This window comes from Camellia sinensis, unplaced genomic scaffold (genome assembly GCF_055761805.1).
Source record: "Camellia sinensis isolate YWXY unplaced genomic scaffold, ASM5576180v1 Unanchor1, whole genome shotgun sequence".
NCBI classification, from domain to species: domain Eukaryota; kingdom Viridiplantae; phylum Streptophyta; class Magnoliopsida; order Ericales; family Theaceae; genus Camellia; species Camellia sinensis.
The window spans coordinates 15,958,823-16,017,500 of NW_028128987.1; the positions used below are offsets into that span (position 1 = coordinate 15,958,823).

Consider the following 58,678-nt stretch of genomic DNA (forward strand, 5'->3'; position numbering starts at 1 on the left):
TCGTAGCTCGAAATGGCGTGGGTTAAAAGGCCCGAATTGCTTTGTACACCCACCCTCCCACTGTTCATCCCCTCCCTCTGGAAAACCCACACATACACACACAGTTCCGTTCATCCCCTCCCTTTGGTGTCATTTTTTTTTTTTTTTTCAGAAGAAGTAGAAAATTAGAGGAGGAGGAGGAAGAAAGGAGGAGGGAGGAGGAGGAGGGAGGAGGAGGAGGACTGGAGGGGGCCCAATTATTAGGGCTAGAGGCGGAGGCGGAGGCGGAGGCGGGGGGTGGAGGCACGATCGGGTGGAGGCGACGAGCTGCGAGCTGCGAGCTGCGACGGCGGGCGGAGGCAACGAACGAGCTGCGAGCTGCGACGAGGACGGCGGGTGGAGGCGGCGGAGGCGACGAGCTCTTCTCTCCTCTCCTCTCTCTTTCTCCCTCTCTCCTCCTCTTCTCCTCTGTTCAACGAAGAAGAAGAAGAAAATTGCAAAACGACGTGGTTTTCAAATTTCGGGCCATTCGACCCTCACCCATTTCGAGCTACCACCTATTTTTCAAAAATTAATTATCAAACAAAAGTCTCTTTTGAGAAGTGAGTTAAAAGTCACTTCCCAACTTTTAATTTATTTTAAGTCACATCATCTCTCACATTTTTTACATATTTTTTAAAAAAAGTCATAAAAAATCAAAAAACCAACAATCTTTCCAAAACACCCCAATGCCTTTCATGTCACAAAAATAGGCCTAGAACAAATCCACAAAACAACCCTTCAACTCTAATTTAGGAATACTTTGAAAAAATAATTAAAAAATAATTTTTTAATTTTTAAACTTTTGAATCTTTTTCTTTTTTGAAAGTGAATTAAAAAATTACTTTTAATTCACTTCCCAAAATATTCCTTACTGACCTATTCTCATTCTTTGTTACATCTCCCCCCTCACTTTTCCTTTGTCTTCAACTTCACATAACATTCTCCCTACCCTAATTTTTTTTTGGTAGCAGGACACAACCCACCTCACCCCAACAGCCCCCCATAGACAGTAGTACCATGACCCAAATGAAACAAGTCATATATGGAAATCTTTTTTTCTCATGAAAAACCATTCCAACATTTGAATTCCTCATTTTCTTGGCTTCCAAACATCTCCTCAGTTCATTCTCTTACCATCACCACCACCGTCACCCTCCTTTCTCTTCCCTGATTCTGCATTCATCCAATCGTCTCTCAAGAAGAAAAAAAGCCCTAATTTTATCTTTCATCAGGCCCAGAAAAATTGACTCAACTCTCTCTCTGAACTTCACAGTTTCTCTTGATATCCACAATTCCCATCACCTTTGAGGCTCTGATCATCATCTTACCAACTTCTAAGTCTCTGTATCTATCTCCATATCTCTTGCTGTTGAAGCCTTAATTGTGCTTTGGGGCAATCAGAACTGTGTTCATCATTGTTTGATCAAGTGTTTTGCTAAATGGGTCCACCTCAAATTGCTTTTCTCGATTGAAAATTAACATTTTTAGGGTTTTCTTATAATTCTGAACTGTGTTAGGATATCTGCATTGGGGCTAACAATGTCGGAGGACATGCTTTTGCATTTCTCTTCCAACTCTTCAAACCAATCCGATCAGTCTCTGCCCACAAAAATTGCAAAACTCGAAGCTCGAATGGTTGGAAAGGCTCCCTCAGCTGCGCCTGCCCCGGCGCAGGCCACCTGGCCAGCTGCTCCGTGTGTGGCGAAGTATGGAGTTGCTGCTACTGCAGAGAATTTGTCTGAGTCCTTGCCTTCAAGCGATTCTGATGATGATGTGAGACTTGAATTCTGTTTATTCATTTGGATTTGTAGTTGTTTTGATCTTTCACACATGTTTGAGATGTAATGTGGTCTGTTTTGAGTTTGTTTATGATTGCTAGCTCAGTAATAGGCATGATAATAACCCTGCCAATTGACGGTGAAAGCGGAATTCCAAATCTTAACCAGGCTGCGGGGTCCAAATTTGACAGTATATGGACATAGAAAATGTTACATTAATGTTTTAGTTGAATCTTGCAACTTCTGGAATGACCCAAATTTTAGCTGAATTAGCATTAAAAGTTGAACAGCCATTCTTTTCCTTGAATTGTTATAATCAATTTCCCGAGTTTGGCTGGAAAGTTCAGCTTATGGATAAACTTTGTATGAATCCAATTTCAGGTTCAACTGAATCTGAGATTTGATTAGTTTTGGAAAAAAACTTGTTGACTTTGAAATTGTAATGAAGAATCAAATTGAATCTAATTTATTGAATTCTGTTTGTACACTTGCGTTTGTAGTTGTTTTGATCTTTTACACATGCTTGAGATGTAATGTGGTCTGTTTTTAGTTTGTTTATGATGCTAGTTCAGTAATCTGATAAACCCACAAATTAACAGCGAAAACGGAATTCCAAATCTTAATGGGTTGTGGGGTCCAAATTTGACAGTATATGGACCATAAAAAATGTTGCATTAATGTTTTAGTCGAGTCTTACAACTTCTGGAATGACCCAAATTTTAGCTAATTAGCATTAAATATCAAAACAGCCATTATTTTTCTTGAATTGTTATAATCAATTTTCCTGTTTTTGGAGGAGAAATCCGGTTTAGGGATAAGTTCGTATGAATCCAATTCCAGGTTCAACCTGAATCCGAGAGTCGATTAATTTTGGAAAATACTTGGTGACTTTGAAATTGTTACAAACAGATTAAATTGAATCTAATTTTTTGATCCTCAAACTGACACAACAGGTAACTATGCGGTCATTGATATCTGAATTTTATATGGCAGCTTGTCACCCATCGGGGGTATAATGGCAAGGAAGTACATTAACTTGTTCGACTTCAAGAGCGAGCTTTTAATTTGTGCTATCAACGTAGCTCTAACTTTCTCTTTTTCAAGGAAGGTTTCACTAGTAGATTGTTCTTCTTGGTCAGGCAAGCCTATATGTTTAATTCAAGTTTTAGGATTGAAAAATTGATTTGTGAATTTCATTTAGTCCTTTACGAGATTGAGTTAGAATGTGTTATGTGCTGTTAGTAAGATGTCATCTTGAAGTTATTCTCTTACTTGGCTTCAAAACCCAAGTATGGGGTTGAAGGGGATACATGCTGGATTTTGTGATTATTTATTATTCCAAATATGGAGTGAATGTAGATATGCAAGGTTGCATCCATGAATAAAAGGTAACTATAAGCACAAGAATGTCCAAGCGCACATTCACATTTTCTGCTTATTTCTTTAAAATCAACCACTAATAGTTGGGAAATGTATGCTTGCATGAACAATACAATGCGGAATGCCTGTAGCAAAATTGTCCAAGAAAGAATTAGAAGGTTAGTAAACACACCAAATGATTGAAATTATATCTTATTAGGACAAACAAGAAAAAATGGAGTGAAAAAAAATGGCAGGATTGATAAATAATGATAGAGATGGAATTTATTGTTGCCAATAATATAACTAATCTGTAGAAGTTCTGTGAGCTTTTGTGTATTTAAAGAACTGTTTAATTTCAGCTGATGATGCACTCACCCTCGACTTGTATGTGTCAGTGCATGCTTGTGTGTTTCTGTACATTTTTTTAATTTTAATGAGTTGTCTTGTCTAGATTCGTGGACTGTTGGAGTAATAATATCTCACAATTAGAAGTTCTGCATTTCCTCTTTCGGAAACAGATTTTGTGTTTTAGTTGCTGTGATTTATGGTCTGGTTCACCTGATTTTTTATTTTTATTTTTTTTTCACGAAGCATTATGGTTCAAATGCTTTTTAAAAATCTCTGAATTTTTTCCTTCTTTTTGAATTCAACAACGTTGTCTTTTTACTCTTATGATAGAATGGAACGGCGTATCTCATACAAGCAAATACTCAAAAGCGCCGGAAACTTGAAGAAGATGACAACTCATCTGCTTCTGAACATGTTGAGGTAGACTTTTATATAGCAATTGTTTGCTTGATTGGAGCTTCAGTGTGGTGATATCTGTCTCAAGTATTAAACTTTTTTTCTAGCCACTTATAATCTTTTACTTTTTCAGCCTTTGTTATTGTCTATGTTTTTTGAACACGTAACGGTAATGTTATGATATGTTTGATATTGATATGCTATCATTTACTGGTACTCTTCTTAGGCATGGCTTCTTAGGTATTAGCTGTTATTTCTGCATTTTTTCTCTTAGATTTTATTTTAATGAAACAATAGCATAGTGATGCTTACATATGAATGAATCAGGCTGTGGCTGACATAGGACAAAAGGTCGTGGAAACCACAGACCCCAAGCCAGGTGTAGATGTGAATAGGAGAAGACAAGGCCGTGGTAGGGGGCATGCTGCTTCAGGCAGGGGGCGTGGTTCCAGAGTTAATGGTCAGGCGAAAACACAAACTTCTCCTCCAATTAATTCACCATCAAATGGTCAGCTTATCAACTCACATCATAAGGTATGATCTGTACAACATGACGTTCTCCGATTTCTTTCCGTATCTTCTTCAACTGCTGCTGCTGCTCATATGGAATTGTGAAACATAGCAGCAGGGGATGCCCTTTTACATTGTGATTGGGCCCAGTGGAGTACCATAAGATGTTGATACTTGGTTTCTAGTAATTGTAGTACCATATGAGCTTAACGCCTGTAAGCTCTGTTGCATATGGCACTGTTACATTAGTTCACTGTGTTATGCAGAAACCTTCAAATTATTAATGTAGGCATTATAATATATTAAAAAGAATGTCCCAATATTTGCTGATCTAGAAAGAAATGGGCCTAAATTATTGGGAAGACCAGACAATGAATTGTGGATGATTGATATCCTATCCTCCATTTTTTGTCATCATTATTTTGTGTGCTGACTTAGTATATGGCCCAATTTAGACGATATTGATTTATATTTTCTTTGCAAGTAGCTGTTCAATTGTAATCATTTCCCTTCAGAACTGATTCCTGCATGTGGCATTGCCGTTTGGCCATCATTACACTATTGTGGCATTGGCGAGGAGAGTTTGCCTTGTGTTAATTGATTGTTGCTATGGAGTATACAACACTTAGAATTGTTAATAAATGTTGATTATTTATTCTTGAATTAAGGAGTAGAATTCTGTATAACTTTACATACATGGCAGGTCGCAGTCATGTATTTTTGGTGATAAGATAGTTGCTTTTGCAAAATAATATCATCCGTATCATGTCTATTAAGGTACTACATAAATACTCATTGAAATCCTCCTTGAAATTAAACACTGGTAATAGAATGTAATTTACTGCCTATAACGTGGTAAAAAATGTCACCAGATACACCAATTAGAAAAAGTCCACATCTATTAGATTGTTCCATGCCACTACTGTATAATATTTGAATATTAATATGGACAGTATCCTAAGAGTGGCCTTGACTAATTTTGAAATCTTTTAATTTTATCCATCCCATGAACTATTTTTCCACCAGCTTTACGTAAATTTTGATATGAGATCACTGCTGGTTGGTATTTTCATTTTTGTTGAAAATTCCACGGTAAGGACACAAGGATTAGTTTGGTTTTTAGTATTTATAATTAGAGATATATATCTTGGTAAGTTAAAAAATTAATGGGCCCATATGTGCTGGGCTGGAGATTCCCCGGATTGTTAAAAAAAGTAATTATATATTGATTAGTCATGCTATCATATGCATTGAATGTGCTTCTAGGTGCCTCAGCATTAAGTGACAGTATCAAACCAAAGATAAGTGCATCACAATATCTTACCAAGATAAGCATCATGATACACCTTCGTCCTTCTGAGTTGTTGAGAGACACATGTCCTTTTTTGTAATTTATGTATTAAACTCAAATTGTATGCATCAACTAGGCATTGGCTGGCAATGCCTAAGGCTGGTGAAGAATACCGTCATTCGTCCTAAGGCTGCATCCTATTGTTTGTTTGGTAAAACTAGGTTTATTTTGCAAGTGCAGAAAGACGTGAAAGGATGACTTTTGCTTGTGACTTTATGGTTAGCAGCAACATCAAGTGATTTTATGGTGGTAATCCATTTGCTGTCTTCCCTTTGTTTTCCCCCCTTTTGCAGGATGGTTGGTCCAAAGAGCAAATTGGGAGTGATGACCGCTCTTCACTAGAGGTATTGTGTTTAATTGTTTTATGGTGAAATTTGTTTCTGGTAGGAGCTTTGATTTGCTAAAAAGGGGAATTGAAAGAAAAATCTTCTGCTGCATAATGTCCGTTTTTGTTTTAATTTTTTACTATTTTGGAGATGGTTAGATAGGATAATCCTACTGCCTTAGGTACTCTTGCATTAGATGCAGTGAGCTTTTGATTTCTCATGATCGTGTATGCTTCTGTTGTCAACTAACTTTAGGAGGAGATCACTTCTTTACGTGCAAAAGTTGCAGCATTAGAGGAGGACTTCAAGAAATCCCGTCAAGAGGCCGCTGATTATCAGCAACTATGCCACCAGTTAGAAAAGGTATAATTATCCTTCACTCATTTGCAGTGTTCAGTTTTGAGAAACTTTGTTCACTTCAACCGGTGATCTCTGTTTTCATATTCGTTATTGAATTTCACAGGAACTGAAGGACCTTAAAGATTATGACCAGCAAATGAAGCCAAAGGTATGCTTTTCAAATCTTTATGACCCCTCTAATCAATAGCATTGTCATTCTTCAGTGTTGTGTTTGGCTGTTTGATTTATTTGCATAACCAATCTGCTTTTTAAAACACTTTGATGTATTAGCTTTTGCTTTCTTTGTTTTTCATGTGCTATAGGTATTTGATTGGTTTGCTTCCTTCTTTGATGCAGAGAATGAAGATAATATCTGATCTGTTGATATCTGTCTCAAAAGCTGAGAGACAAGAAGCTAGGTTGAAAGTACGCCAGGACTCTTTGAGACTTGGTAGTGTGGGTGTAATCAGGTACCGCATATATTCATTTTGTTTTTCAGTAAAGATATACTCAGAATAAATCATTCTCCTTCGATTTGGTTCCCACAAATTTATGGAGAAACAAAGACATCGGAGGAAACTGACCTCCAGAAAACGCACAGGAAAGTTGCTAATAAATATTTCTTCTCTTGTTGAAAATAGATGGTGACTTGAATTATCTGGATTGCAATAATTTATGTTATATTGTTCAAACTTGTCAGACTTTAGTCTCTTTCATATACCAAGGATCAAAATTTCGTTTTGGTGTGTCGTTTCAGTCAGCTTGGAAACAGAAACATTTCGTTTTGGAAACAAAAGGGAAAGGATAAAAAATTTGGAAACGCATGAAAATATTTGGAAAGAAAAAAAATAAAGGCGATATAAATGTTTATGCAATCTCTATAATTAAATAATTGAACATGTGTTGTACGCATTTCTTCACATAAAGGGCACAAGTATACACTCCGGAAGTAAATTCAATGCAAACCAATTTTGTATGCTATCTGTTTCTTTACCCATGTATATTGCAAAAATATGCTATATTCAATTGTGTATGCTTCTGTATGTTTTTGGTTGTCTGAATAGGATTAGCTCTCAAATATGCCTTCATTTTTTGGTGATGGCAATTGATATATAGGATAATGCTTTTTAATTTGCTATTTTATCAAGTCAATAGTGTTATCCTAAACAGTTGTTTGTAATTACCCTATGAGAGATACTCTTTGAAGTTATGTGAAGCCCTTAATTGTTTAGATGTTGCCACCGCAGAACTTTTTATAACTCTTGATGTTTGAGTTAAAAAAATTCCGTTCATCTTTTCCTTTGTTGTTTATCAATTTATATTGGATATTAATTTTTTGTTTAATAAAATTGCAGAGCTGGAACTATCATATCTGAGACATGGGAGGATGGTCAAGCACTTAAGGATCTCAATGCTCATCTTGTATGTTTTTCTCTATTTTGTTATGAAATAGCCACCATCGTAATGTCCTGGCTCTTTAAATTTCGTGTACTTGTGTGGGATGACTCAAACCTTTTTTGGGGCCAGAAACGAAAAAAAATCTAAATGAGGGCTTTCTGTAGTTCCATAGGTTTTGTAATTTTTGGCCACTTATTTATATCTAATAAAACTATGCTGTGCATGTGTGTAGTTATTAGTCATATTTGTGCTTAAGAAATCTAATTTGGATCACATACTAAGAAATCTAATTCCATAATCCATACCCAATTGGCAAATTAAATTTGGATTTTGAGTTAAGTGAGAATAGTCAATGTATTGACTCCATACTTTAACCGAACCAAGTTAAAGCCTTGTGTCCAATTAGGTGGGATCGGCTGCATGAATCAAATTTTTTATTTTTGCTCTGTCAAAGGCTCTATAGTAGAAATTAAAAAAAATTAATGTGAAAACTCTAAAATCAGAAGCACAGGAGATTTAGCAATTGATGGAATTTGAGGTCCATGATTCCAAAATCCTGTAATTTCTCTAATCTTATGACTCTAGATCACACGAGCATACCCCTAGACAAAGATTAATACATATATGGACGGACCTGGCTTCTTTTGTTTTTTAGTGGGGGAAGTATCAATATGAAATTCTCGTTGGATAAGAAATGTCTGGCCGTATTTCTTTTAGTAAAGAATTTGACCTTTTCATTACACATTCTCGTTTGTCACATATCCTACTTACTGTACTTTCCAACTTGAGTGATCACTGCCAACAGAGTATGTTATGGTTTTGTGTGACCTAGTTTGATTCACTGCTTCCTCTATGAACTTTGGTGGCACAATAAACTCAAATTTCATAATACTGGAAAGATTTTTATCTGACCTTGATTTATGAAGTGCTTAAATTCAATGATCCAAGTCCATGAAATTGTTCTAATAGAATTTACATTGATGTGATTTTTTGTTTTATAGAAACATTTATTAGAAATAAAGGAAGCTGTTGAGCGGCAGCGAAAATCATTGAAGAAACGACCGACAGGTAATTTTTTTGAATCTTCATAAATCTGATTGTTGCTACTTTTTGACTACTTTTGTATTTTCTTTGGCCAATTCCAAACTTCGAATTTTTGACTACTCTTGTTTGTTTAGTGCTCTTCACTCTATATCTCCCAACCAACTTGATTTATCAAAAAAAAAAAAAAAATTTCTCTCCCAACCAACATGGCCATCCATTTTAAACCCCTGTTTTCAAACCTTTCCTTTTTTGCTCATCCGGGTTTTCAAACCTGGAAGGCTGCTTCGTATTACCATTTAACACAATTGAAGCATTGCCAAACATTTTTCTAGGAAAGTGGGGCTGTGACATTTGAAAAACACATACTCCAGTCATAGAGATTAAAACCTGTCAAACCTTGACATCAAGACTGCTTCCTAATTATTGAACTAAGTAAACCTCACCCTTCTTCCCTTTCGTGTAACGTCAACAAGCTATAATTTTCTATAAAATCGGACAATTCCTTAACAGCAGAAGAGATACTCTTAATGATGCATCCTTATTTCGATTGAAGTGCTTGCTCTTCCTTATTGCTCAATCTGATGCATCCTTATTTTTCTCTCTGTGACCCGCCTTCACCAACCTCAAGTGTGCAGCCCCTAGTTGTCAGTGGCGCACAGTCCACCAGAGACATCAGTTCCACCTCATCAGTCAACTATAAGCTTCAATCTGCAATCCTCTCAATAGACTTTCCTCACCCTCCAAATTTCCTATCATCTCAGACCTGCCCAGTGCAGTCCCTTCTTTCACCAACTTCTTTTAAAGCTCAATTACTCATGTGCCACTCTGTATTCTCTTCCTTATCAGAATCAGTATGACCTGATGCACTCTAGAGCATTCCCTACTACATGGGAAAAGGTTTGCTTTGCTACTCTCATAGCCCTCCTTGGCTTCCCTTTCTAATTCATGTTCAATAGCTGAAGCTACCTTGTATGTGCTCACCTGGTTGGGGCTGATTGCTATAGGACTTTGCTTCAACTCTTTTCCAGGTTACTGAAGTTTTAGCCATTTTTCCAGCCTCCTCATCAGTAGGAAAACTTTAACAATTCATTATTTTTTCTCCTTCTAAACTCGTCCCTCTCTACAGTGCCCCCCTCCTCATCTGTTGGAAAACTTCAACAATTCGTTCTTTTGTTCCACTCATCAAGAGCAATAAAACCAATTACCCTGCGCACCACAGATGCAAAGGGAGCCCTAAAACTCAAATCTGAATGCCCTTGCGTTAACAATTTGAATCAACCGAGGCACCCGCAAGTCCAACACAAGCAGCTGTTCCTTTGAATGATACTCTCTCAAATGCAGTGCCATACAAGCCTCAGACTGATGGAAGTAGAACCATGCCTATACATTCATGTCCTACACCTTGACCCTATTGAGTGTGAAACGAAGTCCCTCATCGATTGGGTACATAAATAATGTGCAATATGCAAGTGTCACCCTCACCTCAAAAGCTAGCTTTTGGGGTTGAGCATGCTCACTCGGCAGCACCTGCCACGTGTAGGCCAAGGATGCACCCTACCCATCACTAGGTACTTAGGTTCTTATACCATTTTACATGGTCTAAACCGTGTAACATTGAGAACTGTTCATTTTTTGTTTGCCCAAGGTCAACACCTCAATGTGGCATTCCAAGGAAGAACTAGGTTACATGATGTGGTCTCCTTCAGTGCCTTCCTATACAAAGTCCTAGCATTAGATGTGTTATGTGTACTTCTCAGGATGAGGAGAGGCTGAGCCATGAGTTGAAGCACATGATGCTTAGTTATTTAAACACCATCCATCCCCCCCCCCCAAAACAAAAAATAAGGACTTTACTCCCTTTCTGTCATGTCATGTGTAGATTCTTCATGGGATGTCTACAAGATAGGTTTTTGCCTTAGTTGGGACCTCTCTTGTTTACTGCACTTGCATTTGGCTTTACCTCGACACTTTCTGGTGTTTCTGTATCTAAAGCCAAAAATAAAAATAATAAAAATTTAATACAGTGCTGAGTCTGCTGATCCTGTTGTACTATGTGAATCACTCTTTTGACTTGGTTTCTGAGTCATTTCAAATTTGATCCTATTGTCAATTTCATGTCATTATATTTGGCTGTCCACCTTCTGGGCTTGAGACACTGCTGTATGCATATAATTGCATCGTGGTAGTTTAAGGTTTTGTTATTTATTTTGAATCCTTAATATACAAATTTAAGAAGTTCTTAGAATATCCCTCTCTCCCCCACTCCCAATTGTTATCATGTGTAAGTCATTTAGCAAAATTCTGAACACTAACCGTGTTGATCATTCATTGAAGATAAGGGAGATGCAATAGATGCTGAAACAGGGTCTCAGGAAGATGATATTCTTATGCAGGATGAGATCTACAAATCCCGTCTAGCCAGCATCAAGCGTGTAAGTTACTATTTTTTTGTAATTGTCATTCTATCCCCATCCCCACCCAACTAAAGACACAAAAGGGGGGCCGGGGCAAAAAAAAGAAAAGAACACTTATCTCATTGAGCCATGGATGTCCTTCAGGAGGAAGAGACCGTTATGCGCGAGAGGGATCGATATGAACTAGAGAAGGGAAGGCTTATACGTGAAATGAAACGTATACGAGATGAGGATGGTTCTCGTTTTAACAATTTTCAGATTTTGAACCATCGATATGCACTCTTAAACCTTCTTGGTAAAGGAGGATTCAGCGAGGTTTACAAGGTCAGAACTTTGGCAAGTTTTTATTACTTTAAGATTGAGATGTTTCTTGTTACATCTGTAGTGTTCCACAAAGGCTCTATTTGTTGAAACAACAGTCAAGATCATTCTGTTGCCTTTGTTGGCAAATGTTAAAATACACCTTTAAGCAATCATTTGATGTAAGAAATTTCGAGCAGGCTTATGACTTGGTGGAGCATAGATACGTCGCTTGTAAGCTTCATGGGCTGAATGCTCAGTGGAGTGAAGAAAAGAAGCAAAGTTACATAAGACATGCAATTCGAGAGTACAATATTCACAAGACCTTGGTCCATCATCACATTGTGCGGCTTTGGGACATTTTTGAAATTGACCAGAATACATTCTGCACCATCTTAGAGTACTGTAGTGGTGTGTATAGTCTCTCAGCTGTATGATCAATTCTTTATTTTTTTCCCTCTTTATTTGTGTAGTTAATAGTTAATTGAAAATGTTACCTTTAGGTTATGCTTTAAAAAACAAAGATTACTCAACAAATTTTTGCTTTACTTCTCTACTTTTAACTCACAATTTTTTGCAGGTAAAGATCTTGATGCAGTTCTTAAAGGAACACCCATACTACCAGAGAGAGAAGCTAGGATCATTATTGTTCAAATATTTCAAGGCCTTGTTTACTTGAATAAAAAAACACAAAAGATCATCCATTATGATTTGAAGCCTGGGAATGTTCTCTTTGATGAGTTTGGTGTTGCTAAAGTGACTGATTTTGGTCTTAGTAAGATAGTGGAGGATGATGTTGGATCCCAGGGCATGGAACTCACATCACAGGGAGCTGGAACATATTGGTAAATGCTGCATCAATTGTGCATTTCTTCTCTTAACCTTGGCAATATTTTTGAGTTCTCGTAATCTGTGTTGCTTAAGATTCACAGTTTCTGTTTGCTTGCATGCTTCTTACTTTTTGCAAGTAGAGAATCCTCTTGGACCCATTGTTGTCAAATTGCAAATCGAATTTTGAATCATTTTGCTAAAATAATGAATCGTGAACCGTAAGATTCATTTTATTTAATATAACATATAATTTCTTCTATGTATATAAATATATAAATACACACACAGTGTTTAAAATGAAGTAAATATCCATATAACTAAATTTTATACATGTATGTATGTATAAAATCATGTATACTAATATAACTAATTGATCTCTTCTATATATCTTGATAGCTTGGTGAAAATGACGTCATTTCATGCATTACGTAAACAAAAACAAAATAGAGCTGAATCATATTGAATCGCACGATTCACTTAATTTCTGATTCTGCAGTATGATTCGAATATGATTCGAATGGTTTTTGTTGCAACTCCTATGGAATATTATGAATCAAATCGTGAATTGTATGATTGTAACAACAATGCTTGGACCAATATGAACTATATCTATGGAATATGGCAATATTATGTGGCTCAGACAGTCTCTATATGTGGAAGATAGATGAATACTGGTTTTTGCTCCAACCTACTTTGCGTGAGAGTTGAATTCAGGAAGGAAAATGATATATTTTTCTTTATTGGTTTTCTGGAGATACACAATCAAGAAATTGGAGTAAACCTGACCTAATCTGGAAAACAGAAAACATCACTCTATAGGATTCCCTAGTGTTTCTTTTCATGATATTGTGTATATTTATTTCAAGTCAACTGAGAAGCAAAAGCATTCTATCTCAATTGCTAAGCCAGATATATTTGATTAGCCCTAGTTAGTCCTTCGGTTTAGGTGTTAACAGGGTGGGGTGGAGTTTAAATGTGTCTTTAGTTCAATCTTTGGCTGGAAAAGGAAAAATCGGTTAAACAAGGTGAAAATAATTTTATTGATTCAATTGGTTTTCTTTAGTGTCCAATGATCATTTAATGTTATACAAGAATATTAATTTGATTCCTGCAGACATAGTCCAAAATCAATCTGTATTTCTTACATGATTTTGGTTTTATCACAATAGGACCTAAGACTTTCTTTAGTTGAAATTTGATTCTGTTGGTGATAATGTTTTAGGGATCTTGATAAGGTTTCTATGGTAAGTGACATATTTTTAATTTTATTTTCAATCTCTTAATTTATTACTATGGTTTTTTTTTTTTCTTTCCCTAATTCCATTTATCATTTATGAGTTAGAACATATTCACCATGTACCATCCAAAGACCGCTTCTTGGTTTTAAGCTTTGATTTGTATTTTTCTGTATCTCTCCTCTTTCCGCTTTCTATATGTTCTTACCTGTTGCTAATTTAGCAGTCAATTGATCATTTCTTGTCCTGTAAATTCAGGTATCTGCCTCCGGAATGCTTTGAGCTAAGCAAGACGCCTCTCATATCTTCTAAGGTCAGTGAAATCGAACTATATTTTCATTTGTGAGGACTATATTTTCAATGCATCCCGATACCTAATAGTTGTCCGCTTTGAAGTATCTTCCTTTAGATGGAAGTGTTAATGATTTCTGTGTTTCACATGCTCAATTTAACAGTTCATTTTCTTAGGCTAAGGTTATTCCTAACATTATATTTTTTTTTGGCAAAATAGGTTGATGTTTGGTCGGCTGGTATTCTACTTTACCAAATGCTGTTTGGCAGACGTCCTTTTGGGCATGACCAGTCACAAGAGCGAATTTTACGCGAAGATACTATTATCAAAGCTCGCAAGGTGGAATTCCCTTCCAGACCTGCTGTCTCAAATGAAGCGAAGGTGGGTTCTTCCAATTTGTTCATTGCCACTCATTTGGATTAGTAATTTTTTTTTTTTTTTTTTGGTGTCCTGTTTCCAACCAAAGTAAAAAAAAGAAAAAGAAAAAGAAAAAGAAAAAAGAAAAAGGCAAAACAGGTAGAAATAAAAATAAAGACAAGAAGAAGGGAACAGAGAAATAAAAAAAAAATAGTTTTCTTTGACATGGCTAATTGCTCAGGAAGTATACTAGTTTCTTCAATACAATTCCTCACATCTCTTTGATTTTCTGCAGGATTTTATTCGGCGATGTTTAACATATAATCAAGCAGAGAGGCCAGATGTGTTGACCGTTGCTCAAGATCTGTATCTTACATACACAAAGAAGTGAACATGATTACCGACTAGCCTAAGGGTCGTAGGCCTGAGCGGGAAGGTAAAAGAAGTTTTTCCTCAATCAAGTTCTGAATTAAGAAGAAGAACCACAGTACTTGCAGGGGATTTTGTATAGTTGTAAAGCTTTTGTTATTCCCCTCCCAGCTCTTCTTGCCCAAAAAATAGGGTTTCGGATATTCTTTTTATATAATTTGTGTTCTTATTGTTTTGTTTGTTGCTGCAAATGGTTGTACCTTTTTCTATGAAGAAGTGGGAAAAATATGGGGTACACTCAATTGAAAGTTTGTTTTTTTCGTTTGTTTGTTTTATTTAATTTTTGCCCAATTTGTGTTTTAGTGATACCATCACTCAAACCACTTATAAAAGTTCAGCTTACCATCATGAACCAGGCTTCTTTTATTAGGGGTGTTAAAATAAAATAAAAATGAAAATAAAAAAACTAGTAGAACGGACCTATCTGGACCAGTGGTCTAGTTGATTATGGTTTAATTCCCAGATTAAGGTTCAAAAGAACCAAATCGAACCGTTTCCTATTTATATGATTTTTTACATTCCATAGATTATTAGAAATTGCTTTTATATAGTGCTTGATATATTTTATGAAGAATTTGATGATAACATTGCACATTTTATAAAAGTTGATTTTGAGAGTATGTATGCTTATGATATGTATGTATTTTTGATGTTTTTGTCGGTAGAATTAGTATAGATATACAGATGAATTTTATATTGTAGAACCCAACTAGTTTTGCAGGGTTGTACTGATTACGTTTCAAAAGTTTTATGGTTAGGCTTAGTTTCTAAATTATTATAATTATAAAGACCGTTTTACGGTTCGGGGTTAAAAGAATCTCAAATCAATCATCTATCCAAAACTAAGCGGATTGAAAAAAATTTACAGTTAAAAGAATCTCAAATCCATCATTTATCCAAAACTAAGCGGATTGAAAAAAATTAATCCGCAACTTTCAGCTTGTCATCACGTATCCGTTTAAAATGCGGCGGAACGGTTTGGTTCGTTCGGTTTGAGTGGATTGAAATATTTGCTGTTCACTCCTAATTGTTATGCTTGTTCAATAGCAAAAAAACGATTGTCTTTGTTTTCGGTGAGTTATCTTCATCGTCGGTCTACAATGTTTGATTTCTCAGAATTATTATAAATAAACCCTCTTTCTTTCTCTCAAACCTATATATATGGGATATCAAAAACTAATTGTTCTGATTTTTCAATGGCAAAAAAAGATTGTTTATCACCGATCTACCATCGTCTCTTGCGAGTTCATCATCATCTCCATCACCGATCTAACATATTTGACGCAAACTCCATTCCTCTCTTTCACTCCTACATATATGGTATATTGACTATGATTATATGACATATATGGTAGAGAACATATATGTAACAATAAAAACTTGGTACATATCAAACTTGAAAAGAATATTCATATCCACAAAAAATATCAAATGGAATATGAATTTATTAGGTCAACTCTTTCAAAATCTTAGAATATAAGAATACGCATTGGATCTATTAGAATTTAGAAGTCTATGAAATATGATTTTCATCAAATTTTCCTTATTTATAATTGGAATTTCTATATTCTTACAAAGTTTTCATCTTAAAAAAAACAAATAAACAAATTTGCAGGGCTACTAATTGGATCTGGATCTTGTGTAATATATATTTTTCATCCAGTCATTATCCCATGGTTGATCAATAGTTAATTTAACGATCAAAGTTTAACAATTAATCGTTATCAATAGTGGCGGCTAATTAGCTTGCTCACTGTGCATCCGTTTGGAGACACGAGTTTATAGTTAAAAAATTAAAAAATTATTATAAATTATCACATTATTTTTTTATAATTTTTTTTTAATTAAAATAGTAATTTTTTTTTTTAACAAGAAAAAAGGGTTCTGAGGTGTCATCACGGCCCAGTGGGCCCTGACCCCGGGATAACCGGTTGCCAGTCAAGAATTAACTCCCACCATGTGAGGGACCCACCACCGGGGCACCATGGGAGCTCAACTATACACCGTAGGCCGCCGAGGGTTCAAACTGGAGTACAGAGGAGGTCTCAAAGAGAATACTTCCACACTCCTCCCAGGATTCGACCCTGGGTCAAGCCTGTGGAGACGAGTTACTTTCTCAACTGGGCCACCACCCCGGTGATAATTAAAATGGTAAATTGGTAAACAAGTTGAATTTTCTCCAAAACTACATATTCCTTTGAAAAATAAATAAAATGTGACTTGTTTCCTATATTAAAATTATGAAAATAGTTGAGTGTGAACCACATATAAAAAAGCGTCATCTCCTAGTTCCTGAAGAAATATATTACTGTGTGTGTGTGTGTGTGTGTGTGTGATGGCGTTTTCATTATCTTGTGCGGCCACTTCATCATCAGCATCATCATTATCAGCGTGGTGGATTCCACAGTATTTGAAGCATCGTAACGAGGATTCATTTGTGGAATTCAAGAATTGCAATCCAAGGCAGCCGAAGAAGAAGAATGTAGTACTAGTCGGAGTATCAATATTCTCCATTAAATCTGAATCAAAAGACTACTCATCTTCATCATCATCATCATCAGAAGAAAGTAGAAGGAAATCAAGGAGGTTGGAGATAGGGTCTCCAATTATAGTAACAGAAGCTCCCAAAATGATCAAAACTGCCACCGCTGTTCCTTGTCTCAGGCTTAATTCTGGCTTGGTCAACCCTGGCGATGTTGGCAGGTACTCTCTCTCTCTCTCTCTCTCTCTCTCTCTCTCTCTCTCCATTTATATCTTTCCATGTCAAGGGTTCTCTGTCTCCATATTGTATATTTCTCTGTTTCAAATTCACATTTAACCTTAATCATTACCAGAATGGCAAAATTACCTGACTCGATTGTGGGGTGTTTTGGGAAGGGAAAAAAGAAGAAGAAGAAGAAGAAGCTAGTTTTTAGCTTTTTTTTTTTGTTTTTCTCATTTTGATGGCAAAAATTATGAGTTAGTAGCTTTATTGATTATGAAATGAGAAGTGAAAAAAATAAAATAAAAAATTGTGCCTATTTACCTCAATTATTTGCTTCTTATTAGGATGTAATAATACATATATGCAGAATTGTGTCAAGAAAGCCAAAAGATGTATGGGCAGTTCGTCTCACCATTGGTACTTATCTCATAGATGGCAAATATTTCAAGCCCTTGGATCTTGAGGATTGATTCACTTCATTGTTTTACTATATATTCAAATGTATACATGAATTTTCATGAGGATTCATAAGGTCTTCTTTTAATTTTTTAAATGATTTGTTGTTGTATTTTACATTTGTGATTTTTATCACCTGAGGTTTAAAAAAATACAATAAACTTCGTAAGTTTGGTATAATTATTGATTTTTCTTTTAGTAAAACTAAAGTAATCAAAATTAATTCAGATGATTTGTAGACGCAGAATAAACAAGAAAAAAACATATATTTTAATATATTAGAGATGATAATATATATATATATATTTTTACTTGTAACAAATTATTGATAAAAAGGAGACTGAGTGTTAAAGTAAATTAAAATTTTAAGGAGATTTAGTATAATTATACTGAATATATTTGGCTCAATATATTTTCTCTCAAGAAGATCAATATAATTTACCCCTAAAAATAAAAGGTGTTAGATGATGTTCATTGAATGTTGGATCATTTGTGTGTTCAATATGAGGCACATGGTGATTATAGTTTATTTTGATTTGAGAGTTTGTGTTAGATTATTTGGTGCAATTTCTACTTATAGCTTATTAGACAGAAATAATTTAAATAAGTTGAAAAAAACTAATTATTTGAAAATTGGGGTGAGGGTGCTTTTAGCTTATATTTTCTGATTATCAGCTTTTAACTTAAAAAAAGCTCCACGATTGTTAGTTACCGTTTTGGGGGGTGATTATAGCTTATTTTGATTTGGGAGTTTGTGTTAGATTGTTTGGTGCAACTTTTGCTTATAGCTTATTAGGCAGAAATATCTTAAATAAACTAAAAAAATTGATTATTTGAAACATATAGTAGAGGTGTTCTTAACTTTTACTTTCTAATTATCAACTTTTAACTTTAAAAAAATTCCAACAAATAGGGCCAGGGCCACACTCGCTAAACATAAATATTTGTCAATATTGTCACAAATTAATCTCATTATTAATAATAAAATTAATTTTGTCAATGTTATTTGAACATTTGGTTGAATTAAAAAATTCATATAAAAAATAATAAAATGTATTCTCAAGAGATTCATATTCTTTTAGAAATGTGAGAATATCGTAGGGATCATGGGCACGAGTTTCCTATAGTTTGAGAAAGTTATTTTAACTCAAGTAATAGGAATCACTTTCATTGTCCATTTCAATTTGTTTCAAATAGATGAATCATGAGAATCCAAAATTATATTTTATTCTCTTTTAAAATTCTTACCATCCAAACTAAGCTTATTTGTAGATGGAGTGGTAAGTTGATCCCATTTTTCTCCCTTCAAAAATTACTTAAAAATACCTTGTTTTTTGAGAATCCACCCTGATTTTCAAATGTTGTTTTAATCATTACTCATTTAATGATCGTAATTTTATCTTATCTAGATCTAGTGACTCATGTTAATTTAGATAGTTAAAGTAGCATAACAAGAAGCCCAAATTCTTCAGGAAGGACTACACTGCTTTGGGACCAGGAAGAGAAGGGAATGAGCTCGGGTGGCCTCATTTCGCCTTACCAACCCTAGGGAAAATCCAACTAGCGTTTCAAACTAGTACATTTTGTAATTGACTCAATAGCTTCTTCAACAAAAATTGGTTATTCGATAAAGTTTTGAATGATTTTCTAGTTAGATTGTTCTTGCACATTCAACGGCAAGTCTAGAACAAAAACAAAAAATTACAACTAGTCCAATTTTGCATCCGTGAACGAAAAAAGAGCTCAAATCGCTATATGTAGCCTACATTGGATTAGTGGTCAATCCAAAATTGAAGGGGAAGAGTGGATCATAATGTGGATCCCCAAAATTCATTGGGAGTTGATTCACGTTCTTGAACCAAGTCTGGGAAAGTTTCCCAGTGAATCCGTAGTCCCCAAAAAGGACATCAGTCACGCCTTTGCCTTCACTACCTGGTAGCCACGCAGCAACAAGAGCATGAATGGAGGGGAGGTAAGGCTCGATCACAAGAGGCCGGCCAGAGATGAGGACGACAACACATTTTACACTCCCGCATACGTTGGTAATTGTATCAGGACCGGGTTTAGGAATCGTCAAGTTCAAGTTGTCTCCATGAAACTCAGCATAAGGTGGCTCTCCCACAACAACAATTGCATAGTCAAAGTTTTTGGACTTGGCAAAATTTCCATCGGGGTTCTCCTCGTAGACAACTTGTGTGTTTGAGCTGACTGCAGCTTTGATGGCGTCTAAGATGGTAGTTCCTATCCATTATAAGATGATAATCTCTTGTTAAAAAATTAAAAATAAAAGTATTTTCAAAAACATAAATCTTGAAATTGACAATTAGGATACCGGCAGTTAGCTTGTTGCCACTCATTCCCTGCCAAGTAATAGTCCAACCACCACATTGAAGACCCAAATTGTTTGCATGACTACCGGCAACTAGGATACTTTCCGCATTTCTGGGGAGAGGAAGCAAGGGACTTTCTCCATTGTTCCCATTCTTCAAGAGCACGAGTGATTTCCTCACGGCTTCCCTTGCTAAATCTCTATGAGCCTGTTCTATTAATGGTTATTGTTTTGTTTTGTTTTTTATCGTATAGAAGACATGAATAGTTCAAAAACATTTAACAAATAAAGGGAGAAATAAAGTGTGAATTATTAGTTCACTAACCTGACTTCCAAGATGATTAACTAGGCTAAAATCCGCCAATGGATTCTCAAAAAGGCCCATAACAAACTTGACCCTCAAAATCCTTTTGACAGCATCATCAATACGACTCATGGGGACAATATTCTTTTCGACTAAGGATGTCACGATATCAATGAAGTCCGTATAGTTGGAAATGGCCATGATCTATAAATAAATAAATAAAAAAACCCGAGCAACGTTGGCTTCAAAGTCAGAACTCATTTTCACTTATTAGAAAGTATTGTTTCTACGTAGAAGAGACTACTAACCATGTCAATGCCCGCTAGAATCCCCTTTTCCACAGAGTATGTGTAATTTGCAAGGACCGGAGTGGTGATCTTGTCAATAGCTTGATAATCAGAGATGACAAAACCCTAAAATTTTTAACAAATAACTAGTTAGAACTGACTTTTTTGAATTATTATGAACTAGCAGTGTTTTCGTTTCATCAAAATACTACTAAATATACCCTAAATTTAAGGGTGTCCTTGAGGAACCCGGTAACTAGATCACGATTAGCATGCATTTTCACTCCATTCCAGCTCGAATAAGACACCATGATTGTTCCCACGCCGTTAATGATGGAGTTGTAGTATGCAGGCATGTGAATGCTTAGCAACGTGTGCCAGTCAGTCACGGTGTTGTTTTCATCGATTCCCTTGACCGTGCCACCATCACCCACAAAGTGTTTTGCACAAGCCAAAACTTTGTCCCTTTATAAGATTGAAAGAATAATTGGGAATTATGTAAGCGTGAAATATTTATAGTGTGCGAATATCAATAACAAATTATCGAAAAAACAAGCAATTAGGTCCCAAGATAGGCTTACTTTCCACCAACATAAGGAACACCCTTTCGATTAGGGTTCTCCCCTTGTAAACCGATTACCATTTCAGACATTGCTTGTACAATTTTGTGATCCTCGCTATAGCTTTCATAGCAACGACCCCATCTTGGATCTCTGCATACCTGTTTTATAAATGTTTTTTTAGGATCAAACATTAGATTTTATTTTTTGCAATTCCACTAGTCTGAGAAACTATTATATTTGGGAGCATTGGTTTCTGGATCTGAATGCATGTATGCATACCGCAATGCATGGTGCAAACGCATAAGGAATGCCAGTAGCTCTAACTTCAAGAGCAGTGGCAACACCAATCCTCTTCACAAGTTCTGGATCCCTGCAACATGACAAGTCTATCAATACAATTGTACACACTGTGACAAAATATTTGATGTAGCTTCTGCTTACAATTTTTGAGGCAGAAATAACTTAAATAAGATAATTGTTGAAAATAAAGAGATGTGCTTTGAACTTCTGCATCTGATTATTAGTTTTTAACTTGCTAAGAGCTGCACCAAATAAGTCTACACATAGCTAGTATGTTTCCACATGATTAGTTAAATTGTTTTGTTCAACCTGACTCTTCAATGTGTTTGATACCTACAAATTAAAACCCATATGCCCAATTGAGCACTTAATGCATATAACAAACGTAACAAACATATTTACTCACAAATATGCAGAAAAATGAATCAATATCATCATCATCATCGTCATCATCAACTAGATTTTAAAAAGTACTTGCCTTGTTGCTCCAAGACCAATGTTATGTGGGAAAATTGTGGCCTTATAGACATTGTTGTGTCCGTGCACTGCATCGATTGCATAAATCATGGGAATTCCAAGCCGACTTGAGAGCGAACCTCGCTGAAACTGATTCACCATGTTGACCCAGTCCTCGGCAGAGGCCTCATTACGAGGAACGCTTCCTCCACCGCTTAGTATGCTACCAAATGCATAATCCCTCAAGTTCTCATGGGTGGCATTGGCCTTTTCTATCTGTATCATCTGCCCAATCTTCTCGGCTAGAGTCATCCGGTTCATGAGGTCACGTATTCGAATGTTAAGGGGCTGTTTGGGGTCCTTGTATTTGGTGTATTCTGATTTTGGTTCTGCCATGGCTGTCCATAGGCATAATATGAATAGGAATCCCACTTGGGGAAGAATTGAGACCTTTGGTGCCATTGTTGTAATTCACAAACTTGTTTCACTTTCTAAAATCAAAAACATAAAATCAAGATTCATATTGATCAATTGGATGGGAGTGAAAGATTGTAATGACAGTGGTGCAAGCGTGATGCATTTAATCTAATGTTTGGTGATTTGATGAATGAGAATTTTTTTGTTTTTGTTTTTGCAATTTGGTGTATGCAAACAAATATCTCACACACACACACACACACAAAAAAAAAAAAAAAAAAAAAAAGCCCTGATCTGAAGAAGAAGGAGAAAAAAGTAATTCTGATGAAGAAAGAAAAGAAAAAAGGCGCAAATGCAGCGGATTTACAATTTTACATATAATTTTTTTGGCAATTTGATAAATGAGAGGAATGGGTTGAATTTAAAAATTATTAGTAGTTATTAACTAGGGCAATTAACAAAATGAGCAGCATGACAAAACTTCAAAATTGTAATGAGAGTTATTTACTAGAGCAGATAACCATATGAGCATTTTTGAAGGAAAAAAAAAGAGTGAAAATTTTAAAATTGTTATGACTTGTGTGTTTTATGTAATTGAGAGTGATTCTGATGAAAAATATGACACACACAAGATGCATTGAAACCTATAATACGAAATGTGTACATGTTACACATGTATATAAAGAATTGGAACATGAACATGAGCGAAAGAGAAAATCAAAGAACAAAACAAAGAAAAAAAAAAAAAAAAACTGCATTCAACATAGTAGAGTAGAACACCCCCCCCCTCCCCCCCAAAAAAAAAGAAAAAGAAAAAGAAAAAGAAAAAGAAAAAAATAGTGGTTTAAAAACAAGTTCTGCTGAAAAACAAGGTACACATAGGCGTGCGCACACAAACAAACAAACAAACAAACAAAAAGTCAAACACTGTTCAAGAAAAGAAGAAATTTTCAAGTACCTGTGATCGACAAGGATGAGTTATTTATTTTTGTTTATTTATAATTTATATATATATATATTTTTATACTTTTTTTGGGACAAATAATAAGAATGAAAACTTGAAGAGTGAGATAAGCGAGTGAGTGCATTTATATGCATAAAAATTCTGGTATATGATGATTCCGTAGCATACGGTCCGGTTTCTAGTAAGGAAAATTTTGAATGCTAAACACAGTTATGATTCATTTGTTTCACCAACTAATGTTCCGACATGAAAGGCCTCCCCTTCATGTTTTGTAAAAATTACCTATTATTAGCAATTTATAGTAACTAAACTGCAAAGATAAGCACAAAAACGATAGGCACACTAACGTGTCAAATTAAAAAAAGATCAAATGTGTTTATTTAATTTATTTTTTATTTTTTATTGATGAATAATAAAAGTACAAGACATTGAAATATATATTAATAATGGCATAATTGCTTTTTGTAACTTTTGTTGTGGACATTTTAGGAACTTCAAAAAAATGTGATATGTTGGGTGTAGGATTAATGTTCTACATAAAGAGCACAATCTCAAAGGAAAGGTCGGATATGCAATACACAAACTCTAATAGAGTAGTTTGATTACTATCACTATATATCCAAAGATATGGTACTGACTTAAGCATTAGGGTATTCATCTTATGTTAGCTGACCAGAGTATTAATGGTGTACTATTTTACAATTTCATGATCAGTGTGTTATTCATCTTAGTTGATCTCTTTATTAACAACACAGTCAAGTTTTTTTGTCACACAATAAATAACAAGCCATTTACTTCATTAAAGTAGATATATTTCAAAATTTAAGGGCACAATAGTATAATATTGAAGAAGCTCTCATGCCAACTTAAATTATTTAGAAGGAAAGCATCTGACAAAATATGTGAAATAGTCAGTCCTGGTTTTTGGAAGTAAAATAAAAAAAAAAACTAGTGACAAGATATAAGACTACACATATTTTTCAAAACAACAAAACCCAACCCTGTTTGGAGATTGTTGATTTCACATTCAATTGAATGATATCTCCCATAATGTAGTGTCACTTATTAATATCTGTTTTGTACTGCTATTTTTTTTTTCCCTGATCAATAAAAAATTATTTACAAATATAAAAAAATTATTCAAATTGGATACTTATAGTCCAATAATGCATATCAATAAGCCTCCAACAACTAACCCTGGAAAGAGTTTATAATGTAAGGAAATAAATATTAATAAAACTAAGAGTGTCCATAACAAAGGAAAAATAATCGATATTTATCTTTGACAACATGTAATGCATGACCTCTTAATTAAGAGTGTATAGGAGTGGGGAAAATTGAACTAGTCCAACCGACGAAAAACTTAACGAATTTCAAAATATACTTGAATTTGACGTATTTACCTTTTAAATGAAATAAAAAATGAGTTTCGATCGAGCTCAAGTAATTTAGTTATTTATTTAATTATTTTTGTTACAAGGGTCATTGGGCGTTTAGGACTAATAATGTAAAAAATGTAAGAATTTTGATGGGAACTGACTGGAAAATCAAAAAGTCATGTTTACTTTTAATTGTTATCACAAAATCTTATTTTTTATATTTTTTTAGCGATGTTTTCATAAAAGTTGTCACTAACTTTTAATTTTTAGTATCAGTTTGAAAAATTTATTGTAGAAAAACGTCACTAATTATTATTTTTTAGCGACAAATTTAGAAAATCATCACAGAAAAATATCACTAATTGTTATTTTTTAGTGAATGATTCATAAGTCCAGCTATTCGGATTTTTTAATCTACATAAACACTTGTATGATTTAATAGTGCATATATCCTTATAACAGAACCGGTGAGTAATTAACCTTATTTTTTTATAATAAACGTTTATTCTCATACATTTATATGTAGAGACCATGTTTGTAGGTGGGGGAGTGGAAGAATAATAAAAAGAAGAGAAGAAGGAGATGGACGGTGTTAGGGAGGAGGAGAAGAGGTTAAGAGTGTGTTGAAAAAGGAGGAGTGGATGGAGAAGGTGGGAAAGGGCTGGGGAGGGGTGGCGTGGATGGGGAAGGGCTAAGGGGTGGTAGGGAGGTTAGGGATAGGATGCCGAGGTGGCTATGTCAGTGGTTGAAAGTGGAGGAGGGGTTAGGGTTACTAGTTCGATCGTTAGAAACAAGAAAAAATTTAAATTTAAAGTGAGTGCTAAAAAAAAAAAATTCAAAATACTTGGGGAGGATAGAAAGAAGGTGGAACAAAATAAATTTGATTGGAGAAAATAACACTCTTTTTATTGGTAACGAAACTAGTATTTGCCAAAATATATTAGTAGTGGGGCAAATATGATGCATTTACAAGTGTAGAGTAGATATACTTTCTTTTTTTTTAATTTGTTTGAACAAATTGAAATATGAAGAAGATGAGTTGAATTCAAAAATTATTTAAAGTAATTTGAAAATGATTTAAACCAGTTGTTGGATGTGAAATTTAGAATTAATAAGGAACGTTATTGTGTTTAAATAATAGATTATGTGTGAGCAAAAGATTTGATCCAATCAATCCACCTCCAATTTTCATATTCGTTTACTGATCTTCATTTTAAATATACTCTTTTAGCAAATTAAAAAATCATTCTAAAAAATTCATTCCTAGCCGATGAGAGGGAGACTTGGACTGAACAAATGGGCCGAGTTACAGCAGCACGGGATATGATGTTGGGCCTTGTGAGGGCCAAAGATCATGTGCCTGTTCAAACTGAACCAACGCAGTTCCCCGGCCCATTACGTTGGGCTGGGCAAACCGACCAAAATGTAAAGGCGTGCAAGTGCTCAACTGAGCTATTATTCAGCGAAATCCGATATTCGGTTAGATCCGCACTGATGCGTTGGGCTGAGTTATGGACAGTCCAGGTTGACGTAGGGTCGAAACGTCCTACGAGATAGCAAGGCGCGGCCGAGATGCTGAACCACGCACCCTACGACCAGCCAATTCAGATGGACCGGTATATTATAGCTCGGCCGTCCTAGTCTGTTGTGATGTCTACTTCTTCCAAGTGATAGCCCGGCTGTGTAAGCCATCTTGACCAATGGTGAAGAAGGGAAAATCCACTCCTGGTATACGTCAATACCGTTTGGCAGTTCGATAAACACTTTTTGGAGGTTTTGGTCTCTACACGTGTAAAGAAGGTAGAGGAAAGCACAACAGCCTGCCCAGAGAAGGACATCAGTGGTAGTGCGCCCACAATCTCTGAGGCTGCATGGCCAGCCTAGAAAATGAGAAACATGGAGACGTTAAAGGTAAGCAATCTGAAGGAATTCCCAATTCTCTCTCTTTAAGTGTGCTAACTTGATCGTCGGAGGGTTTATCCGGCAGCACACCGCCAGGCAGCTCACCATCTTTTGGTTTTCAGGTTAAGCGGCGTTACGTGAAACTTGGGTTCAAGGAGTACGGAGAATAGATAATATTTCACCCCCGTACAGTCGGGATACAAACACACCTTGAATTCAAAATCTAAAATTATAGGCCTTGTTTGATTGTCTAGAAATAAAACGAACGGTATAATAGCACTCATTTGGGAAGTTGGTTTGGAGTAGGTTGGGGCTAAAATAGATATAAAAAAGACAAAATAGACTTCTTAGCCACATGATAAAAAAAATATCACATTCAAACTATAATCATTTTATTTTTTCTCTCATAAAAGTCAAAAAATCCATACCAAACGAAACTTTTTAGCCCCAGGTTATAAAAGCCAAAAAGTCAACCCACATCCCAAACAAAGCTATAATTTTTGAAATTTACACAAGTATATACATTGATAGGATATGTATTGTGATAACATATCATACTATTCCTGTTTGTTAACTCTGGATATATCATATTTATGTTTATTTTATAAAAAATAAAGTGTTGCTATTAGTACCCCATTAATTATTTTGGATGCTCCATTTCTTTGGACCCCCACTTATAAATTGCAAAACCCTTAAAATTTATTTTCTCCTTTCAAATAATACCAAAATTATCTTTATAAAAACATTCCACCCATTCAAATACACACCGCTACACCCCAAAAAATCTCTCTCAAAACCCTAACAAATCCCACGCTGATAAAACCTCCCAAAACCAGTAGAAAAAATTGAGTACTACTATTAGCATCCCATAAATTATTTTGGATGCCCCATTTCTTTGGATCCCCATTTTTAAAATTTCTTTTCTCCCCCCAAATAATACCAAAATTATCCTTGTAAAAACATTCCACCCATTCAAATGCACACTCCCAAACCTCAAAAAGTCTCTCTCCTAAAACCCTAACAAAACCAACGATGATGGAACCTTCCAAAACTAGTGGAAAAAATTTTTGGTGATTAAGAAGTTTTTTCTCTTCTTCATTACGAGGTCTGTCAATCTGTTTGATTTTTTTTTTCTATTACTTCTTTTCACACACACAACATAATTCACTTTCATGCTTCTCTGGTTGGTTTTCTATCATTCATCTATGGCCTCATTGTACTTGTATGCTCTATGTGTGAGCAAAACTGGGCAGAATTTCACCCACTGATTAACCCCTTAGTCGTCCACCCAAGGATGGTCTGACCTCCTTGTTTGCTAGCTTTTGTTGCTACTTTAGTTATTTGTTTCCAAAATAAGAAATGTTCGGTTACCTATTCCTGAACAAATAAACAATGTTCAGACGGAGTTCAATTATGAAAAAATGACGAGCATTTTATTATTATTTTTGCTATTTTTTTTTCAAGAAACTTACTCTTACAGTGCTAATCTCTTTTGAGTTATTATTGTTGTATTCCTCTTGTTTCATGGAGTTGTGGTTGTCATAAAAACTTTCACTCATTGTCACTGTCGGAGAAGTGTCTGTAATCAAATGGTTGCCATCGTTGCTGTCAGAATATTGCCACCAAAGGATTTTCAAGGTTTTGAGGGTGGGTAGATTTTGAAGGTGGTGGGATTTGGGAAAGATAGATTGGGTGGTGATGGAGGTGGATGCTTTCATAAACCCTAACTCATGATATGTGGGCTTAATTATAAGATGAGGTGTCTCAAAATTATTAATATCCATTTTAATGATTTCATTTGAGGTTATTATTGTAATAAAAAAAACTAAAAAGTAGAAGATTCAAAATAACTGATGGCACACTAATAACAGTACTCAAAAAATATTGTGATATACAAGTAAGTAATTTTCAAATTTGCCGTTATAGCATACATTCATGCCCATCTTACCCCTTTGCCCATCAATGGTCAGCTCTTGAAACAGAGTTGTTGCAAAATCAAGTGGAAATAATAAAGAAAAGACTACAACAAATCCTTTGCCAAAAATAAAAAAAAAAATTTACCTATCAAAAAAAAAAAAAAAAAAACTGGAAGATGTAAATTTTTTGTAGTCTTTTCTTTATTATGTAGTGGGTGTGTAGGCTAAACAATTATTTTTTTTTTCTTTTTTGATCGGTAATTTTTTTTTAGATCAAGAATAACAATGAGAAAATCAAATTTGATTGTGTAGGTGTGTGGGCTAAACAATCAAAATTTTATCATGTAATGGGTCTGTGGGCTAAAATCAAAGTTTTGAAAATCGAACTGGACCGGCCGGTTCAACCGGTTGAACCGTTGACCGGTCGGGATTCCGGTCCGGATGCACCCTCTGAACCGGCCAAAACTGAAAATCGGCGTATTTAGTGAGAACCGGAAAAACCGACGGTTGAACCGACGAGTCCAGTTTTCAAAACCTTGATTTTAGTCCACAGACCCACTATATAATAAAATTTTGATTGTTTAGCCCACACACCTACATAATCAAATTTGATTTTCTCATTGTTATTCTTGATCTAAAAAAAAATTACCAATCAAAAAAGAAAAAAAAAAAAAGATTGTTTAGTCCACACAGCCACTACATAATAAAGAAAAGACTACAAAAAATTTACATCTTCCAGTTTTTTTTTTTTTTCGGCAAAGGATTTGTTGTAGTCTTTTCTTTATTATTTCCACTTGATTTTGCAACAACTCTGTTTCACGAACTGACCATTGATGGGCAAAATCTAATTAGATTTTAGCCGCTAAAATCTAATTTTACATTCTACAAAATTTGATTGTTTTCCATTTATTTTGGATCAAGAATAACAATGAAGATGTAAAATAATAATAATAATAATAATAATAATAAACAACTCTGAATGCTAAAGGGTCAACAGTTCAACATAACAAAAATCAATGGAAAGATGCTTCAGTTTAAGAATATACATTAAAAAAAAAAAAAAAGAAAGCAAAATAAATGAGAAAATATGTTTCTCCCCAAAAGCAAAACAACCGACTTTCACTGGAAGATGTTTCTTCCCACACCACAGATGGTGCAAGATTTGTTGGTTTGTTAAATATATTTAATAGAGAATGTCTTTTCCATTCATATCCCTTCCTACTGGAGATTATATAACTGAGGGGTGTGGTATTGTATATTCCGTCATTTTGGAGGATATACAATCCATTCTCATATCATAATCCCGTTTGAAAAGAAATTGCAAACAAGTGATCTATGAGACCTATGGAATAATATCCCCAATCCAACCATTTATCTCTGGCCATCGAAAAGCATTACAACTTTAGAACTCTAGAATTATAATATATATATATATATATATATACATACATATATAACAAAATGAGAACATCTAAATATTCAATCATGTTAACTATTATAACCAACTTAATCATTCAAACTTCTGTCCAAAACAAAAACAAAAACAAAAAAAGCAATTAAAATTAAAAGCAGAACTAGTCCCATTTTGTATAAGCTCTTGGGGAAAAAATGGAATTGCTATCTATCCTCAACCTGCTTAGTTGTGAGTCCAAAACCAAAGGGAAAGAGTGGCTCATGATGTGGATCCCCAACATTCATCAGGAGCTGATCTACGGTCTTGAACCAAGTTCTAGAAAGTTTCCCGGTGAATCCATAGTCCCCAAAAAGCACGTCCGCCACACCTTGGCCTTCAGTGCCCGGTAGCCATGCAGCAATGAGAGCATCAATGGAGGGAAGGTAGGGCTCAATCACAAGAGGACGACCAGAGATGAGGACGACAACGCATTTCACACTCCCGCATACGTTGTTAATTATACTGGGCCCAGGTTCAGGAATTGTTAAGTTCAAATTGTCCCCATTGAACTCGGCATAAGGTGGCTCTCCCACGACAACAATGGCGAAAGAAAAGTTTGATGACTTTACAAATTCAGCATCAGGGTTCTCATTGTAGACAATTTCCGTGCTTGGGCTCACTGTAGCTGAGATGGCGCTTAAGATGGTGGTTCCTGCCCATTACAAGAAGATAATCTCTTTTAAAAATAAAAATATTTTTTCGAAGAGTTAACAATTGAGGGGTAACAATTAGTATACCGGCAGTTAGGTTGTTGCCAGTGAGTCCCTGCCAAGTAATAGTCCAACCGCCACATTGATTACCCAAATTGTTTGCATGACTTCCGGCAACTAGGATACTTTCAGCGTCTTTGGGGAGAGGAAGCAAGGGACTATCTGAATTGTTCCCATTCTTCAAGAGCACTAGTGATTTCCTCACAGCTTCCCTTGCCAAATCTCTATGAGCCTGTTCGATTAATGGTATTGTTTTTCATATAGAAGAAAAATCTTAACAAATAAAGCGAATAAAGTGCAAATTATAGGAATTTTAACCATTGTTTACCAAAGAAATAATGAATTATACATTAACTGACCTGACTTCCAAGATGATCAATCATGCTAAGATCTGCCAAGGGATTCTCAAAAAGACCCATAATAAACTTTACCCTCAAAATCCTCATGACGGCATCATCAATACGACTCATCGGGATGATACTCTTATTGACTAAGGATGTCATGATATCTAGGAAGTCTGTATGGCTGTAAATGCCCATGATCTAGAAAAAAACCCGCAGAGGGGCTTCAAAGTCAGAAATCATTTTCAAATCAAAATTTTCTTAATAAGTAGTTTTATGTAGAGAACTACTAACCATGTCAATGCCAGCTTGAATTCCAATTTGCAGAGAGTACGTGTAGTTTGCAAGGGGTGGAGTGGTGATCCTGTCAATAGCTTCATAATCAGAGATGACAAAACCCTGGAAATTCATACAAATACCAGCAAGTTAGCATTTGATTGCTTTAATCTCTGGGATTAAAAGTGTTTTCATTGATCAAAACTACTCATTATACCCTGAACTTAAGGGTGTTTTTGAGAAATCCTGTAACTAGATCATGATTAGCGTGCATCTTCACTCCATTCCAGCTCGAATAAGACACCATGATTGTCGACACACCTTTAATGATGGAGTTGTAATATGCAGGCATGTGAATGCTCAGCAATACATGCCAGTCGGTCATGGTGTTGTTTTCATCGATTCCCTTGGTTGTGCCACCATCACCCACAAAGTGTTTTGCACAAGCCACAACCTTATCCCTTTAAAAGGTCCAAAGAAAAATTGTAGTGATGTTAAAAAATCAATAACGAAGTGATCAGAAAATAAGCAATTATGTCCCAAGATAGGCTTACTTTCCACCAGCATAAGGAACGCCCTTCCGTCCATTTGGAGGGATCTCCCCTTGTAAACCGACTACCAATTCAGTCATTTCTTGAACAATGTTGTGATCCTCGCTATAGCTCTCATAGCAACGACCCTATCTTGGACCTCTACATACCTGTTATAATTGTTTTAAAACAAAACATTAGATTCTAGGAATATTTATATTGGCATTGCACTAGTTTTTTTTTTTTTTTGTTTTGAAAATTGAGGTTTTTTATTTTTCGTATTTTTTTTTATTTTTAATGAATTTTTAAAATTATTTTACGCTATATATATATTTAGATGCACCTAAAAAATAAAATATTTGCGACAAAATATAAAAAAAATAATAATAAATACACAAGAAAACAAAAAATGTACTGAATTGTTTTATTTTTTTTGTATTTAGTAAATTTCTTAAAGATTTAGTTCACAAATATTATACTTTTTATGTGTCTAAAATAAACAAGGTGATCATTGTATTTAGGAACATTGTTTCTGGACCTGAAAGGTCACATATCGCAATGCATGGAGCAAACACATAAGGAATGCCGGTAGCTCTAACTTCAAGGGCAGTTGCAGCACCAATTCTCCTCACAAGGTTTGGATCCCTGCAACATGACAAGTCTATCATACAAGTAATTGTAGCAGACTATTACATATCAGAATCTTTTTCTAAATAGCCCGCTACACTCCCTATTAGTAAGTTGCCTCTCTTTCTCTCCCTTCTACTCCCCTGGGATTCAGCAACCGACCACTTTAGTAGCCTTCTATTTATGATTCCTCTAGGGAAGCATCTTATCTAGACCTACTATGCCAGAGCCGCATCCCCGACACACTTGCTATATCCAGTAACACTTCACCCCACTATATCCTACCAACTATCCTGATATAAAAGCTATGTTACATGGACTTGGATATGGGTGTAGGTGCGTATCTATAGATCAAATCCATCAAATCTCAAATTTAGAGGTACGCTCAACCAAAGAAGTTCATATTCTTATATTCTAAATCTATTATATGAAATAAAATAGTGTTATAAAAGTTCATTGCAAATATACAACAACATATACATATAATGATAGTGTTACATTAAAAAATATATAACAAGTACTTGACAAAAAGTATGAGACGCATATCCCACATCATTGACCAAGTGTAGAGTGTCTAATATGGGTATTTTATTTATTTTGAAGAGTCCATCTTACATGGATATAAAGCCATTCTATAACAATTTAAGACAACAAGAAAGCAAGAAAACATTTGTGAGCGGTTTAGGAGTGTCACAGGGAGTTATGCTTTTTTCTGCTGCCTCAAGCTTCGTGAATGGGAGAGGGCAAGAGCTTAGCTTGCATGCTATTCTTTTGGTTAAGGTTCACACGGCCCAAAAGCACCACAATTTTGAGCACAACTATTTTATGCCCTTACACATGGCTAGTGTGTTCCACATGATTAGTTAGATTGTTCTGTTTAACCTCGCTACATGTGTTTAAATACCTACAAGTTAAAACTCCAATGCCCAATTGAGTACTCAATGCAGATAACAAATCTAACAAATATATTTCCACACAAATATGCAGAAAATGAATCAAAATCAACCTACTATAGATTCAAAACAATTAACAAATTAAAATGTACATAAACTAGATTAAGTACTAGCCTTGTTGCTCCAAGGCCAATGTTATGGGGGAAAATAGTAGCCTTATAGACATTGTTGTGCCCGTGCACGGCATCAATTCCATAAATCATGGGAATTCCAAGTCTGCTCGAGAGAGAACCATTCTGAAACGCATTCACCATGTTAATCCAGTCCTCGGCAGTGGCCTGTGGGCGAGGAATGCTTCTTCCACCGCTTAGTAAACTACCAATTGAGTAATCCCTCATGATCTCAGGGGTGGCATTGACCCTTTCAAGCTGCATCATCTGACCAATCTTCTCAGGCAGAGTCATCCGATTCATGAGGTCACGGATTGGAATATTAATGGGCTGTTTGGGGTCTTTGTATTTCATGTATTCTGGTTCAGCCATGGCTGTCCATAGGCATAACAAGACTAGGAGTCCCACTTGGGGAACAAATGAGACCTTTGGGATCATTTGCTATCCACAAACTTGTTTCACTTTCTGTAAACAAAATTGAAAAAAACAACAAAATCAAGATTCATATCGATCAATTGGATTTGGGGGTTGGGGTGTGATTGAGTGAGAGAGTGTCAAAACAGAATTCAATTAATTTTCATTTTCTTTGTTAACCAAAAAAAAAAAAAAAAAAAAACTGATCTGAATAAGATGAAAAGAAGTAATTTTGATGAAGAAAAAAAGCAAAAACACATACATACAGAGAGTAAGAGAGAGAGGGAAAGCATCATAAATAAGTGTTAACAGATAAAATCAAAAGTGACTTCGATGAAAAAAGTGATACAGAGAAGATGCATTGATGGGTACGACAAGAAACGTATAGAACAAATACAAAAAACCCAAAAGATTAATGTACATGCTAAACATGTCTAAACAATTGGAACATGAACATAAGGTTAAACAGATATAAAATCATCAAAGAACAAGACAAGATAACAAATATATATAAAAATGAAACAAAAAAAAAACTAAATAAAATATATATAAAAATCAAAAAAAATCAAAATAAAGTTTAAAAACTGAACCAAACAAGTAAAATTGAAATTCTAAATACAATCTGAATTTTTTTTTTTGAAGTAATGCATTTAGACAAACATTATGAAATAATATTCCTTAATTTTTGGAAATATAAAAAAATTAGTGAGAATTTAATATAAGACATTAATACATATTTTTGAAAACACCAAAAAGGCAAACCATGTTGGGAGAATTTTAATTTCAAAATTTTCACATTCTTTGAATGATACGTGCTCCCTTGTTCTAGGTGCATCCATATAAATACAAATTGCATGAATTTACTTCCTTTTTAATATTCCTTTATTTATTTATTTATTTATTACTATTTGTGCGTATCGGATTCCGCACTAGATGAAAGTGGATCGGGGCTCCGCACTCGGTTAGACTATCCAGGGACTGAGATTTCTGCCACAAGAAGCACTGTTGGAGTTGCCCAGCCGGGGTTGGCCGGATAGCCCCTCTGGTGTAGAAATTAGTGATCGGAGAGAGAATGTATATCGAGTTGAGCTTGTAGTTGTACTTGGAATCGTTCAGTTACTTTCAATGTGAAGTTCATGTTGTATATATAGTGTCCCTTGCTTGCTTCTCAAGGTGGGTTAATGGAGTTTGGGTGCTGCCAGGTGTCCTTTTAGCATTGCTCAAGGTGAGGGACCACCTGATAGTTGCCATTGAATGCATATACTCATTGTAGTCATGCTGATAACAAACCACATTCATTTGATTCAACAACTTCCGTGATTCAAGGGGTAGGGGACCAGCTGAGGTGATAACTTGCACATGCACACATTCACAACTTCCATGTTTCCTCACGAGGTTTCCTCAGCTCGGCATCATTATGCCCTGTCTCGGCCTTTTACAGGATCGTTCATGGAGATGGGCTGATCCATTCGGATATCTTTGTATGGGCTCGGCCCATTTTTAGCTCGGCCCATAGGTTCAGTCCCGCAGCTCGACCCAGCCCAGCACCACGGCTGGACTAGCCTCTCCATTGCGGGTTGGGCCCAAGTGCTTGAGGACCTGGGTGGACTGTTGATCATGAAGTTGGGCTCAATTGGTTTGCCCGTATACTCATCCAGCTCACTTGGGTTCGGACTTCAGTGGATTGGGCCGGCCCAAGGCTTGGACCCGACCCATTTCACATTTAGCCTCTTCACTATTCATGTTAATCGTTTTCAAATTGAACGGTAGATTTTCTAAGTTTCATTTAAAAATTTAAATTTTTTTGAAATGTATTTAAATTTGATTTTTTAATTTATTTTTCAAACTGATCACAAACTAATTTTAATTGAATCAAACTTAAAATAATTTAATTTTTTTTATAATACATAAATTTATTGACTCAAGTAATATATTATTTAAAATTGATTTCAAAATATATTGAGTTTTAAAATATATTTAAGTCGATCTCAAATAATTTTTTAATTAAGAAAAAATAAAATCAATTCAAATAATTTAATTCATTTTTACAAGCTTGTGGCTAAGAACTTTAAAAGACAAATATGACCAATGGATTTTTTCCCCCTCTCTATATTTCACAATAGATTTTGAATTTCCATGGATCATGGCCTGACAATATACTACTCGAGTTCTTGGCAATAACAATTATCTTGCTCACAAAATTGCCACTAAATGGTGAAAAAATTACAAGATTACATCCGAACAATACCCTTATCAATTACTTTCTTTTTACAAAAATTGCAAGAAAAAATCTGCTATTAATATAGCTCCTTCAGTAATGTCTTCTAGTCCAAAGTCCAATAAATCTTTTGATTATAACGCTTTTAAGTCTGAATTAAAGCAAAAATTAAAGGAGAAATATTCCTTAATTTCCAAATCTGAATTTGAACACAAATATAAAAAGGCTATTAAAATGAAAATGATTCTCATGGCAGATGCAGAGTCCCTTTCTGACTCAGATGAAGACATTGTACTGGAAACTCTCCCTCCAATTCTTACCAAGGCCAAGCCACTGACAATTTCATCACCAAAAATATCTTCTCAAGGATTCCTACCCAACACCTTGGCGATGACTACTCAGACACATGTCAAAGCGTGGATCTTAACAATTTGTAGATCATGTGACTTCTGCAATATCATTACAATAATTTCAATAAAAAAGATTCCAAGGACGAGCCAACTCACCAAGAACAAAGCAAGCCAACTCTTAAAGTGGATTCTCCACCACAAAAGAAATCCAATAATGCTTCCAAGGACAATAATACTCTCTCCATCGACAAAGCAATCCAATCTCCACTGACAAAGCAATCCAATAATGATAGATTCCTCCTGAACTCCAATTCATTTCAAATCTAGACTTCTATATCTATAAAAGCCAGCCATTCTTCAGAAGTGGGCACGCTTTTCTCAACATCAAAGACTATTGTGAAATATCATAGTGTGACTATAGGGTGAATTTGAGTGTGAGTGTGTTTAGAATTTGAGTGTGTTTAGAATTCTGTCAACTTACTCCTTAACAACATAACATTTCAAAAATGGTATATTGAGATTAAAGTAGTAATTCATGATTTCATCTTAACAACAATGGCACTGGTGGATTCTGGTGCTGACCTCAATTGTTGTCATGACCCAAACACGCCCTTATAGGTTTAGCGTCATAACTGGCCAATAATCCTTGGATTACCAAAGGCATTTGAACAGATTATCATGTAATAAGGGGTTGCGGAAGCAATATAGAAACATACATAGTCCATAGAGTTTTGCAGACATACATGGAACAAAAATTTCAAAACTGAGACATATACATACATAAGTGACGCCAAACTTCCTTAAGTCTTGCATTACTATACAGGTAGTATCATAAGGGACTTAGCCCAGCATACAGATAAACAAAAACAAAATAACAAAACATTCTTGACATGGTTCACAAAACTTGACTTTTCAAATTGGAACCTCCCCGGGAGACATAGTGGCTGGCTGACCCAAAACTCTCTAAGCAGCAGCTTAGGCCTGGTCACGCACTTGCTCGCCTATATACATAATATAAATAGTGACCGAAAGCCCAGTGAATAATAACAAAGTAAAGGTTTAAATGAATAACATCCCATATCAGACTTAGAAAGCAGAAACAGATTCATATTCTTGTATTTTTATTCAGTGTTCAGAAACATATACTTGTTCAGTTTCACAAAGGATCATACGTAGTACGCCCAGTAGCGCTAACAGATCATGTATAGAGCATTAAAGGTCATACTTGACCAGTTCCATAAAAGAACCTCTGATACTGGGAACTTATAACATGCTTGAGCCACAATATTGTTACCCTGAGTGAGAGCCATGAGACCACGGTATTATTACCCTCGGGCAAGGGCCTTGTGCTTATAGACCACAGTATTATTACCCCTGGGCTAGGGCCTTGTGCTAAGGATGCCGCAAATACTTTTCAATATATAGACAATCATTCATTGATTCAGAACATAACATGTCAGAAAACAGAGCATTTCTTGTCATGTCATATCATATGAGAAATTACTTAAACGTAAATATAGCTTTACAAAGTTATTACTCACAGATGGCTCCAAAGCAGACAAATCAGAGCAGACGAATCAAATAACTTATGGCGCGTGACCTACACAAACATAACAAACACACACGCGAATAGCACTTAACTTATTTCATTTCGTTCTTAGTGTGTTTCTAAATCTTATCCTCATTATTATGTCTTAATCTTGGCCTATGAATGCCTAAGATGCAATGAGGATGCTAAAATGCACTTGAATACACTTAGTCAAATATGTTGAAAACATGGGCCTCTCTCGAGTGTAACTTCCTTCGCTTGAATGGTTTGTAAACTCTGCAAAAGCACTAGTTGTGTGAATTTTCTGCTCGACGGTCGCTCGAGCGTAAGACAAGGGTCCTTGCTTGAGCGCAGTTCTTGTCACTCGAGCCATCTGCAAAATGGTAAACTTTTAAGAGTATGCATTTTACGCTCGAGCTAACTTTTGGTCGCTCGAGCGGAAGTCCTAAAATAAAGGTGGTTGCTCGAGTGCAAGATCTGTCGCTTGAGTGGAGTCATAGAATTCTGGAATATCTAGATTGCTGTGCAAGATACAAACCATGAGTTTAAAGCTTCAAACTTGCTCCTTTGGGCTAAAACCTTTAGGAAACATTTAAAAACTCATGTATCATCACGAAACAAAGATCATTTCACAAAATCCAAGCCTAAAAGCAAGTCAATTCTTCAAAATTACACTTGACACTTGTATGTATATAATATACATGCATGAACTTAAACTTCTTGCTTCCTAAACTTGTACTAATGACACAATGAGAGAAGAATGAGAGAAGAATCTTGTTAAACTCTCAAAATTATGCAAGTATAGGCCCATGCATGTGGATAGGAGATGGAATACAACTCAAACTTCATGGATTTTGCGTGCAATGCATGATTCATGCTCAAGTCTTTTATCTAAGTTTACTTCTTGTATTTAATCTTCAAATTCTCTTGAATTCACATGTTATCTAACTCAATGTCATAAATCTAGAGTTAAATTCTTACCTAGAAGCCTTAATTCCCTTGATACCTAGCAAGTCTTGCTCAGTACCTCAAATTTCTTCAATTCCTCTAGCAATTGCTAGATTGATCTCACTTCTCATTGTCCTTCTCTCTCTCTCTCACATTTGGTGACTCAAAAGATGAGGAATGGAAGTGCATGGTTAAGTCTAGAGCTCATTTAGCTTTATATGGGTTCAATTAGATTAGTTAATTACGTTGAGTTAAGGTTAATCTATTGTTATTATTTTATTCTAATTTGTTGGCTACGAATCGAATTTTCGTCAAACCTATCATAAAATTCTAAAATTTTCAAATAACACATAAATCAAATCAATCCTGTGATCAGACGCCGATAAAGCCTGCAATTCGCAGAACAAAACAGAAACACAAATAGATATTCCTACAACAGACAGATATGAACACACATAATGCAATTAATTCAGAATTTCATCTTAATTACTTGTTAGACATATTTAATCATAGATTAAAGGCTAACCATAGGTCGGGGTTGTTGCAATTGTATTCGAGAAGGTCTAGTACCTTTTAAATACTTCGAAAAAATTGATCAATCTCTCAGTATTGCCAATGGTGGCTTCATGGAAATTAATTACAAAATATCCCATGCACAAATTTGCAACCAATGTATATGTCTCAATATCGAATTCCTATTAGTTAAAAATACGTCTCAATTAATTATCCTAGGTACCCCTTTTCTAATTATGATTGCACATTTTACTGTTACAAACGAAGGCATTTCCACTACCCTTATCAATCATGACATAGTTTTCAAATTTTTATTTCCTCCTCAAGAACATGAAATCAATACTCTCAAAACAAATCTTATTTACAAACAAAAACAAATTTGCTTATTACAAAAAGAAATTTCTTACAAAGTGATTGACCATGAACTACAACAACCTCATGTCAAATCTATTATTCAAAAAATACAATCTTTATTTGAAAAAGATTTATGTTCTGAACTATCTCATGCCTTTTGGCACCACAAACAGCATATGGTTGATCTTCCATATGAAAAAGATTTCAATGAATGACAAATCCCTACCAAAGCTAGACCAATTCAAATGGATAAAAAATTAATGGAACATTGCAAACAGGAAATCAATGGCCTCCTCAATAAAAAATTAATTCGTCCCAGCAAATGTCCTTGGTCTTGCCTTGCTTTCTACGTCAACAAAAATGTTGAATTAGAGTGAGGCACACCTAGGCTAGTTATCAATTATAAACCATTTAACAAAGTTTTACAATGGATTAGATATCCAATTCCCAATAATTTTTTTTTATTAAACTGCTTTTATGAAGCCAAAATATTTTCAAAGTTTGATATAAAATCTGGTTTTTGGCAAGTCCAAATCTCCGAGAAAGACAGGTATAAAACTGTTTTCATTGTTCCGTTTGGCCACTACGAGTGGAATGTAATGCCTTTTGGCCTAAAAAATGCTCCCTCTAAATTTCAAAATATTATTAATGATATTTTTAATCCCTATATTGCATTTACTCTTGTTTACATTGATGATATCCTAATTTATTCCAATTTTGTTTCTCAACACAACAAGCATTTATATAAATTCTACAATATTATTAAAAATAATGGTTTAGTCCTTAGTGCAAAGAAAATGCAATTGTTTCAAACATCCATTCGTTTTCTTGGTCACATAATTAACAAAGGCACCATCATCCCCATCCAAAGATTTATTGAATTTGTTGACAATTTTCCAGATGAAATTCGTGATAAAACCTAATTGCAAAGGTTTCTTGATAGTTTAAACTATATTCAGAATTTTATAAGGATCTCCATAAAGATACAAAAATCTTATATACTCGTCTCCGCAAAAATCCTTCTCCTAGGACCCATGAACACACCATGGCTGTCCAAAGGATCAAACAACGCACCAAATTTCTACTCTTATTATGCTTGCCAAATCCTACTGCTTACAAAATTGTAGAAACAAATGCTAGCGATATCGGTTATGGCGGTATTCTCAAACAATTATATAAAGGTAAAGAACAATTAGTTCGATTTACCTCTGAAATATGGAAAGGACCACAAGTATGGCATTCTATTATTCAAAAAGAAATTTTGTCTATTGTTTCTTGTATCAAAAATTTTGAATCTGATTTATTAAATAAAGAATCTTTACTACGTATTGATTACAAAGCTGCCAAAGAAGTTTTAGAAAAGGATGTCAAGAACATTATTTCTCAACAAGCTTTTGCCCGCTGACAAGCAATCTTATGTGTTTTTTATTTTAAAATTGAATATATTCACGATGAATCCAAATCTCTCCCTGACTTTCTTACTCGTGAATTTCAGCAAGGAACTCCAGACATCTCCAACTCAAGCTCCATCAAAAACAATTTAAATATCAACATATTTTCAACCACTACCGCCGTAGAAAAATCTGTGTTCAAGAATATTTCTATTGGATGGCCTATCGACTCAATAATCCCACACAAGCTACTTCCTCTAAAGGAAGACTTAATTCCAGGCAAACCTCTGCTGATCATGGGTATTATACTCATGATATTGATTATTCTATTACACCCATAACTGCAGACCAACAAACCTTCTTCCTCAAAAGCCTCGACACTAAACCAGAAACCATCATCTCTCATTACTTCCCCAACAATTGGCATTATCCTCAACATTCTGGCCAAGACTCTTGTATTTACTATGAAAAAAATTCTTGAAAAGAACTTTAAAATACAAATTTGACCAATATATTTTTTCCCTCTCTAATACTTGTAAACTTATGTAGAAATAAGGATGCATAAATTTATTCAGGAACATTTCTCGAAAAACCCACTTATTGTGAGGATTGATCAAAGTCATGTTGATCAACTAAAAAATATATTAGCAAGTTACACTCGACTCTATTGGAATTTAGAAAAACCATAATCTAATTTATATGTGTTAGTTAGTGATAAATCCAATCTAAAAAGGATATGAGGCATTATGTCCAAACGACATTTTTCGTTGATGAAAGGTTCACACTTTGTGAAATAGTTTAGTGAGAAGTCCTAGAGAATATTTTGTTTCCAATTTTGTGATGACCTGGTTTGTTAACCTTCTCATTTCTTTTGTTTTAACCTCGGTTTTGCCACGCTAGTGTGTCGGGTTTCACTTGGAGTCTTGTTAATCATTTGGGTTTGTGGCGTCCAGAAGTTGTTACTCAAATAAATCCTTATTCTTGTTTATTCGGTGTTGACTTTCACTTGTTTCGGAGAGTGCACGGCCGAGTCCGGAGTGTCCAAGAGCGAACAAACAAATTTCTGGATTGCTGGGCCAGGGCCGCACGTGCGCCAGGGGGGGTGAGGTCGCACATGCAGGAGGGAAGAGTTTTGGAGAGTTGCATGCTGTCTAATAAGCAGGTGCGGTGTGAGAGGCGGAAGGAGGTGGTCGCACGTGCGGGGATGAGGGCCGCACGTGCGGGTGCATGTGCGAGACGCTGGCAGTCCGAAAACTCTATTTTTTTATCTTATTTTGGCCGAATTTGTATCATTTTCAAACCTCTCCTCACACTCTAAAAGTCATTTTTGCTCCTCATTCTCTCTAAAAGCTTCCAACAAACACCCAAAACCCTTGATTTCTTGCAATTCCTTGGGTCTAGATCCATCTTCCCTCACAAGTCTTGAAGATCAAAGCTAGAGCTACATTGTGTATGGTTAAAATTGTAAAATTTATTAGGAAACCCATTATCGTGTTGATAATACACGTACACTTTCCTTTGATTCCCAATTTTCGCAGTTTAAAATTTTCCTTCTTGCCATAACCTTTGTTTTCAAGCATAACTTTGTTCCCAATTAGTGTTAATTTTTTATACAATTTTCGTTTTTCCGTTACACTGTCTTACTGTTTTTGTAAATTCATGTCACGTGTGTCTACCAATTTAAAAACTTGACTATAAAATATAAACAAAAGGTAGATAACACAAAAATTACGCATGGGAACAAAATAGAATTTTCTGAACACTGCTTTTAAAAAATTATACCAAAACAAGGTGTCTTTTATTTTTTTGGATGCACAACATACACTTTCTTGAACACAAATAAATTTTTTGGGTGAACCAAAAAAGAGGGAATCATAGACGTAGGCCCCTCCGTCCTTGTCCCAACTATCACATGCAAGTGAACTTCTTCAAATGCAGGAAAGTGTACCCACCACCACCAAAGATCTCTCCTTGTATCATGGATATGTCTATATAATCATATGTTGACAGTGTGGTTCTCTCGCACACTCCCTCTCCCTCTCCCTTAAACTCTTTCATTTTCCATTGTTTTTGCAGAAGCAGTGTGCTTACATTTGTACATAGCACCCATTTTATTTTTGCATATTTTGCATTCCATTTTTTAGAAATGGCGAATGACGCTGGTCATAGTTACATCGTGCAAAGTATTACATCCCGAGAAGCTGTCGGTGAAATTGCGAGGGAAATGGTGGTCGAAACTGATCACAACTTGATAGAGGCATGGAACAGTGCAACTAGATATTATTACAACCATTATCACAAAGTCCCTCGAAATACATCAATACTTTCGGGGCGTTTATGGATGTATGAGTTGTTTAACGGGCACCAAGGCCAGTTTGAAGATGCTGTCAGTATGTCCAAACCAGTGTTCTTGTTGTTATGCGACACGCTTCATAGTTTTGGATTGACACTGCCACAGCGGGAGCATGGCGTTCCGCTAGAAGAGAAGGTAGCCATTTTCATTTGTGCATTGCAGGGAATGGATTGGAAAGATTTGCAAGAACGGTTCCAACACTTGAAGGAGACTTTGTCACGCAATTTCCATGAGGTTTTGCAAGCTATGACACCGTTCACATCTGTTCATAGTAGGAGTCTTACGCCTGAGCAAGTGCAACAAGGGGGTTACCCACATTTACAATCGCAACGGCGGTACCGGCCATTCAAGGTGACACTTTCCATAAAATTTTAAGTATCACAGTGGCGACATATACCCTGAATTTTGTATTTATACTTTCTGAATAATGGTGTGTTGCGTAGGACTGCATCGGTGCACTAGACGGCACGCACGTGATGGCTCGTGTCTCGCTTGGAGTACGCCACTTCGTACTATGGCCGGAAAGGCGTGCCAACACAGAATATACTGGCCGTATGCGAGTTTGATTTGTGCTTCACCTTTGTGTCAGCCGGTTGGGACGGGAGCATGCATGATAGCAGGGTGTTGCACTACGTGACAACCGAGCCTAAACATCGCTTCCCGCACCCCACACCTGGTAAAAATTTTAAACATTTAACAAAGTAGTATAATTTTAAAATAATAGAAGACAAATTACGACATCATACTTGCTCTTGAACACAAAAATCTGTCTAAATTACTATTTACAGTTGGTAATTGATTTAAAAAAAAATATAATTTTTTTAAAAAATTTATAATTTTTTTTAAAAATTTATAATTTTTTTTAAAAATTGTGATAATGCGAACATGTCTACATGATACTGCGAACATACACAATATCATTTTAAAAAAAAATTGTAAATAAACAAATTTATGAAATAAATTAATTTGAAAAATTTCTACGTCGAAACAAAATATTTAAAACTACTATTTACAAAAAACAGAAATGTAATTTAAAATTGTTGTATTTGACAAAAAAAGTATTTCAAAACAAAATTGGAAAACAAAATAATTAGTAATACAATAATAGCAAATTTATTTTTTTGGAAAAAAAACAAAAAAAAAACTGCAAAAAAATTGTAGGTGGAAAATCAGTTTATGAAAATCAAAATTAATTGAAAAATAATTACTTGCAAGAAAAATAATTTGAAACAAAAAACTGACTTGAAAAAAAATTATTTGTTACTAACAATCTGAAATGTCAGTTTAAAAACATTATAAACTTCTGATTTGACATTACGATTTTTCCTAAATTATTGTAGGTGACAACCATTTATAAACCAAAAAAACTCTTTTTGAACGATGTCTTATTGGTAGTAATTTTGAGTTTTGTGATTATAAACTGCAAAGTGACAACCAAATGGTCACTAACTAGGCAACAGTGAATAACATTTCTGTGTTCGTTGCAGGAAAATACTATTTGGTGGATAGCGGTTATAGCAACAAGACAAGGTACCTAGCCCCACATAAGGGGTATAGGTATCACCAAAATGCCCATCGGAATCGAACACCACAGAATGAGTTCGAACTGTTCAATAAGGTACATTCGTCATTGCATAGTTGTATTGAGCGGACATTCGGTGCGTGGAAGTTGAGGTGGGGGGCATTGCGGAATATTCAGAAGTTGAGTTTCTCTAATCAAGTGACCTTTGTATGTGCGTCGATGGCGTTATATAACTTCATATTCTGACACAGTGAAATTGATGAGGTCACGCTGGCTATCCCAAACAGCACCAAATACGTGGCCCCCGAAATGCCCGACCACGATGAATACACACGGGTTGCCGATGTGATTGAGGAAGGGGACTCCGACCCCGCAATGGTAGCTGTAAGAGGGAGCATTACGTACCAACTAAGACGGCAACTGAACACGAATATTTGAAACATTAATGTTGGTTAAATTTATAATGTGTGTAACTGAGATTCAAATTTATATTATCATATCTTCTTAAAAAACGTTTGGTTTTAATATTCTGATGTGTTCGGTAAATTACATTGTGAACGAATTTTATTTGAACAGGAAGTATGTCCAATCATTAACATATAAAATACATGAAGGATGTATGTCCAATAATTTTGTGATTCTTTTTGAAGATTTTTTTACAAATTTTACTTAGAAAGTGACTATATAATATAAATTTAACTTGATGTAGTGTGAGACGTATTTACAATAAATTTAATTTATATAAAAAAAATTCTAAATCGATAATATTATTTTTAATTTTAATCATTTAGAGTAAATAAATTTGGATGGTGGGTCACCACAGCCATTAAGGTGCTTGTGATAGCAATTCATCCACGTGGTTGATGGCAACCTCTTTGGCAACCTAACCATCGGAGAGTAAACAACCTAACCACTAAAAAAAAAAAAAAAAAAACCTAACCATTGATTTTTGTGAAATCGATATATTTAAATAGAAAATTTGTACACACTATTCATACAAATTTTTAATTGAGGATGTTTCTTGCATGTATGGTTCCATTTTAATGTGAAAATTTTTATATACATGTACAATTTTTTTTTTTGTACATGTTACATTGTTTAAGATAGAAATTTTAAAAAATTATTATGAAAAAAGTGATGAATGATTCAAATTTAATATTTACATCATGAGATTCAAATCTAAAAGGAAAAGGAAAAGGAAAAGAAAAATTCTAGATAAAAACAAAAAAGGAAAAGAATGAATAAAAACAATCAGTGTGTTTGGTTTGAGTTTTTTGAATTAAATATTTTGAAAATTGACTTTTTTGGTTTTTGTGTTTTTTTGTTTTTAGTGAATATTTTTTAAATTTTAAACATTTTTTTACTTTTTTAGATGCACCTTACTTAGATGTATCTTAAAAATAAAAAATTTGTGAAAAAATATTTTAAAAAATTAATAAATACATAAAAATATAAAAAATGTACTGAATTCTTGTATTTTTTTTTATATTTTTGGTATTTAGTGAATTTTTAAAAGATTTTTTTTATATTTTTTTTATTTTTTAGGTGTATTTATGTTGGTTGTGTTTAAAAAGTAAAAAAATTGTTTAAAATATTAAAAAAATTTAGTAAAAATAAAAAAACACCGAAAATAAGAAAATAAAATTTTCTGAAAAGTATTTTTTAAAAAGTAGAAACAAACAATTAAAAGGAAAAGAATCAAAAAAAAAATGACTAAGGAAAAAAGAAATAACGTTGAAAGGAAATAATGAAAAGAAAAGAAGGAATAACTCCTCCAACACCACCACCACCAACAAAAAAAAGAGAAAGAAATAATGTTAAAATGGAATAGTTGAGAATTAAAAGGAAAAGAATCAAAAAAAAAAAAAATGACTAAGGAAAAAAGAAATAACGTTAACAAAGTAGTATACTGGCCGTATGCGAGTTTGATTTGTGTTTCACCTTTGTGTCAGCCGGTTGGGACGGGAGCATGCACGATAGCAGGATGTTGCACTACGTGACAACCGAGCCTAAACATCGTTTCCCGCACCCCACACCTGGTAAAAATTTTAAACATTTAACAAAGTAGTATAATTTTAAAATAATAAAAGACAAATTATGACATCATACTTGCTCTTGAACACAAAAATCTGTCTAAATTATTACTTACAGTTGGTAATTGATTTAAAAAAAATAATTTTTTTTAAAAAAATTGTGATAATGCGAACATGTCCACATGATACTGCGAACATACACAATATCATTTTAAAAAAAAATTGTAAATAAACAAATTTATGAATAAATTAATTTGAAAAATTTCTACGTCGAAACAAAATATTTAAAACTACTAATTACAAAAAACAGAAATGTAGTTCAAAATTGTTATATTTGACAAGACAATGTATTGACAAAAAAAGTATTTTAAAACAAAATTGGAAAACAAAATAATTAGTAATACAATAATAGCAAATTTATTTTTTTGGAAAAAAAACTAAAAAAATTGAATGGCCATTTGTATTTATTTCACCTAAAAAAATTGTAGGTAGAAAATTAGTATATACAAATCAAAATTAATTGAAAAACAATTACTTGTAAGAAAAATGATTTGAAACAAAAAACTGAAATGTCAGTTTAAAAAGAAAACCTCCTCGAACACCACCACCAGCAACAAAAAAGAAAGAAATAATATTAAAAAGGAATGGTTGAGCATAACAAAAAAAGAAAGAAATAATGTTAAAAAAGAATAGTTGAGCATAGGTAGGGAATTCTAAATTGAGTGAAATTTATTTATTTAATTTTTTCTGAGTTTTATTTCCATCAGCTTCCCGCCTCTATATATATATATATATATATATCGGGGAGGGGAGGGGCAGCAATTGAAAGTTTTGATAACGCCACCATCAATACCTCCTCCAACACCACCTATACCACCACCTCCTCCAATAGCACCACCACTACCTACACCGCCACCGATACCACCGCCAGTACCTATACCACCACCAACGGCCTCCTCCAACACCACCGCTACCACCTATGCCCCCACCAATACCCCACTGCCACCACCAATACCTCCTCCAACACCACCACCACCTATACCACCATCAACGCCTCCTCCAACACCACCACTACCACCTATGCCCCCACCAATACCCCCACCACCGCCACCACCAATACCTCCTCCACCACCACCACCACCACCACCAACAGCTCCCCCTATTCCACCACCACCACCTATACCACCACCAACACCTTCCCCTATTCCACCACCACCACCACCAACGCCTCCTCCAACACCACTACCACCACCTATGCCGAGGGAGGAGAGGGGAGGGGGAGGGAGCTTTGATAGCAGAGGGGAGGGGAGGGGAGGGAGGGAGGGAGGGAGGGAGGCGAGGGGAGGGGGATGGAGGGAGCGGTCTCGCTTTTTCTTCTCTTCTCGCTTTTTCTTCTCGTTGAAAGAGACAGGGCAACAATGTTGTCTGTGGCTTCTGCTGAAACACAAAAACCAAAGCTTTCTCATTCTCCTCCTCCGCCGCACAAACAATTGTCTTCATCTTCCGAAACCCATGTTTTCCAATCAAAGCTTCCTAACATTCCCATCTGCAACCACCTACCTCCACATTTACTGCTTCCAAAACCTCTCTTAATTCCTAGACAGACCCTGTCTCATCATTGATTCCACCGGTAAATCCTATTCTTTCTCTGAAACCCACCTCATTTCCCAGAAAGTCACTGCTGGATTCGTCTTCACATTCATAGGTGCTTTGATGATCACCCGTTGAAGCAGCTTCCTTGAACCTTTCATCTCTCCACATCACTCTTAGCGAGGGGAGGGGAGGGCGGGCCGAAAGGGGGGAGGGAGGGAGGGAGGGAGGGAGGGGAGTGAAGTGAGGGGAGGGGAGTGACGTGAGTGACGGGAGAGGAGTGACGTGAGGGGAGTGACGGGAGTGAGGGGAGGGGAGTGACGTGAGTGACGGGATTGACGTGAGGGGAGTGACGGGAGTGACGTGAGTGACGTGAGTGACGTGAGGGGAGTGACGGGAGTGACGTGAGTGACGTGAGGGGAGTGAGGGGAGTGACGTGAGTGACGTGAGGGGAGTGACGTGAGTGACGTGAGGGGAGTGACGTGAGTGACGTGAGTGACGTGAGGGGAGTGACGGGAGTGACGTGAGGGGAGTGACGGGAGTGACGCGAGTGACGTGAGGGGAGTGACGTGAGTGACGTGAGGAGAGTGACGTGAGGGGAGTGACGTGAGTGACGGGAGTGACGTGAGGGGAGTGACGCGAGTGACGGGAGTGACGGGAGTGACGTGAGTGACGGGAGTGAGGGGAGGGGAGTGACGTGAGTGACGTGAGGGGAGTGACGGGAGTGACGTGAGTGACGGGAGGGGAGGGGGTTGGGGGGGGCGGGGGGGTTGGGGGGGGGTTAGGGCGGGGGCGGGGCGGGGGGGGGGGGTTTCTTGGCACTCCAACAGATAGATCTGATACACTTGGTCCAGAACCATTAGAAAGCATGCAACAGCACTTGTTGCTTCTGGTCTGTTTGAGGAAGCAATTGACCCTACAGTTGCTTCACAGGTAATATAGTTGCTCCATTTCTACCTCTCTCTTATCCGCACACACTTGCAATCTTAAAAAATGGAGAATTTACACTGTTTGGTGTGAGGAGTGGGAGAGAGCCTTTAAATGGGGGTAGTTTTGAAAGAAAATAAAAAATGGAAATTCAGGTACAACTAGAGCACTTCCCAAATTGTTATGGCATTTTTTTAATATGGTTTAGTTTTGATTTGAGTTTGTATGCTAATCAAACAACATATCTATGCTTCTCATGGAACCTATTATTTCAGAAAAGTGTATTTGCAGTTGGCATGATCTGCTGTGAAGAAGAAGGCCGTTTGAAGGAGAAGCCTGTCTTGCTGCAAAGCAGGTAAAGACTATTGGTCTTGTCCTTTAGTTTCCCCCTAGGCGTTCATCAGGAATGTTGTGTTGCCTCCTGCATTAATTGTGTAAGCTTTACAATTTTGATTCTCATCCCACATGAGGCTAAACATGGTACTATACATGAAGTTAACTTCTGAAATTTCATATCATGAAAAAAGAACCTTAACTTCCCACTTTGAGCATGCAACCCATATTGGGATTTGGGCAGATAGTCTCATTGCTGTATTTATTACTTGAAATCCAAAGCCATTAGTTGGAATATGCTATGTCTAATATTAGGTTAAGTTTGGTAATCTTTTTAAGCTCTTTGTACTAATATTGCATTTGTCCATGTCTTTGGAATCTTAAACAGATTATTGCAGCAGGTCCTTTTACCACAACTGACAACTTGTTCTTTGAACCTCTAACTGAGCTGCTAGCATATGCACAAAGAAAGCAGCCTCAGTTAGAGTAAGTTTGTGACGCAATCCACTCTCAATGCCCTGCCTAATGTAGAAAACGTAAAGAAAGAGCATGATCATGACCCAAATTTTAGCTCTGGGTTGGACATGCTTTTGCATATCTCTTCCAACTCTTCAAACCAATCCGATCAGTCTCTGCCCACAAAAATTGCAAAACTCGAAGCTCGGATGGTTGGAAAAGCTCCCTCAGCTGCGCCTGCCCCGGCGCAGGCCACCTGGCCAGCTGCTCTGTGTGTGGCGAAGTATGGAGTTGCTGCTACTGCAGAGAATTTGTCCGAGTCCTTGCCTTCAAGCGATTCTGATGATGATGTGAAACTTGAATTCTGTTTATTCATTTGGATTTGTAGTTGTTTTGATCTTTCACACATGTTTGAGATGTAATGTGGTCTGTTTTGAGTTTGTTTATGATTGCTAGCTCAGTAATAGGCATGATAATAACCCTGCCAATTGACGGTAAAAACGGAATTCCAAATCTTAACCGGGCTGCGGGGTCCAAATTTGACGGTATATGGACATAGAAAATGTTACATTAATGTTTTAGTTGAATCTTGCAACTTCTGGAATGACCCAAATTTTAGCTGAATTAGCATTAAAAGTTGAACAGCCATTCTTTTCCTTGAATTGTTATAATCAATTTCCCAAGTTTGGCTGGAAAGTTCAGCTTATGGATAAACTTTGTATGAATCCAATTTCAGGTTCAATTGAATCTGAGGTTTGATTAGTTTTGGAAAAAAACTTGGTGACTTTGAAATTGTAATGAAGAATCAAATTGAATCTAATTTATTGAATTCTGTTTGTACACTTGCGTTTGTAGTTGTTTTGATCTTTTGCACATGCTTGAGATGTAATGTGGTCTGTTTTTAGTTTGTTTATGATGCTAGTTCAGTAATCTGATAAAGCCGCGAATTAACAGCAAAAACGAAATTCCAAATCTTAACGGGTTGTGGGGTCCAAATTTGATAGTATATGGACCATAAAAAATGTTGCATTAATGTTTTAGTCGAGTCTTACAACTTCGGGAATGACCCAAATTTTAGCTAATTAGCATTAAATATTGAAACAGCCATTATTTTTCTTGAATTGTTATAATCAATTTTCCTGTTTTTGGAGGAGAAATCCAGTTTAGGGATAAGTTCGTATGAATCCAATTCCAGGTTCAATCTGAATCCGAGAGTTGATTAATTTTGGAAAATACTTGGTGACTTTGAAATTGTTACAAACAGATTAAATTGAATATAATTTTTTGATCCTCAAATTGACACAACAGGTAACTATGCAGTCATTGATATCTGAATTTTATATGGCAGCTTGTCACCCATCGGGGGTATAATGGCAAGGAAGTACATTAACTTGTTCGACTTCAAGAGCGAGCTTTTAATTTGTGCTATCAACGTAGCTCTAACTTTCTCTTTTTCAAGGAAGGTTTCACTAGTAGATTGTTCTTGGTCAGGCAAGCCTATATGTTTAATTCAAGTTTTAGGATTGAAAAATTGATTTGTGAATTTCATATAGTCCGTTACGAGATTGAGTTAGAATGTGTTATGTGCTGTTAGTAAGATGTCATCTTGAAGTTATTCTCTTACTTGGCTTCAAAACCCAAGTATGGGGTTGAAGGGGATACATGTTGGATTTTGTGAGTGAATGTAGATATGCAAGGTTGCATCCATGAATAAAAGGTAACTATAAGCACAAGAATGTCCGAGCGCACATTCACATTTTCTGCTTGTTTCTTTAAAATCAACCACTAATAGTTGGGAAATGTATGCTTGCATGAACAATACAATGCGGAATGCCTGTAGCAAAATTGTCCAAGAAAGAATTAGAAGGTTAGTAAACACACCAAATGATTGAAATTATATCCTATTAGGACAAACAAGAAAAAATGGAGTGAAAAACAATTGCAGGATTGATAAATAATGATAGAGATGGAATTTATTGTTGCCAATAATATAACTAATCTGTGGAAGTTCTGTGAGCTTTTGTGTATTTAAAGAACTGTTTCATTTCAGCTGATGATGCACTCACCCTCGACTTGTATGTGTCAGTGCATGCTTGTGTGTTTCTGTACATTTTTTTTAATTTTAATGAGTTGTCTTGTCTAGATTCGTGGACTGTTGGAGTAATAATATCTCACAATTAGAAGTTCTGCATTTCCTCTTTCGGAAACAGATTTTGTGTTTTAGTTGCTGTGATTTACGGTCTGGTTCACCTGATTTTTTATTTTTATTTTTATTTTTTTTTCACGAAGCATTATGGTTCACGTGCTTTTTAAAAATCTCTGAATTTTTTCCTTCTTTTTGAATTCAACAATGTTGTCTTTTTACTCTTATGATAGAATGGAACGGCGCATCTCATACAAGCAAATACTCAAAAGCGCCGGAAACTTGAAGAAGATGACAACTCATCTGCTTCTGAACATGTTGAGGTAGACTTCTATATAGCAATTGTTTGCTTGATTGGAGCTTCAGTGTGGTGATATCTGTCTCAAGTATTAAACCTTTTTTCTAGCCATTTATAATCTTTTACTTTTTCAGCCTTTGTTATTGTCTATGTTTTTTGAACACGTAACGGTAATTTTATGATATGTTTGATATTGATATGCTATCATTTACCGGTACTCTTCTTAGGCATGGCTTCTTTGGTATTAGCTGTTATTTCTGCATTTTTTCTCTTAGATTTTATTTTAATGAAACGATAGCATAGTGATGCTTACATATGAATGAATCAGGCTGTGGCTGACATAGGACAAAAGGTTGTGGAAACCACAGACCCCAAGCCAGGTGTAGATGTGAATAGGAGAAGACAAGGCCGTGGTAGGGGGCATGCTGCTTCAGGCAGGGGCCGTGGTTCCAGAGTTAATGGTCAGGCGAAAACACAAACTTCTCCTCCAATTAATTCACCATCAAATGGTCAGCTTATCAACTCGCATCATAAGGTATGATCTGTACAACATGACTTTCTCCGATTTCTTTCCGTATCTTCTTCAACTACTGCTGCTGCTCATATGGAATTGTGAAACATAGCAGCAGGGGATGCCCTTTTACATTGTGATTGGGCCCAGTGGAGTACCATAAGACGTTGATACTTGGTTGCTAGTAATTGTAGTACCATATGAGCTTAACGCCTGTTAGCTCTGTTGGATATGGCACTGTTACATTTGTTCACTGTGTTATGCAGAAACCTTCAAATTATTAATGTAGGCATTATAATATAATAAAAAGAATGTCCCAAAATATTTGCTGATCTAGAAAGAAATGGGCCTAAATTATTGTGAAGACCAGACAATGAATTGTGGATGATTGATATCCTATCCTCCATTTTTTGTCATCATTATTTTGTGTGCTGACTTAGTATATGGCCCAATTTAGACTATATTGATTTATATTTTCTTCGCAAGTAGCTGTTCAATTGTAATCATTTCCCTTCAGAACTGATTCCTGCATGTGACATTGCCATTTGGCCATCATTATACTATTGTGGCATTGGCGAGGAGAGTTTGCTATGGAGTATACAACACTTAGAATTGTTAATAAATGTTGATTATTTATTCTTGAATTAAGGAGTAGAATTCTGTATAACTTTACATACATGGAAGGTCGCAGTAATGAATTTTTGGGGATAAGATAGTTGTTTTTGCAAAATAATATCATCTGTATCATGTCTATTAAGGTACTACATAAATACTCATTGAAATCCTCCTTGAAATAAAACACTGGTAATAGAATGTAATTTACTGCATATAACGTGGTAAAAAATGTCACAAGATACACAAATTAGAAAAAGTCCACATCTATTAGATTGTTCCATGCCACTACTGTATAATATTTGAATATTAATATGGACAGTATCCTAAGAGTGGCCTTGACTAATTTTGAAATCTTTTAATTTTATCCATCCCATGAACTATTTTTCCACCAGCTTTACGTAAATTTTGATATGAGATCACTGCTGGTTGGTGTTTTCATTTTTGTTGAAAATTCCACGGTAAGGACACAAGGATTAGTTTGGTTTTTAGTATTTATAATTAGAGATATATATCTTGGTAAGTTAAAAAATTAATGGGCCCATATGTGCTGGGCTGGAGATCCCCCGGATTATTAAAAAAAGTAATTATATATTGATAAGTCATGCTATCATATGCATTGAATGTGCTTCTAGGTGCCTAAGCATTAAGTGACAGTATCAAACCAAAGATAAGTGCATCACAATATCTTACCAAGACAAGCATCATGATACACCTTCGTCCTTCTGAGTTGTTGAGACACATGTCCTTTTTTGTAATTTATGTATTAAACTCAAATTGTATGCATCAACTAGGCATTGGCTGGCAATGCCTAAGGCTGGTGAAGAATACTGTCGTTCTTCCTAAGGCTGCATCCTATGTGGTATAGAGAAATACTGATACCTGAAAGATTCTGAAGGCGATTAATGTTTGTCTTATGTGTTTGTTGTTATTGTTTGTTTGATAAAACTAGGTTTATTTTGCAAGTGCAGAAAGACGTGAAAGGATGACTTTTGCTTGTGACTTTATGGTTAGCAGCAACATCAAGTGATTTTTATGGTGGTAATCCATTTGCTGTCTTCCCTTTGTTTTCCCCCCTTTTGCAGGATGGTTGGTCCAAAGAACAAATTGGGAGTGATGACCGCTCTTCACTAGAGGTATTGTGTTTAATTGTTTTATGGTGAAATTTGTTTCTGGTAGGAGCTTTGATTTGCTAAAAAGGGGAATTGAAAGAAAAATCTTCTGCTGCATAATGTCCGTTTTTGTTTTTATTTCTTACTATTTTGGAGATGGTTAGATAGGATAATCCCACTGCCTTAGGTATTCTTGCAGTAGATGCAGTAAGCTTTTGATTTCTCATGATCGTGTATGCTTCTGTTGTCAACTAACTTTAGGAGGAGATCACTTCTTTACGTGCAAAAGTTGCAGCATTAGAGGAGGACTTCAAGAAATCCTGTCAAGAGGCCGCTGATTATCAGCAACTATGCCACCAGTTAGAAAAGGTATAATTATCCTTCACTCATTTGCAGTGTTCAGTTTTGAGAAACTTTGTTCACTTCAACCGGTGATCTCTGTTTTCATATTCGTTATTGAATTTCACAGGAACTGAAGGACCTTAAAGATTATGACCAGCAAATGAAGCCAAAGGTACGCTTTTCAAATCTTTATGATCCCTCTAATCAATAGCATTGTCATTCTTCAGTGTTGTGTTTGGCTGTTTGATTTATTTGCATAACCAATCTGCTTTTTAAAACACTTGATGTATTAGCTTTTGCTTTCTTTGTTTTTCATGTGCTATAGGTATTTGACTGGTTTGTCAGTCTGATAGTTATTGCTTCCTTCTTTGATGCAGAGAATGAAGATAATGTCTGATCTGTTGATATCTGTTTCTAAAGCTGAGAGACAAGAAGCTAGGTTGAAAGTACGCCAGGACTCTTTGAGACTTGGTAGTGTGGGTGTAATCAGGTACCACATATATTCATTTTGTTTTTCAGTAAAGAAATACTCAGAATAAATCATTCTCCTTCGATTTGGTTCCCACAAATTTATGGAGAAACGAAGACATGGGAGGAAACTGACCTCCAGAAAACACGCAGGAAAGTTGCTAATAAATATTTCTTCTCTTGTTGAAAATAGATGGTGACTTGAATTATCTGGATTGTAATAATTTATGTTATATTGTTCAAACTTGTCAGACTTAGTCTCTTTCATATACCAAGGATCAAAATTTCGTTTTGGTGTGTCGTTTCAGTCAGCTTGGAAACAGAAACATTTCGTTTTGGAAACACAAGGGAAATGATAAAAAATTTGGAAACGCATGAAAATATTTGGAAGGAAAAAAAATAAAGGCGATATAAATGTTTATGCAATCTCTATAATTAAATAATTGAACATGTGTTGTACGCATTTCTTCACATAAAGGGCACAAGTATACACTCCGGAAGTAAATTCAATGCAAACCAATTGTGTATGCTATCTGTTTCTTTACCCATGTATATTGCAAAAATATGCTATATTCAATTGTGTATGCTTCTGGATGTTTTTGGTTGTCTGAATGGGATTAGAAGCTCTCAAATATGCCTTCATGTTTTGGTGATGGCAATTGATATATAGGATAATGCTTTTTAATTTGCTATTTTATCAAGTCAATAGTGTTATCCTAAACAGTTGTTTGTAATTACCCAATGAGAGATACTATTTGAAGTTATGTGAAGCCCTTAATTGTTTAGATGTTGCCACCGCAGAACTTTTTATAACTCTTGATGTTTGAGTTAAAAAAATTCCATTCATCTTTTCCTTTGTTGTTTGTCAATTTATATTGGATATTAATTTTTTGTTTAATAAAATTGCAGAGCTGGAACTATCATATCTGAGACATGGGAGGATGGTCAAGCACTTAAGGATCTCAATTCTCATCTTGTATGTTTTTCTGTATTTTGTTATGAAATAGCGACCATCGTAATGTCCTGGCTCTTTAAATTTCGTGTACTTGCGTGGGATGACTCAAACCTTTTTTGGGGCCCGAAACGAAAAAAAATCTAAATGAGGGCTTTCTGTAGTTCCATAGGTTTTGTAATTTTTGGCCACTTATTTATATCTAATAAAACTATGCTGTGCATGTGTGTAGTTATTAGTCATATTTGTGCTTAAGAAATCTAATTTGGATCACATACTAAGAAATCTAATTCCATAATCCATACCCAATTGGCAAATTAAATTTGGATTTTGAGTTAAGTGAGAATAGTCAATGTATTGACTCCATACTTTAACCGAACCAAGTTAAAGCCTTGTGTCCAATTAGGTGGGATCGGCTGCATGAATCAAATTTTTTATTTTTGCTCTGTCAAAGGCTCTATAGTAGAAATTAAAAAAAATTAACGTGAAAACTCTAAAATCAGAAGCACAGGAGATTTAGGAATTGATGGAATTTGAGGTCCATGATTCCAAAATCCTGTAATTTCTCTAATCTTATGACTCTAGATCACACGAGCATACCCCTAGACAAAGATTAATATATATATGGACGGACTTGGCTTCTTTTGTTTTTTAGTGGGGGAAGTATCAATATGAAATTCTCGTTGGATAAGAAATATCTGGCCGTATTTCTTTTAGTAAAGAATTTGACCTTTTCATTACACATTCTCGTTTGTCACATATCCTACTTACTGTACTTTCCAACTTGAGTGTTCACTGCCAACAGAGTGTTATGGTTTTGTGTGACCTAGTTTGATTCACTGCTTCCTCTATGAACTTTGGTGGCACAATAAACTCAAATTTCATAATACTGGAAAGATTTTTATCTGACCTTGATTTATGAAGTGCTTAAATTCAATGATCCAAGTCCATGAAATTGTTCTAATAGAATTTACATTGATGTGATTTTTTGTTTTATAGAAACATTTATTAGAAATAAAGGAAGCTGTTGAGCGGCAGCGAAAATCATTGAAGAAACGACCGACAGGTAATTTTTTTGAATCTTCATAAATCTGATTGTTGCTACTTTTTGACTACTTTTGTGTTTTCTTTGGCCAATTCCAAACTTCGAATTTTTGACTACTCTTGTTTGTGTAGTACTCTTCACTCCATATCTCCCAACCAACATGATTTATCAAAAAAAAAAAAAAAAAAAATTCTCTCCCAACCAACATGGCCATCCATTTTAAATCCCTGTTTTCAAACCTTTCCTTTTTTGCTCATCCGGGTTTTCAAACCTGGAAGGCTGCTTCGTATTACCATTTAACACAATTGAAGCATTGCCAAACATTTTTCTAGGAAAGTGGGACTGTGACATTTGAAAAACACATATTCCAGTAATAGAGATTAAAACCTGTCAAACCTTGACATCAAGACTGCTTCCTAATTATTGAACTAAGTAAACCTCACCCTTCTTCCCTTTCGTGTAACGTCAACAAGCTATAATTTTCTATAAAATCAGACAATTCCTTAACAGCAGAAGAGATACTCTTAATGATGCAT

General features: G+C 35.5%; 4 protein-coding genes and 1 pseudogene across 7 annotated transcripts in view; 3 read left to right on the forward strand and 2 right to left on the reverse strand.

Annotated features, from left to right (window-relative positions):
- The first annotated feature begins 894 nt into the window (after positions 1-894).
- LOC145814369 (serine/threonine-protein kinase TOUSLED-like) lies at positions 895-14,991 on the forward strand. The gene is made up of 16 exons (XM_082911156.1): positions 895-1,794; positions 3,840-3,929; positions 4,233-4,439; positions 6,060-6,110; positions 6,348-6,455; positions 6,556-6,600; positions 6,789-6,901; positions 7,787-7,853; positions 8,831-8,897; positions 11,208-11,305; positions 11,432-11,611; positions 11,788-11,998; positions 12,168-12,432; positions 13,912-13,966; positions 14,165-14,326; positions 14,598-14,991. Exons 1-16 carry the CDS (start codon positions 1,561-1,563, stop codon positions 14,691-14,693), a joined length of 2,049 nt encoding a protein of 682 aa, XP_082767282.1. The 5' UTR covers positions 895-1,560; the 3' UTR covers positions 14,694-14,991.
- Positions 14,992-16,956: 1,965 nt separating this feature from the next.
- Positions 16,957-18,071, forward strand: LOC145788626 (uncharacterized). Of its 3 annotated transcripts, none has more exons than XM_082910473.1 (2): positions 16,957-17,434; positions 17,803-18,071. In XM_082910473.1, exons 1-2 carry the CDS (start codon positions 17,067-17,069, stop codon positions 17,903-17,905), a joined length of 471 nt encoding a protein of 156 aa, XP_082766599.1. In that variant the 5' UTR covers positions 16,957-17,066; the 3' UTR covers positions 17,906-18,071. The 3 variants fall into 3 exon arrangements, with proteins under 3 accessions (XP_082766599.1, XP_082766600.1, XP_028062301.2); XM_082910474.1 differs by having other exon boundaries at positions 17,002-17,434; positions 17,780-18,071; XM_028206500.2 differs by lacking the exon at positions 17,803-18,071 and adding an exon at positions 17,566-17,773 and having other exon boundaries at positions 17,007-17,434.
- Positions 18,072-19,653: 1,582 nt separating this feature from the next.
- Positions 19,654-22,592, reverse strand: LOC145814008 (uncharacterized). Its single transcript, XM_082910475.1, has 8 exons — positions 22,153-22,592; positions 21,654-21,744; positions 21,393-21,532; positions 21,033-21,276; positions 20,833-20,937; positions 20,546-20,728; positions 20,224-20,428; positions 19,654-20,132 (listed from the first exon to the last, which is right to left on the reverse strand). The coding sequence occupies exons 1-8, from the start codon at positions 22,590-22,592 to the stop codon at positions 19,654-19,656; spliced, it is 1,887 nt and encodes a 628-aa protein (XP_082766601.1).
- Positions 22,593-30,078: 7,486 nt separating this feature from the next.
- On the reverse strand, positions 30,079-34,598 carry LOC145814009 (uncharacterized; annotated as a pseudogene). The gene is made up of 8 exons (XR_014357476.1): positions 33,713-34,598; positions 32,569-32,663; positions 32,043-32,178; positions 31,706-31,949; positions 31,507-31,611; positions 31,231-31,413; positions 30,899-31,103; positions 30,079-30,813 (listed from the first exon to the last, which is right to left on the reverse strand). The product of XR_014357476.1 is annotated as an uncharacterized LOC145814009 (transcript).
- Positions 34,599-50,787: 16,189 nt separating this feature from the next.
- LOC145789074 (serine/threonine-protein kinase TOUSLED-like) overlaps positions 50,788-58,678 on the forward strand; it is a 14,343-nt gene continuing 6,452 nt past the window's right edge. The window contains exons 1-11 of the mRNA XM_082910630.1: positions 50,788-51,025; positions 51,396-51,412; positions 51,582-51,662; positions 53,036-53,125; positions 53,429-53,635; positions 55,309-55,359; positions 55,597-55,704; positions 55,805-55,849; positions 56,055-56,167; positions 57,055-57,121; positions 58,097-58,163. Coding sequence (XP_082766756.1) covers positions 50,788-51,025; positions 51,396-51,412; positions 51,582-51,662; positions 53,036-53,125; positions 53,429-53,635; positions 55,309-55,359; positions 55,597-55,704; positions 55,805-55,849; positions 56,055-56,167; positions 57,055-57,121; positions 58,097-58,163 — 1,084 coding nt within the window. The remainder of the gene's footprint in view (positions 51,026-51,395; positions 51,413-51,581; positions 51,663-53,035; positions 53,126-53,428; positions 53,636-55,308; positions 55,360-55,596; positions 55,705-55,804; positions 55,850-56,054; positions 56,168-57,054; positions 57,122-58,096; positions 58,164-58,678) is intronic.

Bases quoted from the DNA above. Each gene is read 5' to 3' on its own strand.
- LOC145814369 (XM_082911156.1), top strand. From the start codon at position 1,561: ATGTCGGAGGACATGCTTTTGCATTTCTCTTCCAACTCTTCAAACCAA. The intron at 12,433-13,911 runs GTAAATGCTGCA...CTGTAAATTCAG, and splicing joins CAGGGAGCTGGAACATATTG to GTATCTGCCTCCGGAATGCT. The intron at 14,327-14,597 runs GTGGGTTCTTCC...GATTTTCTGCAG, and splicing joins CTGTCTCAAATGAAGCGAAG to GATTTTATTCGGCGATGTTT.
- LOC145814008 (XM_082910475.1), bottom strand. From the start codon at position 22,592: ATGGCACCAAAGGTCTCAATTCTTCCCCAAGTGGGATTCCTATTCATA. The intron at 20,729-20,832 runs GTTAGTAGTCTC...ATTTATTTATAG, and splicing joins TTCTAGCGGGCATTGACATG to ATCATGGCCATTTCCAACTA. The intron at 20,133-20,223 runs GTATCCTAATTG...TATAATGGATAG, and splicing joins TGGCAACAAGCTAACTGCCG to GAACTACCATCTTAGACGCC.
- LOC145788626 (XM_028206500.2), top strand. From the start codon at position 17,067: ATGGCGTTTTCATTATCTTGTGCGGCCACTTCATCATCAGCATCATCA. The intron at 17,435-17,565 runs GTACTCTCTCTC...AATCATTACCAG, and splicing joins AACCCTGGCGATGTTGGCAG to AATGGCAAAATTACCTGACT.